The 72,089-nt window shown below is 39.7% G+C and overlaps 1 protein-coding gene across 1 annotated transcript; it reads right to left on the reverse strand.

Moving 5' to 3' along the window:
• Positions 1–30,513: 30,513 nt before the first annotated feature.
• Positions 30,514–35,655, reverse strand: LOC126474893 (uncharacterized). Its single transcript, XM_050102385.1, has 7 exons — positions 35,505–35,655; positions 33,322–33,412; positions 32,313–32,541; positions 31,870–32,052; positions 31,270–31,410; positions 31,137–31,191; positions 30,514–31,056 (listed from the first exon to the last, which is right to left on the reverse strand). Exons 1-7 carry the CDS (start codon positions 35,545–35,547, stop codon positions 30,995–30,997), a joined length of 804 nt encoding a protein of 267 aa, XP_049958342.1. The 5' UTR covers positions 35,548–35,655; the 3' UTR covers positions 30,514–30,994.
• Positions 35,656–72,089: the final 36,434 nt, after the last annotated feature.

A 72,089-nucleotide genomic window follows, 5' to 3' on the forward strand; every position in this document is an offset into this window, starting at 1 on the left:
GCCTCATACTTAAAATATCAGGTGTTCGAGATGGTGGAAAGCCGAATGTCTCTAGAACTTACACTGAACTTCTTGAGGCTCTACTTATCCCTCTCCTTAGCTCGAACATGCAATATTTTATAGATAAGTATCATGTACAGTAAGGACACACAGGATAACACTTCATCTTTCAACAACATATCTTTTCTATCAATAACAGTGAACATGCCTTTTCTCATCTTTCAATCCCTGTTAGAGTTACCTCTTTTCAATGCTCTGCCAATTTGTGCATACCAAATTTTTGTATTCTGCCGTTTTCCAATAATAAATTCTAGGTGTACGTAACTCATGAATACTCTACTGATTTGTTCTTATTTGCCGAACTACTTTCCCTAAGTATGTACTTATTCATTACTTATTGTAATCTGGTGGAACTCTGGGTAAAATAAAAGTGTTCCCTTCTTCTGATACTTGTAAATCTAACACGTAAAAATGCTAGTGCTACATAGAATTCAAACCTATCAGACTCATCCCTTTAAACATGTGACTTCTGATACTTGTAAATCTAACACATAAAAATGCTAGTGCTACATAGAATTCAAACCTATCAGACTCATCCCTTTAAACATGATACCGCCTTTTTTCCCTTTAGGAACAATACCTATATCTTACATGGGTTGATCCTTTTGGTAGTCTTGCCCCTTTCTTATTCCGATCCTTCTATGGTACAGGTCAATCCCCTTCTTGGTGCCCCTGTCCGTGCAGTACACGTCAGCCTTTCGTAGGTCTACCTATCTACCCTCTTTCTCATCCAATAAATGTCAAGTGTGCCCTCCGTATCCTCCTTGAGGAGGCCTCCTGGTTCATTGCCCTAGCATACATCTTTATGTACACTTTTCTTTAAATATTCTCTGGTAAAATTACAAATCTACTTCACACCTCAACTCCACTTTCCAATACTCCATCTAATGTCCTAGAGTCCTCTTTCACTCCTCACTCCTACTACATAAACAGATATCATGCCTACACATAGTAGATGCTACGTCTATCTGTATTTACCAATTCCCAGTAGATACTATGCCTTTCCTCAAAAGACTATCACGACTAACTCCAATTAACTCATCCCTGTTTTATACTTATTGCCCCAGTTCTCCTGCTTCTCTAGGAACTTGTGTTGATTGTTATTCTCTTGTCTTTATATACATGTAAATATATAAATGAGAGCGATAAAAAAAAAATAACGGTGCAGAACCGTCACATATCAACAATGTAATATGTGCATCTACTCAGATGTACATATGTCTTTATTCCTCTACATCCCTTGGCAGTTTGGACATCACTTCAGTTTTCTAATCCATAATTTTCATGTTTGTAAGTTTCTCTTTGTGTGTATGTCTATGTGTGTTTGTCCAGCCTGATTCTTCGGCCTACTTATGTGAAATAAGTTGTAGGTTCTTTGTAACCACATAAAAAGAGAAGGACTTCTGCCATAGAAGTATATGAATATGGAAAAAGGGAAAGATAGGTAGGTACTCAGATGAGAAGTAAGAAAGGAAACAGTAGAAATGGTTGCTAAGATCGAAGAAGAGAAAGAAGATAGCCCCAAGGACAGGAAACCCTTCCCACCCCCATTCCCCAGGATCCCTACTTTGCCGGTACTTGAGTGAGAAGCCGGAGGAGGTATGATGTTAAACATCTCCTACAGAACAGACATTCTCACCTTCACCTTTAAAGTCCCCAAAGAAAAATCTTAGCAACCCCTACGGAATGGCAAATGGTGAAGAACCAGTCACACTTGCCTGCAAGGGTTGTCAGAAAGGTGTTGTGTGTGTTTAGTGTTAGTCATGCTTGTACTTACACTACCCACCCCTTCCAAAACTTATATAAACCCTCCTCTACACATCACATCTCATAAAATGTATAAAATGTTCTATGAAAAATAGAAAATTATACAGTATGATAACATAGTTGTTTAGTCATTCAGTTTGTACTATACTTTTATACACACATAAAATCCTCTATTCAGTTTATGTTGTCTTGACATCACTTGGTTTAAATAGTACCAACATATTATACTTCCCACTAATATAACATTATATTTGTTTCACTTGATGTCTAGATATCACTGTTTATCTACAATTCCCTTACACTGGTCTCAATCTTGTAGTCACATCCGGTTTCCTACATACTAAAATTATAGGATAGTTTAAGAATTCGAGAATAGTTTACAGAATAGTTTAAGATTTGAAGGGAATTCGGTGCAGGAAAAATAGTACAGAAGAAACACCGAAAACAACTAGGGATCTGACGGTCGTCACTCCGCCTGTTAACACAGAACACTTACGCTGCTGGGAGACAGATGTGACTCCACGTGGATACCATGGATCTGACATTAACTTCACTTGAGCAAGTGCAAACTAGTACTTCTTGTTAAATTTGGTGTGAAACTCTCCCCATGACAAAACGATCACCACTTTACTCGGTAACACAACATCAGGTAAAGTTATTCTATTTTTTACTTTGTCATGGACAAGTCTGAATTCTTCACACAAGTTGTCCATAACCTTGCTAGCATCATTAAATTTGGAAAAAGGAACCGTCGAAATGTTTCTGGAGATTATACTCTTGGTAACTTCTCAATCTTTAATTAGTTCAAATGGTTCCGCCAAACTACTTACATTTATAATGTCAAAGTTGGTTGTTTTTCCTTTAAAACTTCGTCCTATATTATCTACTTGCGAACTGACAATGCGGGTAGTAACACCTGGGATTTTCGATAATAATTGACATTACTTCCTTAGGTCGATCTCTGTTCTCTTTCAAAGTATTCATTTCCTGTCTTAAGGAAATAAATTTAACAATAGATACATTTTTGCAAAATTTTAATTTTTCACTAAATTCAGATTCTATATTCTTGAAAGGAGAGTATAAGATGAACATCAACAAAAGCAAAATGAGGATCATGGAATGTAGTCGAATTAAGTCGGGTGATGCTGAGGGAATTAGATTAGGAAATGAGACACTTAAAGTAGTAAAGGAGTTTTGCTATTTGGGGAGCAAAATAACTGATGATGGTCGAAGTAGAGAGGATATAAAATGTAGACCGGCAATGGCAAGGAAAGCTTTTCTGAAGAAGAGAAATTTGTTAACATCAAGTAGAGATTTAAGTGTCAGGAAGTCGTTTCTGAAAGTATTTGTACGGAGTGTAGCCATGTATGGAAGTGAAACATGGACGATAAATAGTTTGGACAAGAAGAGAATAGAAGCTTTCGAAATGTGGTGCTACAGAAGAATGCTGAAGATTAGTTGGATAGATCACATAACTAATGAGGAGGTATTGAATAGAATTGGGGAGAAGAGGAGTTTGTGGCACAACTTGACTAGAAGAAGGGATCGGTTGGTAGGACATGTTCTGAGGCATCAAGGGATCACCAATTTAGTATTGGAGGGCAGAGTGGAGGGTAAAAATCGTAGAGGGAGACCAAGAGATGAATACACTAAGCAGATTCAGAAGGATGTAGGCTGCAGTATGTACTGAGAGATGAAGAAGCTTGGACAGGATAGAGTAGCATGGAGAGCTGCATCAAACCAGTCTCAGGACTGAAGACCACAACAACAACAATATTTATCTTCAATGTCAAATTCTAATTTTTTAAATCTTGAAGTTTCTCATCCTGTCCCTGGTTACATTCAGTAAATAGTTGATTAACATGAGTATTCAAAGAACTAATGAGTTCACTCTTTAAATCTAACTTCAGATCTTCTACCTTATTATTTAAAGAGTCAAATTCAGTCTTTAATAAAACTATATTTGCTACTTGACTGTTCAAGGTTTCTCATCCTGTCCCTGGTTACATTCAGTAAATAGTTGATTAACATGAGTATTCAAAGAACTAATGAGTTCACTCTTTAAATCTAACTTCAGATCTTCTACCTTATTATTTAAAGAGTCAAATTCAGTCTTTAATAAAACTATATTTGCTACTTGACTGTTCAAGGTTTCACTTTGATTACTTAGAATTTAACTATGAGCATCTAATTTTTACTTAGCGATACACTTTGTGCTTCTCGAGCATTTAAATTTTTACTTAGAGTAGTAATTTGAGCATTTGACTCTATTCTTACTGAGTCTAACTTTAGATTTAGTTCTTTGATTAAATTTGCTACTTCAGCCCAGCCTGGCATATCCTTATTCACTGTCATAGGCCATGGCTGGTTCTGCTAGTTGCTGTTCTTGATGCATAACTTTATTGATTTTAGACCTAGTAATTGTCTAAAAGAAAATACACCACTGAGTACAATAACTACACTAACAGTTTATCATTCAACAATTCCTTCAGCTTTCCCAAACAATTATTGTTTTTCGCTCACCCGGCATAGAGTTCTAGCTGCGTTGGTGAGCGGATGCATAATCAGCACCGGTGGACAGCACTGGCGCCGGCAGCGTCGAATGTTGGTTTCAGCGTCGTCACTGGCGAGCGGACGCGGAGTCAGCACCAGTGAGCAGCAGCTGGTGCAGTCAGCGTTGGTGGCTAGTCACTGCGTCGGCGTCAGCACAATGTATGTGTGTGAAAACTGCTTACTCTCCACACCCAATTTTCTTAGTCGAAAAGTTGGGGTCTTCTCTCCGTTTTTCATTTCTTTTTTTTTTTTCGCTATTACTTTCTCATGTCTTTTACTGCATTGCACTCACAACTTTCTTCCATTGATTTATTGGACTCAATACAATTACTGGAAATAGCTCTCACATCTTGTTCGGCCTGGTTGCTATGGCAACTCATAATATCTTCTTCCCGTTTCTGTCTTAAAATTCCCATTTTCTTTGGGTCCTGTCACAGTCGCCACATTCTAATAGTTTCTGACAACATGAGACAGTGTGCTATTGGGATGCAAGACTCACATGTCTCTCACAGTTGACTTACATATTGTGTGCAGCCAATCTTCTTCTCAGATCAGACGGTAGAGTCGACCTTCACAAACTCTTCTTATCCCAAGATTATAACTAGTTAAAGGAATTTCAAAATAGACTTCTTTTCTACTCTTGAAATTATTCTTTACTCTCAGGATACTTTTTGACAACTCTGTCGTATTTTCATCTCCATGATAAAATGACTTCACAAGTTTCACAGACGCATTCAGCTCTCACAAGGCAACCCCATCTTGGACCATTAGATACTAACAGACACAATTACAATATGTTTGGTTTAATAACCACTATAAAACCTGTCCTTGCTTCTAGCAAGTCCAACACCAGAAAATTGAATGTAACTATCTTTAGTTCAATACATAATTCATTTGTTCACAACAAATACAGTAATTACACCATCAAGGAATAAAGTGTGCTTGCTCCTTGTACTGGACATACAGCTTCTATGGCGTGAGCGGCAAACACTTGTCTGCTCTGATCGACCAGCACTATTGCAGTATTCTCCCGATATACGTCCATCCTGCACACACAGAAATGGGCGGCAAGGTAGACACATCTCCACTCTCTCAGCCTTGTACTTAAAATATTGGGTGTTCAAGATGATGGAAAGTAGAGTGTCTCTAGAACTTACACCGAAATTTTTGAGGCACTACACTGTTCAGTCTTATTCAAATATAATGATGTCTTCACTTACAGTGAAGAAAATCTTAATCTGTCTTTCTTTCATTCCTGATGACTCTAGCTGACAATCTGAGTAGAAAAATGGTTCAAATGCCTCTGAGCACTATGGGACTTAACATCTGACACATCTGTGGTCCCCTAGAACTTAGAACTACTTAAACCTAACTAACCTAAGGACATCACACACATCCATGCCCGAGGCAGGATTCAAACCTACGACAGTAGCAGTCACGCGGTTCCGGACTAAGCGCCTAGAACCGCTCGGCCACCGCGGCCGGCAATTTGAATAGAGATATGCTTTTAACTTATACTATGGTCTCATATGATATGGCAATTGTGACAGTACCATGTGATCTACAGTTACTACTTATCTGATGTGCCCGTCCAGGAGTCCAGTCATAATAAAAACATGTGGGCGTGTGTACCTTGCTTACGCCACAGGCACAGATGTTGCCATTCAGCTAACTTATGACTTCCAATGCATCATATGTTTGTTTTAAAGTACTATCCACTCTCCCACAAGCTAACAATACATCACTAAAATTGACTGATTGGTACTGTCCTGGCATGTCTACAATGTCCAAAATGGCAACAGCACTCGCACAAATATAGTGATGGTATTTCTGACTTTTCCTACAATAGACACAAGTATTGAGTTGTCAGAATAAGTCATCCCACAGCATACAGTTTGTATCCAAAATTTAAGTAGTGTGGCTTGTTCGGTAAATCCAAATTTAATGTCTAGTTCTCCAAAAGGTTTCCTAGTGGCTTTTTACAAGAATTTTAACCCATCAAATATTTTATGTATGTGAGGACTGTTAAATTGTTCTTTTGTTTTGTATCACTAAATTGTGATAAAGTTAAAAGAATTTATGTAGCTAATGTTTCTGTTGCCACCAACCTTGGCAACAAAATAATGTTGTGCACAGCACCATTACAGAGAAGTTCCTTGTCATTCTTTGGATAAAATAGTACAATACTCATACCTGAGGAGACAACAAACTTAATGACTTCATTAGAACCATGCTTTGTGAGACATTTTGGTACATCATAACAAGTCAAATTTACATTACAGTGTTACTTATTTTGAAGTACAATTTTTAATTGTACTTTTTTTTTTTACAGGCTAACATCTGCAGAAGTAAAACACACAGCACTCAGACTTACCAGAGCCATAAACGATCTACAATTGCATGTCAGACAACCAACACGAAAACTGTGTCTTGTCAAACAAAGACTGATGGTTCTTCCAATGTACCTACTTTAAAAAATTTCATTTTTGGATTAAGAGGACGTACTGATGCACAGCAGTATTTAGTCACCCTTACAAGGCCAGTTAGTGAATGAATCATAATCACTTGGAAATAAAACAGTGATGTAAAAAGCAAGCACTATAAATATTCATGAGTAATATTTTTAACTGCCGTCCTTCCACTTTCAACGCAGTTTCTGCCATAAGTTTATGTACTGGCTTTCTGTTTACAACAATTTTCTTTGTTTTAGACAGGATTTCCCATTTTCAGAAAAAGTGAAGAAAGGCTCTTTGAACTGTGCCAATAATTCTAATTTTATGGTATTTGTGTGAGCACACAAGCAAACAGTATCAGAATGAATCTTTCATCCTATGGTAGAGCTCACCCTGTTTTGAAATTTAATGACAGATTTAAACTGTGTTCTGGACCAAGATTGAAATTTGGCCCCTTGGCTTTTGTGGTCAATGCACTTGTGATGAACTGGGCTATCCTATTATGACCACAGTGCATCAAGAGTCATGACTGAGTAGTTTATAGTTCACTTGTAAGGGTATTTCCTGCATAAGGCTAGGCATGATGTTTCAGTAATAATGAAGCATACAGTTTTAATCCGAAATTTTCATATAAACTGTTAAAATTTCATCATATTAAATGCAGTATGAGATAATGTGCAGGAAACAGCAAGTAAAATTTCTACATGGAGCCGGAATTATTTTAGGCAGTATCAAGGTCTAGTATTTTCAAACAATGGTAGTCACATATAGTAATTGCTGTTAGACAAATGGAGAGGCCACTATTTACCTTGAAGAGTCACAACTACCAGTACAGTTGATAGAAACACACAAGATTAAATATAACAGTCCTAGTTATAACATGATTTAAGCGGTATAAACCGGAAGGGAGGCACGTAAGAGATCATTGTTCTCTGTCTCTTATTCATTTTCTCTGTTTCGTGATCTGTTTTTTTAGTTTTTACTATTAACACATATTTCATTACACCTTATCACAAACAACTTTTTCTTTCTTGGAGAACATAAATATTATCTATAATTCTAGGATCAAATATCAAATCACTCTGAGATGACATTGTGTCCTCAGAACTGGTAAATTAATTAACCTTAATAATATTATTTAAACAGTCTGGAGGAAATGCTCCCTTATTTAGGTTCTCTACCCTTGTGCAAATAATAATGGTGGTAAACATTTCTCTGCACTCACCTCCCAGAGATTAAGCACTCTTTCCTCTAACTTTGTACCCTTGCTAATGTGACGTACATCTCTTCCCATACAGTGGTTGAGGTCCTCTCTTCCTGGGTCCACCTGAACCTGGTATAAGTTCTCTTCTCTGGGGTAGCTTACACATATTCTCACATAAAGTGCATCACATAGCTTCTCAGCTTCTTTACTATCATTTTGAGTACTTCAGTAATATTCACGCAAACAAAGTTGATACTCAACATGGTGGCTGATGGGAGCGACTGTAAATGGGAAATGCCTTTAGGGTCACTCCCATCAGCCACAGTGCCAAGAGTCAACTTTGTCTGTGCATGTAATACATCTCCGACTCCAGGCTCTGATTTTATCCGAACAGTTCTCCTGTCTGACTTTTCTTCCTATCACTACTCTCCTCCAAAACCTGTTCCTTCTACGTGTTAGCTTGTTACTCTTGTCTTTGGGTTATTCTAACATCTGGCTCCATTAATCCTCCCCTAAAAAAAGTGACAAGACTGTTTCCTATTAAAAAAAAAAAAAAAAGAGACTATTTTTGTTCCGACAATGTTTCCGACATCTGCTTGAAATCGTGTGCATGATGTTACACTGTTTGCATTTGTGTGTAATACTTTTTGACCTAAGTTTTTAAAATAATAAAATGTAATCATATATTTTATACATTTGCACACTCCAAAATGTCCATATCCTGTGTGAATAAAATTGATGAAATCGGACATTGTTTTTGGTATATAAAATCTCCATTTTAGTCTATCTTCCTTAACTCTCCAAAAAAACGCATTGTGTTGGATAGTCCAGTCTGACACATTGTTGTCTATTGTTCTTTCCTGGTTCAGTGTTGTCCATTTACCAACAAATTCTGCATTGTTAATTATGTCTTATTTAACTGGTGAAGCTAAGTTCCATATGTCATTGTTTGTACATCTTAATGCTAGAAAGTTTACATTAAAGGTAACTCCAGGACCTTCTGTCCTTACAATGTCATTAATTCCTATTGGTAAATGTGATATTACATCAAGAACTATATTTTGCAAACACTTAATATATCTGATATCAGTCCGGTATTCTTGTGAAACAAATGTACCCGTCATATAAGTCTACTATGCAACATGCAACTTTCCATAAGGAATGCTAAGTATTAGTGATCGGTATATACAGTTAACTCTGATCCCCAAATTAAAGTTTGAAATTTCTTAATCTCCATACAATAGCTAACAACTCATTTTCTGTTGCTGTATAATTTAACTCATGCTTACTTGACTCACAAATGCTAGCATATTGTGCTCTCCAAAACTCATCCAATTCATCCTGAAACAATGCACATGCTCTCCTGTACTCGGATGTATCAGTACTTAAATTAAAGGATGTTGTTGTTGTGGTCTTCAGTCCTGAGACTGGTTTGATGCAGCTCTCCATGCTACTCTATCCTGTGCAAGCTTTTTCATCTCCCAGTACCTACTGCAACCTACATCCTTCTGAATCTGCTTAGTGTATTCATCTCTTGGTCTCCCTCTACGATTTTTACCCTCCACGCTGCCCTCCAATACTAAATTGGTGATCCCTTGATGCCTCAGAACATGTCCTACCAACCGATCCCTTCTTCTGGTCAAGTTGTACCACAAACTTCTCTTCTCCCCAATCCTATTCAATACTTCCTCATTAGTTATGTGATCTACCCATCTAATCTTTAGCATTCTTCTGTAGCACCACATTTCGAAAGCTTCTATTCTCTTCTTATCCAAACTATTTATCGTCCATGTTTCACTTCCATACACGGCTACACTCCATACGAATACTTTCAGAAATGACTTCCTGACACTTAGATCAATACTGGATGTTAACAAATTTCTCTTCTTCAGAAACGCTTTCCTTGCCATTGCCAGCCTACATTTTATATCCTCTCTACTTCGACCATCATCAGTTATTTTGCTCCCCAAATAGCAAAACTCCTTTACTACTTTAAGTGCCTCATTTCCTAATCTAATTCCCTCAGCATCACCCTACTTAATTAGACTACATTCCATTATCCTTGTTTTGCTTTTGTTGATGTTCATCTTATATCCTCCTTTCAAGACACTGTCCATTCCATTCAACTGCTCTTCCAAGTCCTTTGCTGTCTCTGACAGAATTACAATATCATCAGCGAACCTCAAAGTTTTTATTTCTTCTCCATGAATTTTAATACCTACTCCGAATTTTTCTTTTGTTTCCTTTACTGCTTGCTCAATATACAGATTGAACAACATCGGGGAGAGGCTACAACCCTGTCTTACTCCCTTCCCAACCACTGCTTCCCTTTCATGCCCCTCGACTCTTATAACTGCCATCTGGTTTCTGTACAAATTGTAAATAGCCTTTCGCTCCCTGTATTTTACCCCTGCCACCTTTAGAATTTGAAAGAGAGTATTCCAGTCAACATTGTCAAAAGCTTTCTCTAAGTCTACAAATGCTAGAAACGTAGGTTTGCCTTTCCTTAATCTTTCTTCTAAGATAAGTCGTAAGGTCAGTATTGCCTCACGTGTTCCAGTGTTTCTACGGAATCCAAACTGATCTTCCCCGAGGTTGGCTTCTACTAGTTTTTCCATTCGTCTGTAAAGAATTCGTGTTAGTATTTTGCAGCTGTGACTTATTAAGCTAATAGTTCGGTAATTTTCACATCTGTCAACACCTGCTTTCTTTGGGATTGGAATTATTATATTCTTCTTGAAGTCTGAGGGTATTTCGCCTGTTTCATACATCTTGCTCACCAGACGGTAGAGTTTTGTCAGGACTGGCTCTCCCACGGCCGTCAGTAGTTCCAATGGAATATTGTCTACTCCGGGGGCCTTGTTTCGACTCAGATCTTTCATTGCTCTGTCAAACTCTTCACGCAGTATCATATCTCCCATTTCATCTTCATCTACATCCTCTTCCATTTCCATAATATTGTCCTCAAGTACATCGCCCTTGTATAGACCCTCTATATACTCCTTCCACCTTTCTGCTTTCCCTTCTTTGCTCAGAACTGGGTTTCCATCTGAGCTCTTGATATTCATACAAGTCGTTCTCTTATCTCCAAAGGTCTCTTTAATTTTCCTGTAGGCGGTATCTATCTTACCCCTAGTGATATAGGCCTCTACATCCTTACATTTGTCCTCTAGCCATCCCTGCTTAGCCATTTTGCACTTCCTGTCGATCTCATTTTTGAGACGTTTGTATTCCTTTTTGCCTGTTTCACTTACTGTATTTTTATATTTTCTCCTTTCATCAATTAAATTCAATATTTCTTCCGTTACCCAAGGATTTCTACTAGCCCTCGTCTTTTTACCTACTTGATCCTCTGCTGCTGTCACTACTTCATCCCTCAAAGCTACCCATTCTTCTTCTACTGTATTTAATTCCCCCATTCCTGTCAATTGCTCCCTTATGCTCTCCCTGAATCTCTGTACAACCTCTGGTTCTTTTAGTTTATCCAGGTCCCATCTCCTTAAATGCCCACCTTTTTGCAGTTTCTTCAGTTTTAATCTACAGGTCATAACCAATAGATTGTGGTCAGAGTCCACATCTGCCCCTGGAAATGTCTTACAATTTAAAACCTGGTTCCTAAATCTCTGTCTTACCATTATATAATCTATCTGATACCTTTTAGTATCTCCAGGGTTCTTCCATGTATACAACCTTCTTTCATGATTCTTAAACCAAGTGTTAGTTATGATTATGTTGTGCTCTGTGCAAAATTCTACCAGGCAGCTTCCTCTTTCATTTCTTAGCCCCAATCCATATTCACCTACTATGTTTCCTTCTCTCCCTTTTCCTACACTCGAATTCCAGTCACCCATGACTATTAAATTTTCGTCTCCACTCACAATCTGAATAATTTCTTTTATTTCATCATACATTTCTTCAATTTCTTCATCATCTGCAGAGCCAGTTGGCATATAAACTTGTACTACTGTAGTAGGTGTGGGCTTCGTATCTATCTTGGCCACAATAATGCATTCACTATGCTGTTTGTAGTAGCTTACCCGCATTCCTATTTTCCTATTCATTATTAAACCTACTCCTGCATTACCCCTATTTGATTTTGTGTTTATAACCCTGTAGTCACCTGACCAGAAATCTTGTTCCTCCTGCCACCAAACTTCACTAATTCCCACTATATCTAACTTCAACCTATCCATTTCCCTTTTTAAATTTTCTAACCTACCTGCCCGATTAAGGGATCTGACATTCCACGCTCCGATCCATAGAACACCAGTTTTCTTTCTCCTGATAACGACATCCTCTTGAGTAGTCCCCGCCCGGAGATCCGAATGGGGGACTATTTTACCTCCGGAATATTTTACCCAAGAGGACGCCATCCTCATTTAATCATACAGTAAAGCTGCATGCCCTCGGGAAAAATTACGGCTGTAGTTTCCCCTTGCTTTCAGCCGTTCGCAGTACCAGCACAGCAAGGCCGTTTTGGTTATTGTTACAAGGCCAGATCAGTCAATCATCCAGACTGTTGCCCTTGCAACTACTGAAAAGGCTGCTGCCCCTCTTCAGGAACCACACGTTTGTCTGGCCTCTCAACAGATACCCCTCCGTTGTGGTTGCACCTACGGTACGGCTATCTGTATCGCTGAGGCACGCAAGCCTCCCCACCAACGGCAAGGTCCATGGTTCATGGGGGGGGGGAATTAAAGGATATTTGTGGATATTTTAAAACTGGTGCTTCTACGAATGCTACATTAATTTTGTTGAAAGCATCAGACTCCTCACTTTGCTTCAGTAAGTTTAACCATCTCAGGTTATTCATTGGTTGACCTCGATTATATCACCAACAAAACCCTAGTAAAGCCTTTAACTGTTTGGTATGCTTTGGTTATGGGCATTCTTTTACAGCTCTGATTCATTCTGGATTTGGTTTTATCCCATTTACACCTACTAGGTACCCAAGGAATTTGAGGTTCTCCCTACCAAAAACTGACTTAGACAGTTTAACAGTAAAGTCTTTAACATGAAACATTTCTAGTGTCCTTGACTATAAATTTCAATGTTCTTCCCACATCTTGGATATTAGGAGTATATTGTCCACATAGATTATGACTTCTCTTAACAAATCTTTACCTAGCTCAGCATCTAGGGCTCTTATAAATACTGATACTGTGAAATTTGGCCCAAATGGTAATACTTTAAATTGGCATGACTTACCTTCATACAGAAATGTTGTAAATTTTTTTGAATTCCCGTCCAGTTTCACCTTCCAGTAACCAGGGTAAGCTCCATCAAACTGAAATATCTAGCTTGTTTGAATTTTGTCAAAATTTCATCTATATTGCCCTATGTACCTCTTTCAGTTTCTATATGTTTATTCAGAGTCAATATCAGATGTACTCCCAGCTGTGGCATTATGCAAGACCATTAATGGGGTTGTTACATACACTCGAGCTACATTCTATTATTGCTTCATACAACTGTGCCAACACCAAAATGAGTAATGATGGAACATTGAGCAGAAGCTAAATAAAAAGTTATTTCATTCATATGAACAATTCTCTTATCTTTACATCACAAGGCTTTGAGAAGTATTCACGCAAACCAGATGTATGTGGCAGTTAGTGATATTCGATAAGTGTAATAATAATAATAATTTGGATTGGTACAGGCCATGACAAGAACAGCTGGGATAGGGCAGTTGGTGGTCTGGTAAACAGCACATTGTTGTACCACTCATGCAACATTGTTGTCCATACAAGGCCTGAAGATACAGCAGCTTGCCTGTTCTCTCATCCTAGAAACCCCCAGTGGGATTGATGCATGAGCTGAAGTACCCGATGTTGCAGAGGTGTCAGTACCACCACCTGGCACCATTTCTCACCTTCCATAAGACGCAAAACACCTTGCCAGTCTTGAAGCTGATAGCACAAATACAAAAAAACAATGAAGGCCATGTGGATCAGAACTGGGGGATTTTGGAAGACCGATTCAACAGGGCAAATTCCAAATGAGAGAGAGAGAGATATTCAAGATCTACAGACATAAAAATGATGACCAACACTTCCTTTCTGATGAGAGAGTAATATTCCTGAGCCAGAATGTCTTTGACATAAACACAAAATTGGTCTTACATTCCATCCTCTAACTTACGAGGGAGAACCACCTCAATGACATGTGGGGGTGCATCTGTTGCCAACACCAATGGCAAGTGGGGCTGGTAAGTCACGAGGCAGTGTACTGATTGGAGGGCTTATTTTAAATTCTGAAAAGCCTAATATTGCATTTTTTCTGAAACTGAGGAAGGGAGAAGGAAAGGAAAGGGGTAGGTGTGAAATCCTGACTCCCTCTCTCACAGTATTGCAATGACAAAAGTTGAAAATTTATACCAGACCAGGACTCGAACCCAGATGCTTCACTTTTCTAGAATGGTTGCTACCATCTTGGACACACCACCTGTCGAACCCAGATTCCCACCTTATCGCATGCTGCATTGCTCATGCACTCTACTTGCAAATTCTTGATTCCCAAAGGGGTTTGAATGATATTTGTGCTTCCACACCAAAACATGTCACAGAGCTATTGTACTTGATTATATTACTATAACTAAGAGTTGTATGTTCTGTCAGACACATAAGCATAGTTAATCATATGTGGAAAGTTTAATTTGTAATTTAGTGATCTGCTTAGACCCAGATAAGGAGATCCACATGCAAGCTTCAAGACAGTCAGACCCATTCCTTGCTAAAGTGCTGCAAACTGCATGTGCATTTGTAAAATTGCACTGGGTGTAAAAACTTTTTCATTTAGCTTTGACATTTCATATGTGGGCACAGCCACAGTAATGAAGTGTTTCTGTATCAGACATTAAAGTGGTAAACAAATTCCATACAATCGTGGTCAACTGGCCACATTTGCAATACAGGATAGTACCATGCGTTGTTCATGGAAATACACTTTGTCTCCCAGTTGCCAGATGTTTTCTTCTTGCATCCCAGGTGGGACTGCCTGCATTATCAAGACAAGTGTTATAACTGTTTAGGTGAAGGCCACATTGCAGAAACATGCTGTAGCATGGCAGGTACTACGCAGGGGACCCAGCCAATGCAAATTTTTGGCAGTGAATAGATACCAACACCAGGTAAAATCTCCATACATGCAACAGTGCAAAACATTACAGTGACTTCTTATTTCAACAGGGGGAATATTGGTCTCAGTAATAAACCAGTCAACACACTCCAGCATGCTGTAATCAAGTTTCAAGTTCAAAGAGGTCATCCACACTTGGAGCACCCTCTCTTTCAGTACAACAGTGCTGGAACACACATGAATGCAGCAACACCTGCAAGTGTCACGCCTTGGATTCACTGTCTTCAATCATCCTCTATACAGTTGTGACTCTGCCACATCTCATTTTTGCCTGTTTTCAAAACTCAAAAGAATGCCTTTACGGACTTGATAGTGATAAAGCTGTACAACCAGAGGTGAGGTTGTGGCTCCATCAACACAATCAAACATTATACAGTGACAGTATCAACAAACTGGTCCTCGGGAGAAATGAGTTTGTCACCTGGGTGACTATGATGAGAAATAAATACATAGACATGAAGAATAATGATGTAAAATGTTAATATTGTGTTTTTTTTATTTATTTATAGTGCTTTAAGGGTTTTCAGATAAAAATTCTGAGGCTTTACTTTTGAACATATCCTTGTGTATTTTTGACTTAACCTCAACAAATCCATAATCCAAGCAGCTTTCAGTGTCCGTCTTATGATTGTGTAATAATTCTGGCCTTGCTCTGACAAAAGGAATATGTCAGACAATGGTAATGCTGACAGATTGGACTATGGGCCTAACTTTCAAACCAAAGAATATAACTAAGGATTCATAGGCAGCAGAAAGCCTGTTGGTTGTCCAGGCATTTAATCTCGCTTGCCTGAGAATATAATGCAGGGCACTTTTGGCAAATGTCCCAGTCTTCTTGAGTCTCATTAAATGGTTGAAACACTTGGATGGCTGACAGCTTGTGACTGTTGCAGCTGTTGTTATTTAGTTCACCTTGATCAATACCAGCTGTTGTGAATGGATTGAGTGCTTGATCAAGTAGTTGTGATGATGATGATGCTTTTGCTGCTGTTCTCGTAGCAGTTTTAGCTGATGTTGCCAAAGCTTGAGAAATCGCATCCACAGTAGCGGAGGGTAAAGCAAAGCTGTATCCTCTTTGTTGCTACTGCTGTAACCCTCACTTCGGGCCTCAATGTTTGTTGAATATAAATAACTTCTGTAACAACAATGTAACTAGTCAGTCAGCCTGTGAACCAAGCAGAAACAGTTCCTAGTGAAATATTCATCAAAGGAACAATGGAAATTATTCTGAGATCATTCCAGAGTAGAAGAATAAAATCCAGCCACGACTGAACCAGAAAACCCATATTTCGCTATCGAAGTTCCAAATAGCCAAGAAATGGTAGAAACCACTAGCGCATAATTGTCACACTAAACACACAGTAACCAGTCAGTACTGCAGAGGTGAGTCAAATAACAACAGCCGAGGCCAAAACAGCCGATGGGTGGCCTTATATTGGCCTCGCCAGGGAAGGACATTACCAGCCTGCAATATTGGCGCTGTTCTCACCACAGGCACCTTCGCCGGATATTTGGAATGTCACAGGCATTCGCATATCAATATCATACATCTGCATTTCTGATGGATGTTCACTTCTTCGGAATAAATGCCATTTCCATATAACAACAAAGAGTTTATCTGTGTGTAGACTCCATTTTAACTTATCAACTAAACCTCAAGGAATTTTACGTTCAGTTTCACTTGGGGTATGAGCATCAGTACATACTATTGGTGTTAGCAGGTCATTTTTGTTTGTTTGAAATCAAATAATATGACAGCACCTGAAGGGCCTGGGACTTAATTTCATTTTCAGCATACTTAGTCATATACTCTTTCATCTTGCTTGTTCTACAACAATATGATTTTAGCTTGTATCCATCAATAGGAATGTTTCCAGTTTTGTGAATGAACAACAAATCTCATATTCTATCTATCCTTTCATTTTCCACTTGTCTGTTTTTTCATTAATTTGTTTGTTTTCCTGTCTCTTCTAGTAATTCCCAACACACATCTCTCCATTTCTCATTGAGGAACCTGGAGTTTTTGAACAGTTTTCACATTAGAATCCTTGTATCGCTGCCATAAGTTAAATCTGATACATATTGAACATTTAGTTTTGAAAATCTTGTTTAATTTACGTAGCGTGCTCCACACCACACAGACTACTCAGCACACTGTTTTAATCTTAATGCAATTGATTTTCAGTCCCACTTTCAAACTCATTCTAATAATTTTTCATTTTTTTAAACAGAAGTTTATGTGCAATAAAGCAGCAGACATTACACCATCATCAGCAAAACAAATGTGGTTTCAATATCTTCTAGTAACTCATTATTTCTTTTTCTCTGTTTACGTATCTTTAAATTACTTCTGTGGCTACTGCAAATATTTCTAGTGATACGGAATCCCTCTTTCAATTTCAGACTTCTCAATATCTTGATGAAATCTAAATTGAACTTTAGCACTGATAAATACATTCTTCAATGCACTAACGAAGTTTGTATCAACACCTTCGTAATGTAGTATATTGTGATGTTCAGAATTCATCGATAGCATATCAATTATAAATTACAATACTCACACTGATCATTGTGTACGTCCACTACCGTTAATATTTTATTTTTATCAGTGCCCTCTGGTACAAAAATTAGTGTAATTAGCTGATTTACACTGAAAGTTAAACATATACTATATGTTAAAGATCATAACCAGAATTGGAGTGTAAACAGGTGGCAAACATTGTGACTTCAATTTTCAGGCACAAAAGCAATAGTTATCTTACAAACATTTAACATAATATTACCAAAATATGATAGTAATATAGAACCAGCTCAATTTAAAAGTAATTACCTTTTTTTTATGTATTGCATTATTCACTGAACTGGATCCAAATATTTGCGGGGGCTAACCTTTCTACATCATCAAGGCTGTACTCAATCAAAGCACAGTACCATGGTGAGTTTCCTGTTTCCAGCCAACTTCTCCAGAGGAAGAATTTTGCCAGAAAACCTAAATCTTTCTTGAATTTTCCATTGTTTGAAATGCAGACAATAATTTATTGAAGAACAGGGTGGCGTACCTGATTAACACTGAGCAAGTTCAGCATCGAAGGAAGTGATTATAAAGACATGACTCAGGGGGGGAAAGCATTTAACAATGGCACCTACAGGAAACAGCAAAAAGTGTAGTAGGTAGGTACTAAATTTGAACAGCTCTGCAGAATTTTGCAATAATAAGACCAATAATTGAGAAAATTTTAATGTTTGAAGAAAAAAATTTGTCCATTTGAGAAAAGAAAACCGATCACAATTCTTAAGAGCTCCCCAAGTGTTCTACTGGAAACACTGATTTCATGCAGGTAATAGTTTATGGGATAACTTTAATAATCAGGTATCCATTTTCTCCACTACAGAAAATACACAAAATCGTACTGGAGTTCTGATGAGTTCCGATAACAGTTCTGGATAGGACCCTAAAGAGTTTCATCAAAAAATCTAATGTTTCTTCTGAAGCTATTTACAATTGCATTAATGTGGGACACACTTCACAAAGATATGGCTTCTTGATTGGAAGCTGTGTCATTGTCCTAGTTCTGATCAGTGTATGTAGGTACAAGTCAGCACAGTCTCAACTGTCATGTATCTGACTGCTGACAACCGCAGTAATCTAAAAGTAGTTATCATTTTTGGTATACTTATTCTGTTGCATGACAACAACTTTAACACTATTTGATACAATTAAGCACCAGATTTGAAGACAGCATTCTCCATAGTGTGCTTTCATGAACTCCTGTTAATGCAGTGTTTGATACTTACTGGCATTTTCCAACATTTACCAAGACATACACTATTTCACAGAGAATATCAGAGGTGTCATACAATCCAACCATCTTTTGTACCTTCGGTTCTGAACTGTGTGGATAAACCTAGAGCTATGGCATTAACTACATGAGAATTCTGAGGCTGCTGGGAATTGTTGGATGTAGAGTACAGTAAACCTGTATGACACACATTTCTAAATGTAAGCTTCTGTATACATTCTGGAATTTGAAAAATGCTGTTTCTAATTTTGAACAAGAAAATGCACCTCTAAAGGAAAACCCTACGACATGATAATTAGGGGTTTCATTTGGCATTTTTTGTTGAAGTTAGATACCATCTCATAGCCCAAATATAAAATTAGAAGGCAAGAGTACCAATACATTTAAAACTGTATTCAGTTACAAAATGAGAATTTGAATCAATTTTCTTAGCTGAATGAACAGAGTCAATGTACTGTGGATAACAGCAGTGTGACCAAATATACTGAAAAATGTAAATACTGCAAGATGCATTTTCATAAGTTTTAAACCCGTTTTTACTTAGCGAACAAAACATAACGCAGATTCCCAGAGAGACAGAAATAGAGCTGATTTGTTAAAAACAATTTCATTGTTAATAATTGTAAGTGAAAAGCTTTTCTATACAAATAAAAGCAATCCTGCCATAACTTCTGGCATTCGTTATGCAGTGAACATGTCCTAGAGTTTAGAACATTTGCAGACAGATATATAAATCCATGTCTGAGACAACTTGCAGATGAATAGCTTCTCATCCGACTTTTACTACAGGCGAAAAGTCACAGATGAAAGAACCAAATATGGTGCGTAAGGCTCACGTGCTGTAACAGATGTATGTACACATTAATTAAAAATTTAAAACTGTTATTTAAGTCTACAAACCCTCCTATCCTGAGCAGAGAGAACAGACAAGTTCCGAGTGCACGCACACTCTTTTCAGATCCAGAAATATGGCCCACAGTTTTTTTTCCACCACCAAACAGCACTCTCCGGCACCTGTATCAACATAAGTAGGGCACAACAGCACTCAACCTCTCATCAAAGAGATTATTTCCGACTATTGGTGAATGGTGCTCCAATAAACTTGTGTCTTTTGAATTGATGGAACTGCATGAGTCATTTTCTCTTTAAACCCATCCAAGTCAACAAGATCCTACCCATACCCCTACCCCTGTTTTCCAACCCCAATGATGAATATATGAAAGTGAAAAGGTGCTCGATGCATCTGAATTCCTCTGTGAAAAAAATAGCGTATGTCTTGGTAAATGTTGAAAAATCCCAATAAGTATCGAACACTGAAGTAACAGGAGCTCGTGAAAGCACATTATAGAGAATGTGGGAAAGAGTATCAAATTAAATTAATGTTGTTGTAATACAACACTATATGTAAAATGACAATTACATAATGACAGTTGACACTGTGTACCGAATTGTACCTACACGCACCGATCGCAACTGGGGCAGCAGCAGAAAGCTTTTCACTTACAATTATTAACAATGAAATTGTTTTTAACAAATCAGCTTAGTGAAGTGGATCCCCTATTATTACTGCAATTATAAATATCTTTACAAGAAATTACATAAGTTTCCCAATAAAACTCTGAGTGCTATCCAGAACTGTCATCAGAATTGTAGAGCTATTTCTTACATTTTCTGTGGTAGAAATGAGTCCCTCATTATCCCAATTATCTCAAACTATTACCTGCACAAAAAATATTAAGGTTTTCTGTAGCACACTTGGGGAGCTCTTCAGAACTGTGATCACAATTTTCTTTTCTCACTTTGGGAAATAAAATTTTTTTCCAACAAAAAAATTTTCTTAGTGTTTTTCGGGAAATTCCACAGAACTATTCAAATTTAATACACAGAACTCCTTCGGAGGAAGGACTTTGTCCAAAGGCATAAATATCACTAGTATTCTTTTTATTCTGTTTGTAGTCCAACCCCTCTTTGCAGTAGCAACCTGTCCTTTATAGTTATTCCCAGCATTTCCAAATCCTTACCTTATGAATTTGTTTCTAGATTCGTACAAAGTGTGTCCCAAGAGGAACCAACAATATTCAGGGATATGAGAGGACTGATCATTCAAAGAAAAAAATGTTTACTAAAAATGGGCTCTAAAACGCATACGTCCCGGAGTTGCTAGTCTCCCATCTGGCACCTCCCCATGTGGCAGATTGGAGAACATTCACCAGATACGGTTGACACCAGGGAAACAAAATAACTGGGGCAGACCAAAACTAGCAAAAACAACAACTGCTGCCTTGCAGTTGGAGTTGGGTCTCTAAAGGCTAAGGGAGGAAAACCCTGATTAGAAATCACCCATCCCCTGGTAGGCACTGGACGTAGGGGTGACAGCCTGCTCTGTAAAAAACAACTGTTGCTAAACTTCTGCAAAGCAAAGCCGGATGGATGAAGGAAGACGGATCTGGCATGGAAAAGGACAATGAGGATGGAATACAAGTGAATGAAGGAGGGAAAATTAGGAAGGAAAATTAGGAAGAAGAGAAATATAAGGCGTAGATCAGATCAATATATTGGTACTTGGAATGTCAGATCCCCATATCACCCAGGTGCACTGAAAGTAATGCTGGACCAAATAATGTATCTGAAGCAAAATATAATAGCGCTACAAGAAATTAGATGGCCAAGGAGTGGAGTTTTAGAAGAGAAGGAAGCGAATATGTTATATAGATGCAGAGAAATTCAATCATGAGTTGGGGACAGGATTTGTTGCACATCATCAATTAAAGCATTTGGTAATAGGGTTTACACCCATTAGTCCATAATTAATGCCCACGCACCAACAGAAAAATCCGAAGAAGAGAAAGAAGTATTCTATGAATCTTTGTAAAGAGAAGATGATGAGTGAGTGTCCAGGGCATGGTATTAAAATAATAGCCAGAGACCTAAACGCTCAGGCGGGGAAAGAACAGATTTATAGACCGATAATTGGCCCCCACAGCAAACGTGCTACAAGTAATGAGAACGGAGCAAGGCTTATACTGTTTGCAGCATTTAGAAATATGGTAATAGTGATGTGTTGGCAGAAGAGCCAACACCGTGTTACTAATGGAGGCCGAAATACACACGTTTTAGCTCACGCAGGCTGGCGTGAGGAGGGAAGGACTATACTGACGTGAGGTCTGGAACATGACAAGGAATTAGAATTCAGAAAGTGGACGTAATTAGTTTGATACTTAACTTTAATCCATTAATGATGAATGTCGTTCTTGACGGTACATGATTCACAGTATTATCTGTTCAGAATACATTCATTCATAGTAACTGAATATGGCGCCTTGCTAGGTCGTAGCAAATGACGAAGCTGAAGGCTATGCTAAACTGTCTTCTCTGCAAATGAGAGTTTATGTAGGCAGTGAACCATCGCTAGCAAAGTCGGCTGTACAACTGGGGCGAGTGCTAGGGAGTCTAGACTACACCTGCCGTGTGTCAGCACTCGGTCTGCAATCACTAATAGTGGTGATACGCGGGTCCGACGTATACTAAAGGACCGCAGCTGATTTAAAGGCTACGACCTAGCAAGTGTGGTGTCTGGCGGTGACACCACAAATAGGATCAACAATGTTCCCACATAAAGAAATACACTGCATGGGAACACAGTAAACCAGATTGACCATGTGTTGATAGATGTGAAGAGGCAAATCGGACCTATTGAATGTGAGGAGTCTCAGAGGCCCAAACATAGATACAGATCATTTTCTGGTATGGGCATGGGTGAGGGCGAGGGCAAGGATATCTTAATGCAGCAAAAGAAGTCTGACCCAGGGCACAGAAATATAACAACTTTAGAATCAGTGGAAGTTAGAGAACAGTATCAGGAGAAGATAACTCTGATTCTGGGAAACGTTGGAGGATATGACAACATCGAAGATCTGTGGGAAGCGATAAACGGTGGACAGAAGGGCAAGAGAGGTACTTGGAATTGGGACAAGAGAAGTAAGACCATCATGGTTTGATCCTGAACGCGAAATAGCAACTGAAGAAAAGAACAAAGCTTACGGAAGGACACTGCGATCACACTGTACGAGGACGTTGATAGAGTAATACAAAGAAAAACTGGAGATTGAAAAGAGGGCTCACCAAAGAAAAGAGAGAGAATGAATGAAAGCGTCAAAGAAATGGAGCTCATGAGAAGCAGAAATGAAATAAGAAAATTCTAGGGAGAGGTGAATGCGGCACATAAGCCTTTTGGTAGTAAAACAAGCTTAATAAAAGATGAGACAGGGAATATAATAAGTGAAGAGAAGTGAGTATGTGAAAGATGGCACAGGTATTTTTAGTCTCCTCAACCCTAGAATCCAATAGAAAGAATGGGGAAGAGGACCCAGACAACACTGCCCCACCAAATATAAAAGTGAAAATTGCTATGAAGAAATTGAAATACAACGTAACTGTTTAAGCAACAAGGCAGAGAACTGGAACAAAGCCTTCTGAAAATGGTCACCAGAATATGGAAAGTGGAGAAAATGCCCCAACAATGGAAAGAGGGTATGATATGTCCCATATATAAGAGAGGAGATCAGATTGACTGTGGCAATTACAGGCGGATCACATTACTTAATCTGGGATATAAAATACCCTCTAATATACTATTTGACAGAATCCTCTCAATCATACAGAGGGAGACGGGGCCGTACCAAAGCAGATTTCTTTCTGGGAAGGCAACTATAGCTCAAATTTTCACCGTAAGACAAATCCTGGAAAAAACAAACAAATGTGGGGCTGGCACGCATCACTGCTTTACAGATTTCAAAGCAGCTTATGATAACATAAATAGAGAGCAGTTATATCAAGCTCTAGATGAACTGGGAATATTGAGAAAGTTGGTAAGGCTTGTGAGAATGACAATGGCGAAACACAAGGTAGAAAAAGAATAGGAGGAATGATGTCCAATACATTGAGCATTAAAAACGGAGTGCGACAAGGGGATGCATTGACACATCGTCTCTTTAATGCCACCCTGGTAATGAGAAATGCAAACGTTCTGAATAGGGGAACGATCTTCTATAAATCAGTGCAGATACTGGCATACGCGGATGACAGATATAGTAGCAAGAACTCAAAAAGCAATGGAAGAAACATTTACAGCTCTCAAACAGTCTAGTAGGAACATAGGGTTAATTATCAATGAACAAAAAAAAAAAAAATATATGGCAGCTGGAAAAGCACAAAGAAAATATGACAAATGCAACAACAGTGGGCAATTATACATTTGAGAGAGTTGAACATTTAGAGTACCTGGGCTCGACAGTTATCTATGAAATTAAGCAGAGATTAATACTAGTCAATAGAGCATATTTGGCCCTAACAAGACTCCTATCCTCAAGGCTCTGGCTCGTGCCACCAAATTAACTATCTATAAATCACTTATATGAGCAGTGTTTACATAGGACTCTGATACCTGGACCTCAACAACTAAAGATATTGAAATACTGGATGCATTTGAAAGAAAGGTACTTAGACGAATTATCGGCCCAATCTGTGAAAGAGGAAGATGTAGGACGACATACAACCATGAGTTGTATATCATATGCAAAGACCAACCCATAAAAGGATAGTGAAATCATCCAGACTGAGGTGGGCGGGGCATGTGGCTCGCGTGAATGATACAGAAGTACCAAAAAGAATATTACAAGAAAAGCCAGGAGGGCAGAGAGGACGTGGTCGAACAAGAGCCAGATGGGAAGATGGAGTACTCTATCTTTGGAAGATGGGCTATAGAAACTGCAGAGTATTTGAAAAGGACCGAGAAAAATGGAAGGTAATTGTAGAAAAAGCCAAGGCTCATCCTGAGCCGTGGAGCAAAGGAAGAAGAGGAAATGAATATGTTAAGAACTATTAGCACTACATCTTCAATACTATGAAACAATTTTCTTCTAGCACAGGCTCCTTGCTTCCCTATTTTGAGAGGTGGTAGTATGAACTAAAACAATGAAAAAATATTCAATAAACATGGGCTGTGAAGGTCATACTTTAAGACCTAAGGGTATTTTTTCGTCTTTGCTATTGTGGAACACTTCTACTGAACCAGTGCTCATAAGGTATGCATTTTACGGCCAACGCCTGACATGTTTTTTATTGTTTTGGTCCATACTGCTTCCTCCCCAAAATATGGAAAGCAAAGAGCTTGCAGTTAAATGGACCTGTTTCACAGTATCAAAGCTATAGTACTCGTAGCTCTTAAGGTGTACAGCTTGAAGTCCATGTTTACTAAACTTTGCTTTGAATGATTAGTGATATCCCCAAACATTGACCATTCCTCTTGGGACACCCTGTATACTTTTAGTCCGATCTTACAAGCCTATAACTTGCAATCTGCAAGTAGTTTAATACAATCTTATCCCATACACTGTTTGTCATATGATGAAATGCAATCAATCTGAAGATATATTTTCTGTAACCGTTTAAAAAAGATGTTCAGAAAAAAATATGTAGAATTTATAACTGATCAGACTTTTTAATCACAAATTTTAAGCATTGGGTCACTATATCCTTCACTGTGAGTATATTACATTTTACCAAAATTAGCAAATCAACTGTCGTGCAAATAATAATAGATGTTTTACTGCCCGGCCAGGCACCAGTGTCAGACATGAGGCTTAAGGCTCTGCTGTGGCTACTGGCAATCTTGTAGTTCATATGTTAACGTTGTACTTCACAAAGGCTACAAATGTTTGACCTCTGGTAACACTGATCTCACATTTTTCCAATGAACTACATTTGTTTTGTTGCAGTTTCAGTGTAGCACTAGAAACCCACTGCTATCCTCATCATGAGCTTCCACTGTTTACTCAATATGAATGTTAAGAAAACCAACACAGCTGTTTATGAGCATTTATTAAGTCACTAATAGCTTTGTTCTACACTAATACCTGCAGGTGACAAATGCACTGATGTCATGATCAAAAATTTTAAGCCAATAAAACTGTAAGGTCCCAGAAAGATTTCAAGTCTCAATCCAGTCTTGGTGCCTATCTTCATTTGTTACTTCAGTCTGCTTATGCACACAAAAAAATTTAAAAACTTTAATTCAAGACTATATACAGATCTTTCAAAACATGATTATCCATGAGAAAGTAACTTACATTTCAAAGTATCAAAACAAAAAAAAAAAAACCAAAAATGAGAGTTTTAAAATATTTTTAGACAGACAACCACAATCTGACAACAAGCTGAATTACCATGTACTTCATGTGAATAGAAGCCAACTGTGAGATTAGGATCAGATTATGTACGTGAAGTCAGTTCTTTCAGACACATCCGAAAGAACACACAATTAAGGCCATGATGGGCAATGATCCCTTCAGTGCAGAGGCACACTAAGCTCGAACTAATGGAAATAAATGAGATGCCCGAGTAATGAGGCTAAAGAGAGCAGGGGCACGACATCAGTAGTGTGTGGAGAATTATGGTCCAACTAGAAGTGTGCTAGAGCAGTCCACACAGTTGTGGTGACCAGTGTGTCCAGATAGTGTAGTCAGCACATCTGTCTAGTAAGTAGGAGACCCGGGTTCAAATCCCAGTCCGGCACAAACTTTCAACTTGCTGTTTCATATAAATCAATGCCCACTGACAGGTAATATGTAATTCCTTTGTATCAAATTCACTCTTGTTATTGATACCAAATTCAGATGAGATGTAGCAAGTATGTGCTCTGTCCTCATGAAGGGACAAAAGAAGTTGAGGAAGTTTACAAACTCAAGATCAGAGGGACCTACCTTTTTTGAGGAAGGTAAACAAGATCTTATTGTTTTCCCTGGTCCCAACAGGTGAGTTGCTTTGATCGCTAGTGAACTTCCACTCCATTCTAACCTTCCCAAAGCTACCCCTCTTTCTTCCCTGAGGAATGAACTTTCAATTCCAAAAGATGGGTTAGTGTTTCCACTATTATGGGTATGCTGGCAGTATTTAACCTCTCAAAAGTAATTGTCTCTGCAAGTGTATAGTTTTGTTAAGTGAATTCTCCTTTTCATAAAATGACAATTTTTGCTATATACAGAGTGCATATCAGGTGATTTAATTTTGTTGGTACAGAAATACAATTTGTATCATAACTGGACATTTACAAGACATAGACATAGTATGAAAAATTCTCACTGGAATAACTACAATTATTGTAACCTAATATTCTACAACCATTAGTAAAACAATGAAGTTCACATACGTAAGTATTTATAATAAAAAACTAATGTTGACGAATAAATCAGATAAACTGGCATGCCTATTACAATGGCAGTATGTGCTGCAACAATCATGACAACTCAATGCACTGGTTCACTTTTCCCTATGGGAATGCAATTTCCTAAACAAAAATCCCTCCTATAAAATTTCCTCACATGTTCCACACTGCTCAGTAAAATCAATGTATCAACTGCACTACAAATTACATTGAATAAGAAATTGTAAATAGGCAATGCCGACAGTAAAAAACATCCAATTTCATACATCTTTCCTTTTTATGACTATGTTCAGTTACAGCACTAATCACAGAAAGAGGCATGTCTAGATCACATCCTCTACTTACAGAGTTTACAGTTATGTACATGTAGCAAATGGTTTCACTTTAGCAGCTGGTAGCAGACATGGCAACATTGCAGGGTGGAGGTAAAGTGGGGTGAGGTGGAGAAACAGACAACCACAATCTGCATAAAATTACAAGGACTGAAGAGGAAATAATGACTGGGACCACACTAGCAGAGATAAGATGCCCATAAATAAGGAGGCACACTAATGAATGGTTAATTTCACTTGTCACTCCAAGCATATAGCCCACTGCAGCAATTCATTGTACAGCCATCCCAAGGTATTACAAGTTGAGAAGCAATACCAATATGTAAAAACTCTCATATCAACACATACATCCTACACATCAATTAGAATCAGGATCAGTTGATCTAATGACAAGGCAACACCTACACGTATGAGGAGTATGCATACATTTGGGAGAAATGTAGAATGTTATCTCGCAAAATGCTGAACAAGCCCAGTTGATAACTACAGACACACTGTCTGCTAATTATAAGCCCTGATACGACCAAACAAAAAGAAAAGTACTGAGTAGCATAAATGCCAGTGGTAAACTTAACATCAAAATTGGGCACCCTGTGGTAGATGAAGTGAAGCAATTCTTGTAGTTCAGAAATGAGGTAAAGAGATGACAGGGGACTAAGGAAGTGTGATGTGAATGGTTATTTTTCCATTTATAACTCTTGTGTCCAACCTTACCATATCAACTTGCTCTTACATGTACTCAGGTGAGGAGCTTTCCACTATCCTCTTTCCCTCAGAGGGAGAATATTGTGCCAATGCATTTACATATTACTATATAATGAGTAGTTTTCTAAACAATGGAACTAGTATTCAACTGAACTGTCCTACATTAGAACTGAAAGAAATTTAACGAAAGGACAGATGCCATTAAATGCCCTTGATTCCCAACATGACCCACATACAATTTTGACTTATATCATATTCAATGTTCTTACATGGCTCTGGTGCAAATTCACTTTAAGCACTATCAAACCACATTTCCATCTCACCTGATCTCAAACAAACCAGGCACTCTTGTTGACAGTAGAAAAATTTTTAATTGCAAATACGTGACTATTTTTCTCTTAATCAACTTTCTCTTAAACAATATACTGAACACTGAAAAACTACAATTCATTTGCCTTCAGCCGTTGTCACATGCAAGTAACGTCCGAACTGGAAGAGCACACCATAATTTCTGATGTATGAATATTAATTACCATGACCAACTTGCACAGATAATTTTAAAACAATTGTTTTAGAATTTACGTAAATCATAATTACTGTTTTTAAGCAATAGCCCAGACCTGCATATGAATACACACAATACCAAAAGAGCAACTGGGTTCCCATAATTTTTGATAATTAAACATTTACTCGCAAATGCATCTCTCTCACAGTCACAGTAACTATCTGAGATTACAAGCACACATTTACTTCACCACTTTCCTACTTGTCACTGAGAATGAACTTATACTGCCCTTGAGTTTTGATTAGCTTCAGCATACTAATTGGATGCTGTAAAATTCCTAAGGAAAAGGGGGCATGTTCACATCATTAAGCTTGCATTTTCTGTAGCTGTTGGTGCAGTACTCAATAAGCAAATATTAATTTCCATATTTGGTCTGCAACTTGAAAGTTTGAAGAAGTCAAATTAGTGATTTTGCACATTTGAGGACTTACTCGAAGGGCATGTGTAATGCCTGCATTAATCAACTCCGCTCGTGGGTCTGGGTCATGCTATCGCAATATTCTTCCCCTATGAAAATTGAATGAAAGCTGTCAAAAATAGTTATTTTGCCTAAAAATACAAGCCAATGTGACTACAATCTTTACTGGAGCTCAAAGGTTCATAGAAGATACAAGACATCAACTATTAACACAAATTTATTAAGTGAATGAGTGTTTTTATCTAAAGACGTGCTTTAAATATTGCATAAATGTGAGACACCAAACTGATGGATCTGTTGCGACTTGTATTTCGAACTCCCATCCTTTAAACTTGACCACACCTTCTGTTGTAACTTAGATCTCAAGTGAAAAACAAGAGCAGCCAAAATTTAATCAATTTATTTAAAACAATATAGCCCACCTGATTAAAAAACAGACCTTACCTCATGGCATTTGACTTCTATTCATCCAAATAAGATTGGTGACAACTTTCTCAAGAGGTATTTTCAACAGGCCTCTTCTAGCACACTAAAACACTTGCTGCATCTGGTGTAATTTCTAAAACAAAAAGCTTGGGGAATAAATCTAAGGGCTGTGATGGAACCATACCAACAGCCTACTGCAAGTTAACTGATTGCAGCACTACCTCCTTTGACAGTACCAGTGGAGTCTATTTTTGGGACTGTGCAATTGAGTTTAGTGCAACATCATACCACAGGAACCCAACAAAGATGTTATACATGTTTAAGAACTGCAAATGTTTAAAGCATAGAGAAAAAAGTGGTTGCAGCATAATGAACTCTTGCAGGAACTATACATTCCCCTAGATTTCCACCTCATTTTTCACATGAAACAGAAGTTTTAATGAAAATCAGTTGTACCACTAGATATAAAATGACAATATTGTCACTTTACCTGTATATGCAAATTAAAGTATTTGCCTTAATTCAACATCAGCATCACACTTCAACAGACTGAACTAATGCTTAAATCTACCACTAAATTTCTCATCTTCTTCCGGACTAGAGTCTTAGCATGGCAGAACATCATGAAGTTGCACTTACATTGCAAAAAGTAACTGCCATACAGGAATTAATCCAACATACACCAACCCCAAAACCTACAAGAACAATGATTATATGTCCACTCTGTCCAAAATTTTGATAAATGAGACTGTTAGGCCTACTATTACTTTGTCAGGCTCACAATCTGATGTGCAACTACACATTTTCTTAAAAAAAAAAGGATATGAAACAACAATGAGCAGGGAGCAACACAATCACAATTAATGCAATAACGAGTTTATGACCTTTTTATTCTTATAATTACTTTCACACATACAAATACACAGAAGAGTAAAAAAATTATGTCAGTTCACAGATCTACTTTGTATTTGAAAGGACACACGTATCCACAATTGTTTTAAAATTACAGTTGTTACAAATCCAAGTGATTAATGAAGAAATAATTTTGTACTGAAATTAATATAAAACCTCATGTGGCACATTCTGTCACTATTAAATATGTAATGGTATCACTTGCCACTGTCTCCACTCCTGTTAAGGCAAATGAATATAAACTACTAAATTACTTCATCCCAGTTGTGTATTAGCAACTTCTGTTACAAAATGAAAATGAGCACATTTACTTCCACTCATTTTCTTCAAATCAATTGGCAATTGCTAACGCAGAAAAAGGGCAAGTCTTATTTCACATTGGAAACTGTATTACCATTTCTTCTCATTAAAACAAAATGAGAATTTGCATATATAATTTTAGTCGACAAAATGGTTTTTCAGATATTTCATCATGCCAAACATCCGGAAGCGCTTGACACCTAAAAATTGAAACATGAATTAAATTCAGCTTACCAGAACAATTGATTCACCTTACACACTATGTAAAACAAGTACTTACCAAAAACTTTCATCAGTTCATCGTCACATATAGCAAACTGCTTGTTTTTCGGGTCCTGAAAAACAAAATTACTTAAATTTACAATCATGAATTCATAAAAACATGAAACAGTCATTTAAATAAAACAACTTACGTAAAGATTTCTTTCTTTAATGATGCCCCATATCTTTTTGACAACTTCATGACGGGGCATTGAGTCTTGTCCCATAAGTGCTGCCAATTCTGGGCTAAGGCTTTTGGCTTTGATGTAGCCTCCCCCACCACCTCGTTTTGCCTGAAAGTGCAATTAGAAACCACGATCAGACAAAAAATTCCAACTAAATGAGAAATTTAACACCTAAACATGTGACCTAAAACATACTGAAAGCTGAAGTTAACTGTAAGAATTAGGAATGTAACTTCAAAAACACATCAGGGGAATAATCAGAAATATATGTTTTACTGTAGCAATGTCAGCAAAAGTAGAATCCTCAGTGACAGTGGACTTTGTGTAGCTGCTTCATTTACATACCTCAACCAATCATGTAACACGGTTTTGTGAACATGTTTATGGCATTGCCTCAATGTGGTCTCAGGTCTATAGAAGACTGTTTTGGCCACAAGCATTCCCACTTCACAGTTTCAAGTTGGCAAGGGGCACTGCCAGTTGTATGGCATCTTTTGCCAATTATACTCTAGATCTCATTTTGGGCCAACACAGGAACATTTAATGTTAAACTGAAGTGTTACTTACGCCTCCTTTCTTTTTCGCTCCACCGCCACCACCACCTCCACCAGAACTGCTTTTCCTTGCTTTTGCCCAGTCTTCATCACTGTCACTGTCACTACCCTTCTTCTTCTTCGCTGGAGGTTTGCCTTTTTTTGGCGAGGCACCCTTAGACTTTTTGGATGGATTATATTCCTCATCACTTGCATCCTGAAACAAAGAAATGCATAAATTAAATCCAAGAATATTATGAATTACCACAGGAGGCACTGAGCTGCTGACAGGAACAATGACAGGGCAGCTAAACATATAAGCTTTCAGACAAAAAGTTGTTCTTCCAAACACCACACACACCACACACACACACACACACACACACACACACACACACACACACACACAAAACAACCAATATTAAACACATGCCATTTCTAAAGTTAAGCAGATATTTCAGCTGTTATGGTACTTACATCATCTGAGCCTTCATCACTTTCTTCACTGCTGCCTTTCTTGGGCCGCTTCGTGGGCTTTTTAGCTGCTCTCTTTGCTTTAGGTTTTTCATCTTCTTCTTCCTCCTCATCCTCCTCTTCTTCCTCTTCCTCCTCATCCTCTTCCTCATCTTCATCCTTACTGTTTTTCTTTTTTCCGTCTTGTTTCTCTTTGAGACATTCCATTACCAAATCATCCACTTCCTTTTTCCTGAAAATTGGCACAACATACTCCTGCACTTGCTCTGATACAAATACACAGCAAACATTTAAAAAAATTGGAAATTAAGTTGTGATGTGAAGTTATTAAACTGCACATGCACAAAAATGGGGCACTTTCTGAAAACTGCTCTCATAGTTCAAGGGCAGAATATGAATACTGCAAAGTATAACTACAAAGTTGAGCTCATGCACTGTGTGAGAATCAGCTGCCCATATAAAAAACATTAAACGAAGAATTAGTGAAATCCAAATCGACAAGTGCCCTAAAGCTACCCAAGTTCAATGCATTCACAAAAACAATCTAACATTTACCTGATTAGCTTACTTGGGTAGTAAGTATATTTGCATTCCACAGGTTGAATGGCTTAGAACATTTTTCCTTGGAAATTAAAAAATTATTTTTCTAAATGGAAGAATGCACAACGAAGTTATTTTTCACTTATGAAGCTCCACTTGCATGCAGAAATAAGTTCAATTTGTGAAACAACCAACTACGCAACCGCTTACTTATGGAATACACAAGTTGAGGGCACTAATGTGAAAAAGTAAAATGAATTGCAAAATATCCAGTAAACAGGAGCCATGAAGTATTAATGCAAGGTAAACAACCACATTCAAATTTTGCTTGGACAAAACTTTAATACTAGTCATTCACTACACTAATCTACAACCTTACAGACAATTTTTTGAGATAACTAGACACCACAAATGGGTCGTTACAACTAAAAACCTTTTGCTTTTAGACGAAACAACATGACTGAGATATTACCTGTCTGAAAGATCAACATCCAGCTTCTCTTCAATCTGCTGGCGGACTTTTTTGGATGATGTTGATGTAAGATCAGCATCCTTCAGGATAGCTATGGACATATCCAGCATAAATATTAGTACAAAGCTATTTTTCAAATGTATACATTATCAACCTGTACACATTGAGACAAATTCAAATTTTGGACTATTCAAAAAACTTCAAGCATCACATTACCATTCATTCACTGGTTGTAACTGACCATTTTATTCCACCACTTTTGGGAATATAACTGTGACACTAATGGTTCCTCGTGCAATATTCGTCAGATTCACCTTGAATATGGCAGGAAGAAAATAGCACGCTGACTTTCCAAGTTAACCATAAAACAAATTTAAAACCCACATTGTAAATATTAGGGATAAGTTACTTTAAAAACACTTCTAGACATTATCTCCACTACAAACTATTGCAGTTATTGCTGAAAGGGTATAAATGGGTGGAATGGGGCAGGGGAGTGAGGAGGCCTTGCAATAACTGCTCTAAATGCCAACTGTATTTGCATTTATGAATGGAGACACTGAACATATGAAACAACGTTAGTGTTAATGTAATGCTCTCTCTGCCTAGAGAAAACATGACACTAACATTGTGGTTGACTCTCCAGCTCACAATGACCAATTACCAAAACCTACTACTACATGTAGGGGCAATCATTTCTTCACAGATTACTATCAACACCTTTTCCTACTGTAATTAATATGCTCAGTGCAGTCCAGCTGCTTTTTTTACATGAGCACATTAGTGTCCTCTGCAACTAGCTCTTCATGGTTCTACAGCCTGTACATTTGGACAGTTTATTTTTAATGTTTGTGATATACACACAGCTGCAATCCACATGCCATCCTTGTATTCAGTTGTATGCAAGTCAGCTTACACATCAAGTCTTCTGTTAATGAGCCACTACACTGGGCATTTGATCCACACACCTGTAAATACTATAGTGCTGCAGAGGTTAAGTCGAGGCTTGTGGTTATTTGTGTTCTTAAGATGGATGTCTCATATGACAAGAACCATTTGGCTTTAACCAACACAATCAGCATGTGATGTAACAAGCAAGTACTTTTATCAATCTTCTGGCTACAGTTATTACTTTGTTCTGTTTACACTATTTTGTAACCACTAATGTAATTTTAAGGGCCCACTATACTTACTTAGGAAGAATTTTGAAAGTTTCTAAACTAGGTAACATGATTATTTTCATGTGAAGAGTGTTCAGTTGCAACACAGTGACATGACCCAAATTATGTGGCTCGCTCACAAATGAAAGAATTATTAGTAATGATACTCATAAAATCTATCAGTGTAGAGTGAACCATGTTGGTAAGGGGCTTGGAACAAACCCAGTAGGCTTTCAAACTAAGAAAAAGATACTAAAGGATACAAAGTTTGTCAAGTATAAATTTACAGCCAAACTCATTCAACAGAGAGGACGGAAAGGGTATAAGGACGTCCAGCATTGTGCCCATCCTTTCTCCTCCAAACAAATTTGAACGCATGATAACAGGTTTCAGCACGAAGAATTTTATGCAATCTCATTGAGGCCCAAGGAAGTAGTATTATTAATGGTTTAAACGATTAATCCAATCCCTAAACAAATTTTAACAAAATAGCTTTTAGGAACGAATTTTTAAATTTTCAAAAATTTATATAATCTCAAATAAAAAAAATTATGTAAGTGAAAAAATAAAAATATACTTGATTTTTCGCAATATTTATTTAAAATAATTTATTCTAAATAAATATTTCGGAAGACGAAAAATTCGCCGGCGACACACAGCCATCACTATAAAATGAACAGCGATTGACTTCTGTCTTAAACTACCAACGGAAAAATCTTGCATCAAAGCTAGATTAATTTTGTTTCCATCCGAATCAGGTTTAAAATAGCAGATACTGTACGTATACAATTGCTCAAAGGCAATGGATGCTTCCTTCTGTGGCACACTGTAATCGCGTCATTATGACCGTTAGGATTATTCAAAACAACGGTTCAAAGCCACATTTTCTAAACAGAAATATGCGATATTTAGTACTACTTCATGCTTATTTTTAGGTCTCCTACAACAGAACATTATTTTGAAAATTATTTCTAATACCCATAACACTCTTAAACACTAATAAACAATAATATTCCAATTTACCGGCAATTTCCTTGCGGAGCTCGTCTTTCGAGATGTCTGCCATTTTAGCCAGTAAGGACAGTTCTACCAACAACTCGTGCTCGGAGGGACGCTACAGAACACTGCGCTTGTCGCTGCGAAGATGGCTACAGCGTTGCCACAGCAAGATCTTGTGAAGTACAGTAGTTGCTCTGGAACCAGTGAACAGAAGACAGAAGGACGGCATCGTTGCCATGTAGATAACACAAAACGATAGATAATTTAAATTTTAAACTGCAATATCAACTGTTCTAGTGTAATAATGCCTACTCATTATCTCGCATTTAAACGCACAGACCACTATTTGACGTAGCAGCCATATGTCGTTACCTACTTCCTGACTCTAAAAATCAGTAGGTAGTAAGTATATACGACTACTATTTTATTTATTTGGTCATATTGACAACACAACCATTCACATATTACAAGATTTAATAGCAAATATATAACAAATTTCCATGCTTAAACTACGGTTTCCTTTAAATAAAGATATGATATCCACATCAAACTTAGCTATTATTTTATGCTGTGACGTTTTAGTCGCTAATATTTTATACACTCGCAAAACGTTCATGGGTAGCAAACAGTCGACGGCAGGTGGTACATGTTGGCAGATTTTGTAAAGAATGTCAGTAAATGTATTTGTTGGCTGCCAGAGGCCTATCTCCTGCAGGAAAAAAAGCAAGTAGTTCAAGTCTCTAATTAATATACCATCACACTTACAACATAGTGCTCACTAACTTCCATTCGATGCAAATAACTAGAAAATGGACTGTAGTTCAATCGAATCCTTACTAGCGATGTTATTGTTTTCTTTCTGCTTCCTTTAAACGAAATAAACCAACGTTTACTGGGGATATCTGCCTATATGTTATCTTCACTTTTGTCTCTTATAATTTTAAATCGGTTCCACTTACTGTCCTATTCTTAAAAGGCTCGTTTTTTCGCCATAATGCTAATATCAGTTCGTGATAGTTTGAAATTATAGGTTTGGGTCAGGTTCATTGTCTTTGTTGCAAGTCTATCCACATGCTTTATGTAACCCCTTAGCGATACAAACTTTACCTGTTGGCCAATCGCACTGTTTTTTTCAACTTATTCCTTGATAGCTAGGAAACGTTTATGAAGTACCTGCACCATGTTAGAAGACTACACTTTTGCTATCTGATAGGATTAAAAGCTTCACAGGTAAAGTTGTTCTCTTTCCAAAACAAATATTCTACCACACAACATTTCTTCTAAAATGACATATGCTTCCGCAGAGAAGGGACTACTATCCTTTGTATGTGGCACGTAGGTACTGTTAAGATAGAGATTAGTACAGAGTACAGAGCCCGGTAGAGCGTTTTCTGTTGAGTAATTTGCAAGTGATTTAAGTTCGAGATAACATATATGCATAGCTATGCAATAGGAGACCGTCTCTAATACTAATTATCCTGTTCAGCTTTTCGCCTTTGCCCAGTAGTGGCTGCATTCGATCAGTTGCTCCACTAATGAAGAATTTTTCTGCTATCATCAGTCTTCTGACTACCAATGGCATTTCTGCAGTTTTCAATAGCAAAGTATTCATAGGTGTGGATGTTGATGTTATAGGCATATATGATGACATTTGAAACGTACTTCATCTATTTTTTACAAGAGTGATTTATTACCTCCGTGTAGAACATAATGCCATAATCCAATTTAGAACATACGAGTGCTCTATAAATAGATGATGGAATGTGATGATCTACTTCTACTGTATCTGTCAGATATATTAACACATTTAAGGCAAGTGCCCACTAACAAGAATATTTCCACAAGTCGCCTGCAGAAGCTTCTTCAGTAAGTTCTTTCACATGGAAATACCCCCTGCAAATCGACTTCAGCAAGTTTCATAAACTTGACATAAGAAGGTTCTGCAAGCTAATGTCAACAGTTTCTTATATCTTGTTGCAAGTCCTTGCTGAACTTACCAGCTGCAGGAAGTTTTTCTCAAACTAGCAGAAGTTTTGTGAATTAAATGCCAGTGCGAAAATGTCAGTGTCGAAAACAAGAATGGCATAAAGACGGATGGGTAGCAACAAATGTACAGGATGACACACGTGCACTTTTGAAATGCATATTAACAGCCATATACAATCGGCAGCGCTTCGGAACGGGGACCTTGAGCTTTAAACTATCTCATCGTTTAGTGATAATGGATTATGGATGGGTGGAACTGTCAACAGTGTGCTTTCACCAAAAAATGTTGTTACAACTTAGAGCATCATGGTCGTGTTCCCTCGAAACACATGATAAAAACTTGTATCAAAACTTTGAAGAGAATGGATATACTCCAAGAAACAAACCAAAATGACGATTGAAAAGTGACTGTACTCCACAGAACACCGAAGCTGCATGCGTTTCAGTCTTACTGAGCCCATGGCGCTCAGTTGATAAGCAAGCACTTGTGTGCGAAGTGTCCTGAGAGAGAGCTCGCCAAATTCTCCATTTTGATTTAAAATTTCGTTCGTACGAGCTGCAGATCGTGCAACAACTGAAGGAGAAGAAAAATTATCGGTTTAGGTTAGAATTCTGTCAGCAAGTTATGAAGAGTGGATACCAGAAGAGGGCCATTTTCATGTCACACATTGTGTCCTTAAGCAGAGCTACCGTTACTGGGCAGAGAGCAATTCTAACGAAGTTCAAGAACGTCCTTTACTCATCAGCAGCGTGACCATATGGTGTGCCATTTCGTCACAACAGGTCACTGGACCTTAATTTTTTCGAAAATGAAAAGAGGATTACTGTGACTGACACTTCGGATAGATATGTTGGGATGTTGCGATCTTCTGTTGTATCTGCATTGAACATAATTCCAAAACCTCAAGAAACCTGGTTTGAAAAGGATGGTGTGACTTTGCACAATGCAAGGAAGTCAATGGCAGCAGTGGAAGAATTATTCGGTAACCATTTTAACTCGAGATTTGGTAACTTTCTTGACCTCCAAGATCACCAGATATGTCCGTTTGTGATATTTTTATTGTGGGGATACCTTAAGAGTCTGGTCCATACGACTCAAAACAAATAATTCAACACGAAATTTGAGGTATCTCAGCTGAGATATTGCAGTACTCAATAAGGAACCGCAAAGGCAGATCGAATACAAACAGGACGACGTCATCTGCAGGATGCAATTTTCAAACACTGATAAACTGGATTACTGTCTCTGAAAAGGCAAGTTGTAGTGGTTCAGTTGCTGTCAATAAACCTCTTTTTGTTTTTTTTTCTGTTTCTGAAGGGGGTTCCAAAGTTCCCGTTTTTCTGTCACCTTGTGCTATTGGAACTCCTAAAGATATATAATTGGCTACCATAACCAATTATGTGCAGAATGAATTTTACCAGTTACCTTTTTCACCAGGAGAAAAGTAGAATGACAGAAAATTTTAGCTGATTTTATTAATGTAAGCAGAAACATAAATGCATTACATCATAATGCAGTGATTTTTTCAGGAACTAAACGCACATGGAAGACCACAGCTTCTGTCCAGACCAGCCCTCATCGCAAAGGAAGAAACAGTAATAAAATTAATCCTTTAATTCTGATCACAGATTCGAATTCCAAATAAAATTCCAAGTGAACTCAGACCAGTCGATTAATTAATTAAGAATTCATTAAACTTAATTATTGGATAATAATTTTTCCACGTCCACAGACGATATCGATGTATTGTCTGTATAGAGGACCATCGGCTAAAGGGGGCAGGACAAATTTAACGTTCACTGTTTAACTGATATAGAAAACGCCCAAGATGGAGAAATCTAGCTTGGTTTTCTAGCTGTTATTTCGAATCGTCGTTGAGGTCACACGGTGGAGGAGACGCACACAGTTTTCTGCATTCTGAGCATTCGCGCCAGTTCAGGTCAATCAACCTGAGGACCAGAACTCGGTCATTATAGGCGGCCAGGACAGCAGGAACGATTCCATATCTTACTCCTATTAGGTTGGCTACAAGAACCTCTTGGTATACCGCAGAGGTGCACCATAGCTCAACGAACGAGTCTTTGAATAACTGAGGGAGTAGCTTTGCAGCCCATTCCTTTACAGTTTCTAGAGGTGTCAACATCGCGAGGGTCAGTGTGCGGCACCTACTGCCTTTTATTGGCTAGTGCTTCCCCCATTATCTTGGGAACAGCCTAGGTTAGTCATTCATGAACCACTCGTGATGTTTGCTGTTACTAAGCACATGGCAATCACATTGGTTGCGACTGTACTACTGCTGTATCTGTGACCAAGATACTAGCACTGCAAATCGACATGTAGTATGGTAAGCTGTTTCGGCCGAAACTTGTTATTGCTATTGTAAGCATGTCCCATGCTTAGATTCTTCTGGTATAGTGATACCGATTATTTCATTTCCGTGCTTTCTTTGGGGATTGCTCTTTATTCTGAAGACGGTTTTGTTGTGTGAAATTGTGTACTTTCAGCTTGTCCTACAGCAAGTCTATTGCTCACCCGGTGGCTACATTCTGTGAGAGATAATTTAAGGAAACTTGTGATAGGGCTGTCTTTCATCTATGTGTTCATTTTGGAATATATATTTCTCCAGATTATCCCAAATTTCATTGCATATAGGTTCCATGCAGCTGCCTTTGTAAATCATTCACAGAAAGTTTTTAATCTGAAGTCCTCTGATTTTATTTCATTCAATAGTTTTTTAGTAACTCAGATATGTATGCCTCTGTTTCCATTTCTTCAGCCAAGTATTTCTTTTTTCATTAGTTTTTTTCTTTTTTAATGATTTTTTCAGTAATATAACAATGCAACAACCATAGTGTCTGCTTTGTTTTTATCCATGACGCTGTAAACTTCCAGTTGCCCATCTCATAATGCAACTGTAGTTGAAACACTTCTGCAAGTACTTGCAGAAATTTGCTGAAATTAATTTGTTGAAGCGACATGCAGAAGTAAACTTGCGCTAGATTTTGTTCTAATGTGAACACCTCAGTAAGCGGCTGAAGACGTTGTGCGTGTTAAGTTACTTACTAGTAGACACACATGTGTATACTCTATTAGACTTGTTCAGTGAGATAGTCTTTATAAGGAACCCAGGCTAAATAGTTATCAAAGGTCAAACCCAAAACCTTAACGTATGACTTTATTTGAAACAGGTATTTGACCATTTCTAGAATTTTAAGTAACATTTCCAATCTTTGGTGGATAAAAATCATTCCAGTGGTTTATTCTTAAGACATTTCAATATTATTATCGAAGGTATGTTGAACAAAGCAACTGAGTGCTTCATAAAGGCTTTTTGCGCCTCTTAAAGTACCTAACCAGATTTATTTATATAGAAACCACAAGCGAGTTGGATGATCTCTATCTATCTGTCTTCGGATGCGCACTTGTACTAAATTGAAACTGGGTTTAAAATTGTCCTCAGGGCATGTCCCAAGGTTCATACAGGGTGTTCTGAAAGTCCCTTTTGATAGCGTAGAAATGAGGGTGGTCCGAAAAGCTGTCAACCTGTTAGAGAAAACGACAATTTACGCCTTGAAAGTAGTTTTTTTTAACATAATCGTCTCTAATATCCATACATTTGATCTATTGTTATTTCAAAACCGTATCCTCTCAATGACGCCATATTTCTTCACGCCGAAGGCACAATCTTTGCATTCTTTCTTTTGAAGCTGAAGAACCGGCTTTTATCCCCTGCATAGACTGCAATTTCGATTCTGATGTGTAGTGGTGAGTCCATGTTTCATCCGCCGTCACGTATCGACACAAAAAGTCACTTCTGTTTTTGTTAAAACACACCAAGCACTTTTCATTTGTGATCTGTAGGGAGCACACGTGGCACCCATCTTGCAAAAAGCAGTCTCATATTCACTTCCTCATTTAAGACGTGACCGACACATTCCATAGAGCATCAGTAATTTTACACTCCTTTATACTCCAATCTTCCAAAATAATATCATGCACTTTGTCAATGATTTCCGGTGTGCTTGCACTTTTTAGATGTCCTTCGCACAGATCATCTTGGATGTCTTCATGCCCATGTTTAAACTGGGCAACCCACTTCTTGACTGTGGAAACTGCAGGTGAGCCGCCACCATGCACATTTACAAGCTGTAAATAAAATTCGGTCATTGTTAAATCTTCTTTTAAGAAGAATTCAATCGCGATACTCGATTTTCAACATTAAGCGGACTACAATTGCTTCAAATGACTTCCTACAGTCAACTGCTGCCTGGAATGATTTTCAATTTTACGTGGCACCTACTATTGGCAAAAAAATTATGCGAGCCATGCTGCGATGTCTGGGTATGGCAGAGAACTTTGCAGATAGAACTCGTATATTGTGAGATAGAATACTGCTGGTCTTCTATATAAAGTTAAATGGAAGTCTTATTTTAGATTACTTTTCCAGTAGTAAGGGAATATGACATTGTCAGAAGCTCGTTTAATGTCAATGAATGTAGTCATAAATTTCTTTTCAGTGAATGCTCAATAAATGTTAGTGATGACAAGAGCGAAATTATCAAATGTCCTCCTTCCTCTATGAAAACTCATATTGGTTAGTCGATAGTATATTATTAAATTCCACACTTGAGTCTGATGCCAACTCCAGTGTCTGTTAGGCCTATCTTTCAAAGTCCTTAGCGGCATGTACAATGCTACTCAATGTTGCTATGGTTTTACTGGCAGTTGCCAGCTTTCAGATCAATTTCATTGTCTTTAATTGTACGTGGTTTTAATGTTAACTTTTTAATTATGTGTTTATGTCATATGAGCATTATTGCTCTTAAATTCGTTCATCAGTCACCACATGTATTTCGTGAATTTTCGGATGAAGACACCCAGAGTTGGTGTTGAACCTGGTAAAAGTCAAATTTTGTTGCAACTGGTTGGCTGGTTTGTACCTATCATTTCTTCTACAGTTGCCGTCCCTCAGCCATGTTTAAAATTGTAAATCATAAAATTGGTTAATTATTCCTTCTTGGGTAAATATAGTGTCATACTGATGGCAATGAAGACTGTAGACACTTAAATCAATTAGTTACGTTGAAATACATACATCGTATTTTGTTTCCAATAAAAGCATGAAAACATAACAAGAATCATTGTTAGTTTTAAAATTTCGTGACTTGATAAAATATTTAGGATCTTGTTGCAATATTTTTTTACAGTAGAAAAAATTTAGAACACTTTAATCTCAAAACTACTGCAGATGTGACATGAACTTATTAGTGTTCTTTCCATGTTTTTCAAAGTAGGTCTGTTAGATACAATACAGGAACTAAAAAGACAAGGAGCTTTTATTTTATTTTTGTGATTGTGATTGGTGAGTCATGGAAAAGAGCTAGTTAATTCCAGTGAGAGAGTGCTTTCTGATTTGATCCCTGAGAATAAAAGTTTTGCCCACCTTTATGCTGCAAATGGTCAGAAAGTCTTGCTGAAGGTTCTAACTGTGGAAAAGGGGGAATTTGTGAGTGATATTTAATCTAGGAATTCATCTATCTATGACATTCTTAGAATCACATTTAACTTTTTAGTGTTGCAGTAGTTTATTTCTTGTCCATAATTCTTTAACTTCTATTTCTTTCTTGAGATTATTGCTATATGAAACCTTACTGTCCTTCTTTTGCTTTAATAATTGTTTCACTTCAGCGAGCTGTGTTCATTTCCAGAAGCGCCTTTGCAGTGTGCTATAAGTAATACAAGCTGAGAGCTTTTCGTTTTAGTGCTATTGCTCTTCAATATTCCTTATCCTCTCATAAAGTTGGGGCCCCCTTGTTAGCTCTGCTACCTTCTTGGCCAGGACAGATTAATCAGCTGCCTCTTCTTTGTAGGTCACAATTGTGTGATTTATTTCTGCAGGGCTTCCACTGCCGATAAAATTATTGATATTTACTCTATCTGGCACTTCTGCTGTTCTATTTTTCTGACTGTAAAACTCCCATAGTTTCCTTTATATTAATTTTTGTAGCTATCATTCATGAGTGATGGGACGCTTTACTGAGAGAACACACTTCATTGCTAAATGAACCTGACCATGGTGGCTAAACTGAACATATCTGTTTGAAGCTATGATTATTAAGGTTCCTCATTTGTAAATTGAAAAATGTTATTTTAAAAGAATAACTGAAAAAGTCATATTACTTCATTTTATTGACCAGTTGTCCAGAAACCACTTTCTAACCATGCCTAGGATCAATGACACTTGTATTAACAGTTAAACTTACTCCACTTTAATGCTGAACTTGCCATTGATGCATTCTGTTCCTCAAGTAATTTCTCACATTATCACTATTCAGACATATTTTCACAAGATTTTGAATAGTAATATGTTCCACCAATGAAGTTATTGAACAACATTGATGATGCTATTTTATCCAAAGTTTTCATAAATAGTTATGTACACTCTTCTGCAAATGAAACGAATCATTAGTTGCATTTACACACCAACTGACTTACTACCTAAAAAATAATATTGTAATCATCACATTATCAACTTCTTCAAATAAATGTATGCATGATTTTACTGCATATGACTGCTGCTCATGAAACCCAATCAATGACTCCACTCTCACAAATGAGGTGTAACCAAAGGAAAAGGAGGCTACAGTTATATATAAATACATTTTAAGAACATTATCATAATTACAGTTAATGTGGAGCAGTACAACTAAACATAATTGCCATTGACATTGATACATCGATGCCAGCACATAGCAAGTGAGTGAATGGATTCAGCATAGAAATTCTGGGGTTGCCGATGAATCAAGTTTTCCAAGGTGTCCTCCAGTTCGTTGTCCTAGATGAAACTCTGACATTTCAGAAATTATTTTAAGGGACCAAAGATATGTGAGCCACATGGGACGATATCGGGGCTGTAAGGAGGATGTTCCAGACCTCCTATAGAAATTTATGAAGCAGTTCGAGGGTCTTCTCTGCCACACATCTTGCCTTATAATTATGACACCACCAGAATGTTGTGCATTATGTGAAACACTGCTCTCCATACACCTCTCCCATCTTGCGATAAACTTGTGAAGCATCTACCCCTTCTGTGCAAGGGAATTGGATAAGAGATGTTTGTGCTGATTGGGAGGAAACAATCATGCCATGGCCTGCGAAAACAACTTCCCAGAAAAGAGGAAATTGCTGTAAGGCCACTAACGAGGACCGACAGGGTGACAGTTGAAAAAACTCGAAATTTTTCTCTTAATGAATTATTCCCCAAAATGTAATGCGCCAGCTCAAAAAGTAACGATCCTGTGACCATTTGAAGCTAAAGAAAGTGGTGAATTGGTAAGTTATAAACACAAAACACCATTGCCACAAGTCATTACGAATACCATCACCCCTCTTTGTACCGATTTGAGTAAACCTGATGTGCTGGAGCGTTGTTTGGGTGGTTTTATGCAGAATATGATCGAAAGTTTCAATATTCCCATTTGGAGATATGCTCCAAAAATAACGTGCAACCGAAGCAAAGTTATCAACATTGCTTCAAATTTGCCCGTATATCTATTAAATGTAGAACATACTGCATTAATGTACGTGGCAAATGCCCTTCAAATCAAAATCGGCGATGAAATATGCCAATTCTGTGAAGACAGAGACTCCATTGTCGATGTGCTCAAAAACAAGAAGGGGTTTGAGGACGAAAATGAAGGCTCATCAGGTCGACGTAACTGACAGCGGCCATCCACTAACCGGGGCAATAGTTATTATGATTCAAGCATCAATGATGTCCCGTAAGTTTCAAGCTTTGTCCCTTTTCTTTTACACAGGGTGTTTCAAAAATGACCGGTATATTTGAAACGGCAATAAAAACTAAACGAGCAGCGATAGAAATACACCGTTTGTTGCAATATGCTTGGGACAACAGTACATTTTCAGGCGGACAAACTTTCGAAATTACAGTAGTTACAATTTTCAACAACAGATGGCGCTGCAAGTGATGTGAAAGATATAGAAGACAACGCAGTCTGTGGGTGCGCCATTCTGTACGTCGTCTTTCTGCTGTAAGCGTGTGCTGTTCACAAGGTGCAAGTGTGCTGTGGACAACATGGTTTATTCCTTAGAACAGAGGATTTTTCTGGTGTTGGAATTCCACCGCCTAGAACACAGTGTTGTTGCAACAAGACGAAGTTTTCAACGTAGGTTTAATGTAACCAAAGGACCGAAAAGCGATACAATAAAGGATCTGTTTGAAAAAATTTCAACGGACCGGGAACGTGACGGATGAATGTGCTGGAAAGGTAGGGCGACCGCGTATGGCAACCACAGAGGGCAACGCACAGATAGTGCAGCAGGTGATCCAACAGCGGCCTCGGGTTTCCGTTCGCCGTGTTGCAGCTGCGGTCCAAATGACGCCAACGTCCACGTATCGTCTCATGCGCCAGAGTTTACACCTCTATCCATACAAAATTCAAGCGCGGCAACCCCTCAGCGCCGCTACCATTGCTGCACGAGAGACATTCGCTAACGATATAGTGCACAGCATTGATGACGGCGATATGCATGTGGGCAGCATTTGGTTTACTGACGAAGCTTATTTTTACCTGGACGGCTTCGTCAATAAACAGAACTGGCGCATATGGGGAACCAAAAAGCCCCATGTTGCAGTCCCATCGTCCCTGCATCCTCAAAAAGTACTGGTCTGGGCCGCCATTTCTTCCAAAGGAATCATTGGCCCATTTTTCAGATCCGAAACGATTACTGCATCACGCTATCTGGACATTCTTCGTGAATTTGTGGCGGTACAAACTGCCTTAGACGACACTGCGAACACCTCGTGGTTTATGCAAGATGGTGCCCGGCCACATCGCACGGCCGACGTCTTTAATTTCCTGAATGAATATTTCGATGATCGTGTGATTGCTTTGGGCTATCCGAAACATACAGGAGGCGTCGTGGATTGGCCTCCCTATTCGCCAGACATGAACCCCTGTGACTTCTTTCTGTGGGGACACTTGAAAGACCAGGTGTACCGCCAGAATCCAGAAACAATTGAACAGCTGAAGCAGTACATCTCATATGCATGTGAAGCCATTCCCCCAGACACGTTGTCAAAGGTTTCGGGTAATTTCATTCAGAGACTACGCCACATTATTGCTACACATGGTGGATATGTGGAAAATATCGTACTGTAGAGTTTCCCAGACCGCAGCGCCATCTGTTGTTGACAGTTGTAACTACTGTAATTTAGAAAGCTTGTCTGCCTGAAAATGTACTGTTGTCCCAAGCATATGGCAACAAACGGTGTATTTCTATCGCTGCTCGTTTAGTTTTTATTACCATTTCAAATATACCGGTCATTTTTTAAACACCCTGTACAAGTACTTGTCAAACTTTAAACGCGTTTTGATCAAAACCACGTTTTTTTGCCACAGTTTTTGTCGCATATGCTACAATTTCCATCTGATTTTAATGATTTTTAGTATCCTTTCAAGCAAACTGCATTCTCTTCAGTTCATTGTAGCCGATTTTTTTAAATGCTGACATTTGGAATTTTTTTCAGCCAAAAAAGAAGCGTCCGAAAATGGTCATTTTTTTAAAGTATCTATAATTTCACCAATTGTTTTTAGCAAATTCCTACGATGAACAAAAATTACATTTGTAAGAACCAGGATGATATATTAATTTCATGTTTCAGATAACCTCAAACGGAATTAAAGCGACAACTGTCGATCTACCTTCTTTCAGAGCTGCCTCAGGAAAAACCCAATTACACAGTGAAGATACTAATTTCTTTCAATAAAAATACCACAACTTCCATGTAAGCTTTATTCACTGCAAGAATGCTGTTTTTCTACTACATTCCAGCACAGAGAAAAAATTCCTGAATTTGAGCAATATTTTCGTCTGTCACCCTGTCGTTCTTGACTCAGCTTGTGCAACTGGGAATACCATCACACCGTATCTTGGTAAACACTGGGATTACATACCACACCGAAACAGTGAAGGTTTCCTTTTCAGTCAGACATACCCCTCACACGGGTGTGACCAATAGTGCTTGGGCGTTGTTGACATTAACAGCAAGAAATATCCCCATCAGAAAAAGGCGAGTTGAGCTACTAAAGTTTTGGAAACCAGAAATGTGCAGGGACCACAATTTATTATATCATAAGATTAATGCTAGTAGTAAACCTTACATGATTCCTTTCTGCCATTGGGAGGCAAGGTTGGGAGAACTACTTTCAGTCCATTTGGTAAATGATCTCATTTCATAGCACACCTCTGTGCTAGCCACAGGCATTTTGTTGCAACTGGAGAACACTGGGTCATATCTATGGAAGTAAACATTCGAACGTTGTTACAAAAGTTGGTGTCCTGTTTAGTAGAACAAAGTTTTAATCTCTAGCAAAATTACCCAGTTACAATATAGCTGTCACTTCACAACTCCTCAATTTGCTGGGAGCATGTAAATCCCCTTAAAGAAGATATTGAGACTCTAACTGTCTGAACAGTCTATGCCAGCACACTTGGTTAATGTACATAAAAATATGATGCTCATTACACTGAGATTTGTATAAAGTGTTGGACTAAATGCCATATCTTGCATACAGGTGCAGATTGAATCATTAAATGAAATTTCTGTTTATTTCATTTTTCTGTTGATCAGAACAGCAAATAATTCTTTACACAAGGCCTGCTACAGGAATTTAGTCACACCATTCGAAAATTCCAGGTACTGACCCAGCCCCTCCTTGTATTTTCAGGCATAGTCAACTTTCATCACAATGTTACTCATCCATGACGTCTTATTTTCACATATAACACTTACTCATATGTCTTTTTGATGTTAATGAGTCTTTAAGACCAGAACCAGACATGGGGTACCAGTCAATGAACCCAAAGTGAAACATTTACAATGTAGTACATTTTGATTTATAACTCCAAAATTAGTTACGGTAATCAAAAGTAAGTTATCTCAGTCGCAGAGTATATAACTAAAATTTGTACACTTTTTCCCATTGCCTGAGCATTCAGTGCAGAGGGAGGAGCACCATGACAACCATAGGGAGTATAACAAGTGGGAGTTTTGGCGAGTGAAACTCTCACAGTACTTCCAATGTTCACAGTTTGTAAAAACATACAGATTATCTCCTGTGGAGTACATTTTACGTGACAGAGTCAGATTTGGTGAAAGCATGTATAAGAAATGCACACCTTTTACAGCACACTGAACGACTATTCACTGCAGCGTTAAACAATGGTAGATCAGATACATTGGCAGAAGTTGCTGTAGGTATGAAATGTTCTGAATTATGTCAATGAGTTTTGGGCGGAACTACACATATCAGGGAAAAAGAAAAAGTAAAGAGACTATAGTATGTGAAGCAGCACTTCTCATAATTGGTTTGTACAAGTGGGTGATACTCCAACAAAATATCTTTATTACGTGAATCACTGAAAAAGCATGACATACATAAATGAGTCTGAACTAAAATCAACGACAATGACCATCCGGGCATTTGTTCCACATCAAGATGACCATTGGTTGTTGTGTAGATCAGATATAGTTAAAGAAGTGCTGTGGAACAAAAAAAGTTCTCCATATCACAAAAAAATGCATGTGTGATGACCCACAGAAAATGATTGTGAAGAAACACAGATGCCAAAACGAAATTGGGTATCCATACTGACGAGTTCGATCATTGAAGTACAGAGTATTCCAAAATCGGATAATGAAATTCGACTAAAGTTTCTGATATTATCTTCCATTCTCTCAAATGCCATATCACGCATTAATCTTTTCCATTTTGCCCTCGTTGGCGAAACATTTCTTTCATCCAGCAATGTACCTCTCTCTTTGGCATATTACTATTTTTGGTTGTGTCAGTCATGAGAACGAAAGCAGCTGCAGTACGAGTACTATCCATGCTGTCCAAGAGTGGTGACACGATGTACCAGCAGGCGATGATGGGCGAACACAGTGTGAGCAACATACAGAAGTGAAGAACATGTAGCAAATCTGTCCACACTGAAAATTGCATGCAGTGGATATGCATCTTATGAATAGTTCCCTAGGCGTAGGAAGTTTTGGTTCTCTTTTCTACAACAAAGGGACAAATTTCTGATCTAAGAAATCTAGCGATATTTCACTTAAGAAACAAAATACAAAAGATAAGTAACTAAAATTGTTAATGTTTAATAAATTTGAAATATTGGTTGCATTATCCACTGTTACAAAATGAAAACTCTATCTCCTTGGTTTCATTCCTCGTTTCCCTAACAGAAATTGCATTTGCATCTTTGATACAGCACTGACTATTCATTATCCAATTAAAATAAAAAACTATAACGCTGTTACCAGGCGGCTGCTGTCAACCGGGAGAGGAAAATTCGCAACACCGTCGTGGAGGCAGAGTGGCAATACCACAGACAAATACACACATCAGAAAAGTTCTGCATCACCTCGGTTCCGAGAGTTCCGGAACCTGTACAGAAAATTGAAATAGAGATCAACATAAACATCATTTCCGCCCTTTTTATTGCTCACGAAAACCAGACAATGCTTGTTGTACCACCATACAGCGAGACCTTCAGAGGTGGCGGTCCAGATTGCTGTACACACCGGTACCTCTAATACACAGTAGCACTTCCTCTTGCATTGATGCATGCCTGTATTCGTCGTGGCATACTATCCACAAGTTCATCAAAGCACTATTGGTCCAGATTGTCCCACTCCTCAACGGAAATTTGGCATAGATCCCTCAGAGTGGTTGGTGGGTCACGTTGTCCATCAACAGCCCTTTTCAGACTATCCCAAGCATGTTCGATAGGGTTCATGTCTGGAGAACATGCTGGCCACTCTAGTCGAGCGATGTCGTTATCCTGAAGGATGTCATTCACAAGACGTGTATGATGGGGGTGTTAATTATCGTCCATGAAGACGAAAGCCTCGCCAATTTGCTGTCGATATGGTTGCACAATCGGTTGGAGGATGGCATTCACGTATCGTACAGCCGTTATATCACCTTCCATGACCACCAGCGGAGTACGTCGACCCCACATAATGCCACCCCAAAATAGCAGGGAAGAACCTCCACCATACTGCGCTCACTGGACAGTGTGTCTAAGGTGTTCAGCCTGACCGGGTTGCCTCCAGACATGTCTCTTACAGTTGTCTGGTTGAAGGTATATACGACACTCATTGGTCAAGAGAACGTGATGCCAATCCTGAGCGGTCCATTCACCAGGTTGTTGGGCCCATCTGCACAACGCTGCATGGTATCGTGGTTGCAAAGATGGACATCGCCATGGACGTTGGGAGTGAAGTTACGCATCATGCAGCCTACTGCGCACAGTTTGAGTCGTAACACGACGTCCTGTGACTGCACAAAAAGCATTATTCAACATGGTGGCGTTGCTGTCAGGGTTCCTCAGAGCCATAATCTGTAGGTAACAGTCATCCACTGCAGCAGTAGCCCTTGGGCGGCCTGAGTGAGGCATGTGATCGACAGTTCCAATCTCTCTGTATCTCCTCCACATCCGACCAACATCACTTTGATTCACTCGGAGACACCTCGACACTTCCCTTGTTGAGAGTCCTTTCTGACACAAAGTAACAATGCGGACGCGATCGAACCGCGGTATTGACCGTCTAGGCATGGTTGAACTATGGACGACATGAGCCGTGTACCTCCTTCCTGGTGGAATGACTGGAACTGATCGGCTGAGCGACCCACTCCGTCTAATAGGCGCTGCTCATGCATGCTTGTTTACATCTTTGGGCGGTTCTGGGAACTGGTGTGATGCAAAACTTTTTTTGATGTGTGTACAAAACTGGCCAACTGAGATATTCAGTTTCCAAAATGCAGAGAACGAATCCTAGAATCTACCTCTTAAAAGACAGAGTGATACTGAAATTGCCTTATGCTTTTACACAGAAGAGTTACAGAAGAGCTTGGAACCAGACGTGTACTCGTAGAGAGAGTCACAGGGCGTCGAGTGAATAGAGCGTTAGTCAGATGGCATGCTTTTCCTGCGTGACAAAAAAGCTGAATCGATGCAGACAGTTTGCTACATAACAAGGTGCGTCGTCAACAACCACCTCAGTAACATAAAATGCGTAATAGGAGATGCATTAGAGGAGGAGGCAGTATTCTCGATAAACTACCAGTCGAATTACACATTCCTGGATATAACTACTGTAAAACTGGAAAAAACCTCAAAAACGATTGGCACACAGTAAAAAGGAGATAAAACTGCTCGATGAAGCGTGTATGGAATACGACATCGATCGTCACACTGCAAATTGAAATTTAGATGATAAAGCTAATGTGATACGTGCGAGAAGGGTCACTGGTACAGGTAAACACTTTACAGCTGAAAAAGCCATGTGTGATAAAATTAAAAGTTGTGTGTGAGTGTGAAGAAGTATAGCCAAATTATGAGTGCTGCACGTCGGGAGCTAAGAAACAGGAAGACAACCAAAGGGTGCATGAAAATCTGCATCCTGACTGCGATGTATGCAGCTAAAAGCGCGCTGAAGCAGAAAGGAGCGAGAAAAAGAAGATCGATTAAACTACCCAGGATTCTACCAATACCCACTCAGGTATAATTACTCCATTCCTGATTCCTGCCCTAGCCGCCCTCTCGGCGGTGGGTTCAATGGTTGGGAGTGCTGTGGTTATTGCCATGACAGCCAAGAATGCACAAAAACTCCCACAAGGGAACCTCCCCATCGCACCCCCCTCAGATTTAGTTATAAGTCGGCACAGTGGATAGGCCTTGAAAAACTGAACACAGATCAATCGAGAAAACAGGAAGAAGTTGTGTGGAACTACGAAAAAAATAAACAAAATATACAAACTGAGTAGTCCATGCGCAAGACAGGCAACATCAAGGATAGTGTGAGCTCAGCAGTGCAGTGGTCCCGTGGTTAGCGTGAGCAGCTGCGAAACGAGAGGTCCTTGTTTCAAGTCTTACCTCGAGTGAAAATTTTACTATCTTTACTTTCGCAAAGCTGTGATCTGTCCGTTCGTTCATTGACGCCTCTGTTCACTGTAATATGTTTAGTGTCCGTGTTTTGCGACAGCACTGCAAAACTGTGCGATTAGTTGACAAAAGGACGTGCCTCTCCAATGGGAATCGAAAACATTTGATCGCAAGGTCATAGGTCAACCGATTCCTCCGCAGGAAAACACGTCTGATATATTCTATACGACACTGGTGACGGCATGTGCGTCACATGACAGGAATATGTTGTCGATCCACCTAACTTGTACACTTGGCGAATGGGTAAAAAGGTTCTTCTACCTTGCTCGATTTAGCTTTTCTTGTGTATGTGAGAATCACTCCAAAAAAAGTGATGAAAACATAAGAGTTTATCACATAAACTGAAAATAAAAAATTAATCTTTTCACTCGTGGGAAGACTTGAACCGAGGAACTCTTCTTCCGCAGCTGCGCACGCTACCCACATGACCACAGCGCTCCTGCGCTGAAATCATCCTTGATGTTGCATATCTTGCGCATGGACTACTCAGTTTGTATATTTTGCTTATTTTTTTTCATAGTTCCACACAACTTCTTCCTGTTTTCTCGATTGATCTGTGTTCAATTTTTCAAGGCCTATTCACTGGGCCAACTTATAACTAAATTTGAGGGGGGTGTGATGGGGAGGTTCCCTTGTCAGGAGCAACTGCAGAAGTCATGAAGACATAACCGCATGATGGCGTCAGCAGCCATCGAAAAAGGACTATACGTGACACCATACAAAAAAGGATAAGGTCTCTTCATAAAAAAGTTCCCTAGCAGTCCTACCAGACAGAGCGCTTACAAATGCAGAACTACTTCAGTTGTTTAAGAAGAAATTCAACATCCCGAGATTCCGAGGTGTGTTTATACGGAATTGGGAGAATGCAAAATTGTGAATCTAGATGAAACGGTACTTCACAGGCTGAAGACAATGCATTTTACAGTTTTCGACGCTACCAAGACTTTAATACATTCCTGTGTGTTCATCTATGCACCATGTTCCTCCTGAGGTTTTGCGAATGATACATAAGCACGGACATTAAGCATCAATTCACCAGTTAATGTTTGGATACAATGTCTTACACTTTGACTTTAAAAGAACGATCGTCTGTATTACGTGCGAGTTACTTCCCACCAACTGACTTAAGCATTGGACATAGGAGTATCGCGCTAACTGGACTCGAGACATGCAATAGCATTCATAAAATCACAGAGGCTTATAATAAACTGCATCTGGAAATTAATGGTAAAAACGAAATTGTGAAAACTGAGCCTGGTGCATACGATATTGACGATTTAATCGAAGTCTTAAAACAGTCTGGAAAAGGGACTGAGCTCTGTATAAGCATCAGTATACTTACATCAGAAATGAGGAGCTGTATGTATCGATTGACATCAGGCAGAAATCTTCAATAGATCCATTACTGGGTTTCACAAAGAGGTACACTTTGAAAACGGGTCACAGTAAATTTTGCAAATCTGATCAGACAGTGGATATTCTCCCTGTCAGTACAATCTGTGTTGAGAATAGCATCGCAACAAATTGATATCTCTACGACAGATTGATTCATTCAATTTACAGGTTCTTCCCATCAGTTGGAAGAGGATATAAGATTGTTGAAACTCCTGTCAACGCTCTATACCTTCCAGTGACACTCCAGACATTGGAGCTGTTATTGTGGACCAAAATAACCAACTTTCGTTGTGAGGAAATCATTTTACGACGACATTTAAAACAGGATGCACATAAGGTATAAAATCAGCGCACAGCACAGCACTTCACAGAAGAACCACTAGGTGATAGCATGTGAAAACTAAGTGTTTAATAAATCAGGAGGCCTGAAAACTCGCAATGGCGTCGTCGCTCACATAAACCTTATGCTTCAACGACATTCAGCAAGAACGATGAAATTAGGATTGTCATCCAGCATCAAGATGTTTTAATCCATCTATGTAAGAGTTTCATGTATTTGGATGGATCATTTAAGAAAAAGGATGGTAGTCGTACAGTGGGATCAAAGCTTCCACATAATGCATTGGCATTCCTGTTGTAAGAAATACAATACGAACTTAATGGGATTGAGATTGATAGTAACGTAATGTTGGCATAGTCTCAACCCTTAAAACGTATGTGTTATCATCACCCTCGGATATGAAGGTTTAGAAAACACAGGATGGTTCATAGACGATCCTGTGGGCAGAGCAGTAGAAGAGTACCGTCGATTTACGGCATGTACACCCCTGAAAATGTTTATGGGGTACTTTGAGGTCATGCAGAGAATTATTATCAATGCTAAACAGGAATTTATTCTGGTATGGACCACAATGGACAGCAACTCATACGTTCAAGGAGCTCAAAACGAGAGTCAGATATCATCAATAAAATTAAATGGAAAATACCAAACATCATTGTGGCAGATGAGGTAGATTTGATGCTCCTAAGAGTTCTGAATACTGGTACATATCTGCCTTTAACAATCCGCTCATGGGAGGTTTTTGAGCATCAGGTTTACCAACAATGAGCAGAAAAACATAGGCTGTTAAAACCCCCATGCAGGTGGAAACACTGAGATTCATCATACTTTTCAGACCAATTCAAGGGGGAATTTAGGAAATGATTCCACCATTTTTGACAACCGTTATTCAAATAATGGCAGAGTGTACTTGAATTCAGAATTCTATCTGTATGACAATTTACTGCTACAGTGGGACCAGAATGTACATAGTCTTGCATTTGACATGATGTGAGGTTCTGGGCTTCTTACTATGAAGGTGTCGAAGAGAAAGGATGCCTACTCAGTCCATGGAAGTTCAAGGAGCCGGCACCAATCATTGTGATAGACTGTTCTAAGCAGACTGTGATAATTAAGTCAGGACCAACTGATGTACAAATCGAATTTGAATCCTCATCAAATTTCCCAAAAAACACTGCAGCATGTCCTGTAGTTCTACACGATTGTGTGATGAACTGTTGCCTACTTACCGGTACTGTGAAGTATGCTGTGTAAGTGACCAAGTGCTGTGTCATACCCGGAGCATGTCACAGTGGCAACTTGGAGTGTGAACTTCGTTACTGACCTTCAAGATTTCTGTGATGAGTGCAGACAATTCATCGTTAAAGACGTTGCATTCAGCATACACAGAAGATGCTGATGTAGTACAGATATTCTCAGCAAGCATTGCATTGCCAAGGCTTTTCAAGGAAGTGAATTGTGCTAAAATATGGAGGAGCACAATGGCTATAACATATACCTCATAAATATATGACGACGTTGCTTCGAAAATTCGATCATCCTGACACCATCATCTGTATCAAAGGCAAGGAGAAGATCACATGGATGCATCAAATCTTAATGAAAATTAATGAAAAGATATGAATGCTTTACTCACATTCTGTGTGTGTTTCTTTCTTTATACTGAGCTTCTGCTTATATAGTATGTAGCTTTGCCCAGATCCTACATTTGTGACTTTGTTCAAGAACAGGTGGTATAATTTCAGACATGTTTGCTATATGTCTTTGGAAGTGGATACGATCATTTGCCACCTGTTCCCAAAAACCTAAATACGCAGCACAATAGGCGAAATCCCATGCAATCCCTCTATCTTAAACATCACCTCCTTCATGCTTCAAACTAATGTCATGTGCATCTTGCACAGCTTTTATATACGATTTTGGGGTTGCGATTTGTGAAATAACAACAAAGATGTATGGTAACAAATAAAAATTTTTGATTGAGGCGTAAATATTTAGTCATAATACTGCTTTACATTCACAAATCTTGCTGTTTTTTTCAATACACTATGTAATACGGCTTTTAAATGCGCAGTTCTTGTTACTGTTTGAAATTTTTTTATTCACAGTTCCTCATCTTACAAATTTTAGTACTGGTTGAAATTTTTTTGCTTTACATTGTAGTACTGATTGAATATTCCTACATCACTAACAATAGTGGGTGAAGAATTCTACATTACATCACAGTACTGATTACAGCTATGGAAGAGGTACAGTTTCTCATATATAATTACTGTAATTACTGTTACCATTAATAGTGAAATTCCACCCAAGCAGAAGACTTAATTTATATGTTGAACTGGATGGCTTCCAACATTTTCCCCCTCAAGCAGCTGAAATAATTTAATAATACAATTAAATGGATGACCGTAAAATGTTCTCCCCAACACCTGCACTAAAATGAACTGATGGACCCATACTTCAAACTAGTATGACTTGTACAGCTAGCAGTAGGTGAAACTTAAAAACTATTCTATTTACACATGTACTCACAAATCACATCCACACATAAAGGGCAAGAGAGAGAAATGCAGTAAAACTTTTTTCTCCATTTACAACTTTTTACCTTTTTGATGATTTTCTCAAATTTTTAAACTTTTTTACATATACATTGCACATTTTAAATTTTTTATAATTTTTTTTTCCAATATATGGTGCTTACATGTTCATGCATACATAGTATTCTGCATATTAAGAAAAAATAAATAGAAAGTATTTACACAAAGGCATACATATTTATATAAGGCCAATGGCCATGCCACATTAGAAACGCCAGTTCCCATACAATCACTGAAGTTAAGCGCTGTAAGGCCAGGCTAACACTTGGATGAGTGACCATCTGGTCTGCAAAGTGCTGTTGGCAAGTGGGGTGCACTCAGCCCTTGTGAGGCAAACTGAGAAGCTACTTGATTGAGAAGTAGTGGCTCTGGTCTCATAAATTGACATAAAGCCAGGAGAGCGGTGTGCTGACCACATGCCCCTCCATACCTGCATCCAGTGACGCCTGTGCACTGAGGATGACATGGCTGCTGGTTGGTACTGTTGGTCCTCCAGGGGCCTGTTGGGATGGAGTTTTTATACATATTTACTCAGGCATCTACACTCAAACACACTCACAAGTATACACACAGACAAATAAACAATCAGCCAATCACACATTGTGAAGGAAACGGTACCTGGAGGTTTACTATGACCGTGAATTTGTAATCAGAAAATGTTTAAAGAAAAAAAATGCATGAAGAAAATTAATATTGTGTAAACCCCACGAACCCGTTTTACTTTCAGAAACTTTAAAAGCACACCTCTACATGAGAAGTTTACGAATCCTGTTAAACTCCTGATAATAAAATCCTTTGATAGTGGAAAACAGTAAAACAATCTGAAGCTAATTTGATAAATAGTGACACAGTGTACTGTAATTTTGCCTACTAGTAACAGTTAAACCCAGAGAAATTTGCACCTAAACATGAATGAATGGGAATATGACATTCAGTGGTATGCAAACAAAGACTGCATACTTTGACAAGTGTCAGGTTTTGAGTTCCCTCCAATATGTTAAATTGAACCAATGGCGAGTAAGCTACTTCTTTGTAATTGGTTGGTGTAAATAACTTCAATGGCAGACCCTCAACTTACACATTTTGCAGTGCAACACACAAATTCTCCTGTTTAAATTACTGTACCTACACATCGAAGCACGCCCCTCGAAAAGACATATACAACGCATGCAACGACTATTACAAATACACTGAAAAGTAAAAATAAATAAATGATGGCAATAACTACTGTTAGGGGTGGGGTCAACAATCATTGAATGTGAACTGTCTTTACAATACACTGCTTTTATTTACAGAGAGAAACATTAAGAGATAGTCTATTACAAAGCATAAAGCAATTATATTGGTGACAATTGTGTTTCTCAAAGAGTGGAATTGTTTCTGATTCTTATCTGTTCTGGGTCGGCGTGATGTGGTGACGGCGGTAGAAGCAGTTCCAAGTTGTTGATATGAATCCTATAAGTTCATCCAGTCGTGTCCTTGGTATTAAAATATACTCTTTCCTTACATCCTGTTTAGGCTGGCGATGGTAATAAGTGGCGTAGCATCAATTTGTCGTAGGCTGAAACAGAGTAACTGCTTATGCAACACCTGAAAGTCGTATTAGAAGGTCGTATTAGTTCGACTGCAACTTTCACACGTGATAGTTTAGCACCGTCCACAGAATGTGTTTAAATTAACCCTCCATTTGCTATAACTTGCCTATTGCGAAGTCAGACAGTCCTTCATCTACTGTTTTAATATTCACAGTTCATAATAATACTGTCCCCATGAAAACAGTCACTTATGTAGCAACACACTTCACAGTTTCCACATTGGCAGTTAGTGTTTCAGCACACATCATATACCGTAGTGAAGAAAATGAGTAATATTAAATTCACAGTTTATGTAACGAAGCTCAATTCTCAATTGTCGACAGTACTGTCTGTTCAAGAGTGCCTTGTCACTGCCACATGCGTCGTTCTGCAAAAACCAACAGCGTTTGCGAAATACAACGTCCGTTTAGAATATCCAGCATGAAGTCAAATTCCAAACCGGTCTAATACAAAAAAAATCCGGTATTAATATCGTATTAAATACACACCATTGCTACACATAGTCCTTGCTTCCATACCCCCATGCTTTCGCCCCAACTGCCACTGTCTGCTTCACTGTTCGACCCAACAACTATCGATACCTCTCTCGCTCCACAGTTCTTACAAAACTTGTCTACTTCAGTCCATTCCACACAATACATTTAATAAAACTATTTGAAAGATCACCAGAAACAAAATGAACTCGTGCAGAAAATAGCACAGCGAACATAGTCCTACACTTCATGTTCTACACAATCTAACAAAATGAAAAATATTCTACATCTTCAGAAACATATCTATGGAGTGCAAAGTAGTAAAAGAAAGGAAATAAAATTGTATCTCATTATTGCCATGGCATCACAACATGCAGGCACACTGTGCATTACACACATACAATATTTAAATTATGATAAAAGAGCCATACTATTCGGCACAAGCTCTCACTCAACCAGTCACTCACTCTCTCTCACTCACACTGTCGGAGTCCCTTACCCCCTCTCATGCTTCAAGTAAGTAGTGTGAGTATGGGAGGGTTTTGATCCTGTCATAAAAAATTATATTTTATCATCATGAGTTGGTAATCCGACTAAACAGGTGCAGTGCAGTGTACACCTCATGACACAATTGAATACTAATATGCTGCACCAAATGCAGAGTTGCGTTGGAGTACCACGAACACCATTGTGCAGGGACTGCAAGCAGTCTTTAACCATAAGGATATGTGACATTACACATTGCACACCCTTACCCTGCTTCTGGGTGGCCTACCTACTGAATGCTATGTGTATATTTTGGATCTTAGACCCACAAACTCTACAATCAGGAATCCATTGGCATCAACCTTCAGTAAGCCGATAACTTTCTTGTTCTGAGGAACAATAGCGTAAGGGTTTTCAGCTATGTATCCCAATGAGTCGGATTCATTATCGTGACACCTCGTTACTTCATATGTATCACAGTTCTTCTCTTAATAGACGAAGCTATCTGTATTCATATAAATTAACTTTGGTTCCACGAAATGAGTTTTAGCAAACTCTTAGTGGAACCCATACATGTGGAGTTCCAAGGTGTCCAGTATACACGCAACCAAATAGATGGGTTTTGATGACACTACTGAAACCTTCGACATCTCTATAGCAACAAAGTTTTCATTGAAAATAGTGACCTGCTTAAAATTTGGTCTGGTGATGCACTTTCTTAAGCCCCAACAACCATCCCATTCGGTCCTAATCAAAATATCGTATTCATTTGTTACATTCTGCATGGTTTTACTGAAAATGGAATTACTCATTAATTTATAAAAATCTTTTTTGAAATCACTAGTCGTGCCCACCCTCTTTTCAGTAGTTAATTCAATATACTCCTTCAACTGTAGGGACTGATTCAAGGAGATAGCCTGGGTGAGTTTACCTAGCACCATCAGCAAGGTGAGACACTGCTGGAGAGTACAATAATGAATTAAGTACCTCTGCATGCATGCTGAGGGGATTAGATTAGGAAATGAGACACTTAAAGTAGTTAAGGAGTTTTGCTATTTAGGGAGTAAAATAACTGATGATGGTCGAAGTAGAGAGGATATAAAATGTAGACTGGCAATGGCAAGGAAATCGTTTTTGAAGAAGAGAAATTTGTTAACATCGAGTATAGATTCAAGTGTCAGGAAGTCGTTTCTGAAAGTATTTGTATGGAGTGTAGCCATGTATGGAAGTGAAACTCTGAAAGTATTTGTATGGAGTGTAGCCATGTATGGAAGTGAAACATGGACGATAACCAGTTTGGACAAGAAGAGAATAGAAGCTTTCGAAATGTGGTGCTACAGAAGAATGCTGAAGATAAGGTAGGTAGATCACGTAACTAATGAGGAGGTATTGAATAGGATTGGGGAGAAGAGAAGTTTGTGGCACAACTTGACTAGAAGAAGGGATCGGTTGGTAGGACATGTTTTGAGGCATCAAGGGATCACAAATTTAGCATTGAAGGGCAGCGTGGAGGGTATAAATCGTAGAGGGAGACCAAGAGATCAATACACTAAGCAGATTCAGAAGGATGTAGGTTGTAGTAGGTACTGGGAGATGAAGAAGCTTGGACAGGATAGAGTAGCATGTTGTTGATTTTATATCAGAATGTTCCACATCTTATACACCAACCTATTCAAAATCCTAAGACTTACCCTCTTCCTGATGCACTTTATCCCATTCCTTGGTGATTACAATGCTGGTTTGATGCAGCATCAAACCAGTCTCAGGACTGAAGACCACAACAACAACAACAACCTCTGCATGTGTCCAACAGTAGTCATCAGATTAGGGATAGTGCTTCCTTGTGGAACTCATTGCTCTGGATGTACGGCAAGTTGTTTGTATTTTCATGCAAGTAGTGGGACAAGGGTGTCATCAGGACAATTTGTTAGTGTGGGTTGCTTACATTCAGTGGCAGGTATACATTGAGCGGCAGGTATACATTCAGCAGCAAACCTACTGTTCTCTTTTGATTGACAGATCCTTAATCTATTGCTCTGCTAAGTGCCTTATACCTACTGGGAATAATCCATCGTTTTGATTGACAGGTCCTCAAGCTATTGTTCCCCCACCCACCCCCCTCTCTCTCCTCCTCCCCCTCCCCCTCCTCTTCCCCAATACCTCTGGGGAATGCCCCCACCAATACAAGTAAACATTTGGTACCAATTTGATTGATTAATGAATTAAATCGACGAATTAATTAAACCCACACCCGTCTTGGAAACCCAACAGTCCTCCCTCTCCCCTCTCACACTCAGAAACTGGCAGCTCTATGCTGGAGAGGAAGGATCTCATGATAGGAAATTCAATTAAAGAGCAAAGGCTATACAGCTTATTTATAAAATTCAGTTCACAGGGGATGGATCTCCCTTTTATCTGGAGAGAAAAACTTACATCCAGCAACTACATGTCCTAATTGCATAATTACACTGCAGCACATTGGAGGTATCGTCCTATTGGACAATTTTCTTGTGTGTGCTCACCTTGACATGCATGGATCGACTGAGCTAGCGCACAGTGTCACTACCATAGGACGTCCCACCCACTAACCCTCACCTCGCCCTTCCCACTATTCTAGAAAAAACTGGTGGTAAAAAGACTCGCTCTGTGCTGAAGAGGAAGGATCTCACGACACGAAATTCAAATCAGAGTCAATAACATATTGATACATATTCTTTATTTAATTAGTTTGCTGGAGACAGGGCTCCCCCTCTTGGGTAAAGCTCATGGCTGCGCCCATACCCTCGCCCCCTATGCTGTAATAATTGTAATCACCAAGGAATGGGATAAAGTGCATCAGGAAGAGGGTAAGTCTTAGGATTTTTGAATAGGTTGGTGTATAAGATGTGGAACATTCTGATATAAAATCAAACAACACATGTGCATGTCAGTAATATGACGAAATACATACTGGAAAACTGTGAAGAAAATATGGAAAATAACATGAAATCGGTAACATTCTAGGAAAGCCTAGTAAAATTACGGAAATTGACTGAAAGTTCTTAAAATTAGAGACAAATATTATGAAAAGAGTACTGAGCAGGGTCAGTAAAATTGCATGTTCTGGAATAGCAGTGTAGATTGATGCTACATACACACACCTCAATAGTGGAGAGAGGAGGCAATCTACAGCGACGTGGCGTCAAGGGAAAATGGCAATATTATCCCGCACATGAGCAATACAGCCTAACATCGGACCATAACTTCTGTGTGCAAGAGGATGGTTACCAGCAGCAGTGGTAAACTACAGTAAGACTGTTACACCTCCTCTCGCCACTGATCATGGTGTTCATTTCGTCCTAAGGTGTCACTGTTTCTTCATATGCATTTTCGACTGTCGATTGTCATTTTATAAGGCTGTTGCGAACATAAAATAATTTCTGAACTGTAATTGGGCTTGAACTTCATAAACACCAGGTGTCATAAACCTCTGGAAACCTATGTAGTGTTTGTGTTAGGAAGAACTGACGTATTATTTGGTGTTCAAGATAGTAATTTTAGCGCTTTACAGTTTGTCATCATAGTTTATGGTAGAGAAACATTCAGGGAGAATATATGTCATGTACTGAGAATATATATCTTACAATGGAACTGCAGGTGGTGGCTCATGTCGGTACCAATGACGTGTGTCGCTTTGGATTGGAGTAGATTCTGTCTGGTTTCAGGTGGCTAGCGGAAATGGTAAAGACTGCCAGTCTTGCTTCCAAGATTAAGGCGGAGCTCGCCATCTGCAGAATCGTCGATAGAACTGACTGTAGTCCTTTGGTGCAGGGCCGAATGGAGGGTCTGAATCAGAGGCTCAGGCAGTTCTGTGACCGTGTAGGCTGCAGATTCCTTGACTTGCTCCATTGGGTGGTGGGTTTCCAGGTTATGCTTAATAGGCCAGGAGTCCACTATACACAGGAGGCTGTTACATGGGTAGTGGGGGCTGTGTGGAAAGGACTGGGAGGTTTTTTAGGTTAGAGGGTCTCAGGGAACCACAGAAGGAGCGTCCATCTAAAAGTGGGCAGGTAAAACACAGTAAGGTAGTTGCAGAAACGATTCGTATTATATGTTCAAATAACTTACGGGTTTGCTGCCGGGTGACGTCGTCGACCACCGCAGGCGGCAGCAAACTCGTAAGTTATTTGATCATTCAATTCGCCAATAAAAGTTAAAGTCTCAGATTGGTATTGTAGTTATAAATTGTCATAGCTGTGCTGGGAAAGAACCAGAGCTCCAAGCCCTAATAGAAAGCACTGAAGCTCAAATAGATGTAGGTACAGAGAGCTGGGTAAAGCCGGAAATAAGTTCAGCCGAAATTTTTAAAACGATCCAACAGTGTTTAGAAAGGATAGATTAAATACAGTTGGTGGTGGAGTATTTATTGCTGTCAGAGGTAGTTTGCCCTGTAGCGAAATTGAAGTAGATAGTTCGTGTGAAATAGTATGGGTAGAGTTATGAAACGTCCCCTTTTTGAAGAATTATACAAGACTGTGCTTTAACTGACACACAATATTTTTTAGCGCAACGCAATCTGACTTTCAATAATCCCTACAAAAGAATGGCCCTGTCTAATATTAACCTATACGTTTCACAAATCACTTACCTCACAAAAATCTTGGTTACTCGAGCTACTGCAATACAGTGAGCGCCACTACTGCCAGCTAAATAAAAGATTCAAACTAAGGAAGGCACTAACTACTGATAGGCATAGTTAGCAAATGAAAGATTTTAATAGGGAACAAACACTGTATTTACCTTAATAGTCATATTATATATAGCAGTTCATGACAGTCTTACAAATTTCAAAACTCCGCCATCTCTCTCCCCACACCCATCACTGCTGGCGGCTCACCTCCAACTGTGCAACGCTACGCGCTGTTCACATCCAGCTGCCGCTGCCCAACACTACAATGGCAGACAACAATGCAAACTAGCCACAGACTACACACAGCACAGCCAGTGATTTTCACACCCAGTGATTTTCATACAGAGCGCTATGTAACGTTGCCAATAAGAAAACATAAACAGCCTACTTACATAGCCCCCATGCTCCCCACAAAAAATTTTACAAATTGTTTTGGGCAGTGGCCAATAATGATTTGATAAAATTTTTCGTAATCACAATAACAAAGATATCAAATGCACACACTTATTGATACACTGTTGGTCAAAAGCTAAAATTTTCTCACAGTCCATAAAGACAGTCCTGATCGTTCATCACAGTAAAATAGCAGTGTTTTTCTCAAAGTCTGAGCAGTAAAAGAAAATGCACACAGAAGTAGTGGATTTCCATGCTGTCTTGAAGAAGTAGTGTTGTCCTTCCAATGGAAAGACAGTGCTGACTCTTGACATGCAGACAAGTAATGGGCCACAACAGAGCAAACCCACAGTAGGGTCAATCGAAGTTTTGAAGAGTATTGGTAGGTCATCACAGAGCAGACCCACTGTAGTCCTGGTAGAGATTACGGTATTGATGGGCCACCAGAGGCGCAGATCCACTGCAGTCCTTGTAGAAATAATGGTACTGGTGAGTCAGCAAAGACGCAGACCCACTGTAGTCCTTGTAGAGACGGCCAGCAGCCATCTGTTGCAAATGTGCAGGCACACAATCACCATCGAAGAGTCTTGCGGACGATATAGCAAGTCCATAAACCACCACTTGTGCACTCACAAAGTTTCTGGAATTGTCCTTAGAACCAGCAATGCTGTTATCCAGTCCCTTGCTGAATCATTAACACACGTGCAAACACTATCAGTCCCTACTTCTCACATATTGTCCATATACTATGATCAACAGAAACATGTGCAGTGAAATGTAACTTAATTTGAAGAACTGGTGTTTATACAATTATAAATTTACAACATGAAAATACAATTACAAAGGTACAAAATACATCATTAAAGAACATAATAGTACAGATAACATTTGTAGTAAAATGGGCTTTACAAAAGAATCAAAATAACATATACATTAGTGTTACAGGAATTATGACATAAGTACATACATAAAAGATCAGAATAATTATTGAAACATCGACTTCACACATGAGCATTAAAACAGAACAGAATTAATAATATCTAACATCTTTACAAACATCCATCACTGCTGGCAGCTCACCTCCAACTGCGCAATGCTACGCGCTGTTCACATCCAGCTGCCGCTGCCCAACACTACAATGGCAGACAACAATGCAAACTAGCCACAGACTACACACAGCACAGCCAGTGATTTTCACACCCAGTGATTTTCACACCCAGTGATTTTCATACAGAGCGCTATGTAATGTTGCCAATAAGAAAACATAAACAGCCTACTTACAGAGTTTACATCTGACAATCGGACTAAACTATTAACTGGATCGTTTTACCGACCCCTCGACTCAGAACATATAGTTGCTGAACAGTTCAAAGAAAACTTGAGTCTCATTTCAACTAAGTACCCCACCATACAATTATAGTCGGTGGTGACTTCAATCTACCCTCGATATGCTGGAAAAATTATGCATTTAAAGCCGGTGGCAGGCATAAAACGTCATCCAAAATGTACTGAATGCTTTCTCAGAAAACTATTTTGAACAATTAGTTCATGAGCCCACTCGAAGCATAATTGGTTGCGACAGCATACTTGGCCTTTTAGCAACAAATAATCCTGGACAGATAGTGAGTACTGTGACGAATACAGGGATTAGCCTACTACAAGGCAGTTGCTGCTAGGCTGAAAACCTTAACACCTACAACCATCAAAAAGAAACGCAAAGTATATCTATTTAAAAAAAGCTGATAAAAATGCTCTTAACGCCTTTTTTAATAGACCGTCTCTACTCCTTCCAGTCTGATGATGTAAGTTTAGAAAAGTTGTGGAATGGTTTCAAAGAGATAGTATCGACCGCAATTGAGAGATATATACGACATAAATTAATAAGTGATGGTACTGATCCCCCATGGTACACAAAATCGGTCAGATCGTTGTTGCAGAAGCAACGAAAAAAGCATGTCAAATTTAAAAGAACGCAAAATCCCCAAGATTGTCAAACTTTTACAGAAGTTCGAAATATAGCGCATACTTCAATGAGAGATGCTTTTAATAATTTCCACAACGAAGTTCAGTTGCGAAATCTGGCAAAAAGCAATAAGAGATTCAGGTCGTACATAAAGCACACCCGTGGCAAGCCGCAATCAATGCTGTACTGTCTGCCATCGGGTTCCCCTAAATGGCAGGCAGCACCGCATAACAGCCACGCTATGAGGGAAACAAACCAACAGCCAAACAGGCGAAGACATCAAGTAAACACGCCGAAGATTCCAGTCAATTAATAGGAACCTTTCCTTGCAGAGGTCGCCGCGACATATCCGGCCACGGATTCCTACGCCAGGTTTCTATTGGCTCCACCTCACTATATAGGCCCGGCCGGTCGAAGGCAAACCAGTGTTCGTCCGCTTCTAATGGCAACCGCTATAGCAGAGTCTCCGAGAAGATATCACCGAAGGTGCTGTACTGCACCTCCGATCGAAGTACCGGTCGACCGAGAGGAACCACATCTCCGGTTACATCGACGGACGTCCACATCTATTGTACAGCCAGCTATTGTATAGTAGAAGACGTTACGTTCAATAAACTGTTGGAGAATACAACAGTGGCGACGAGTAAGGATTCGACAACCCAAAGAAGATGGAACCACAACAACAACAAGCACAATCACAACCGCAACAGCAGAATCTATCAGTGCAGCAGGTACTGAATCAACTTTTTCAACAGTTCACGATACTGCAGCAGCAACTGATTGCCGAAATTCACCGTCCACCGACACCGCCAGCGTTCCCAGTATTCGATGAAGACGCTGAAGATCGGGAAACATACGAAAAGAGGATTCGTCAACATTTCTAGATTCATCAGGTATCCCAGGAAAATGATCAGAGAGCCTATTTTCTTTCTTGGAATGTCTCCCATGTGTACGTGTTCCTGACGGAACTCCAGCCACGTGATCCTGACAGTCTTATCTTCACCACCATATGTGAGTGTCTCACCTCCTACTATTTCCGCAGATATCACGTCATGGCAGCTAGAGTGGAATTTCACCAGAGTCGAAAGAAACCCGATCAGACGTACCGACAATGGGTTGCTGAACTCCAAGTTCTCACTCGGAAGTGCAACTTTGTCACCCACATATCCTGGGAATCTTATACAGATGACATGGTTTGCGATCACCTGATCCAAGCAGCCCCCGACGCGGCTTTCCGCCACGGCGCCTTAAAGTTGGAGGACCTGTCGCTACATCTAATCATAGAACTTACATTCAAGTTTGAAGTTTCCACTGCAGCTGACCGCAGATTGGAAACGTGGGCCGACGTCGCAGCCATCCGAGAAGAGACTTCCGACGTCCAGGAGGACGTCGCGGCCATATAAGCACCTTCACGCCGCACTCCTCAGCACTCTCGGCTACGGATAAGAAAAAAAGACGGTCGTTCCAGGAAGACAACCAGCAACCGCCACCAGGCCAGCCGCAGGGAACCCCTGCGCCTTCCATCTTGTCCGGGATGCTACTCCCAGCATGAACGCGAGGATTGTCCTGACCGCTGGGCGACGTGGCGCCGTTGCGGTCGGGAAGGGCACCTTGCATCTGTCTGTCGCTCTGCCACGGCACCGATCTCCAGGCTCTCCGACACTGAGGCGTCCATGGACATCAACCAAGTTGTGTCTTCGGCGTCCCCCAAACTGTATATTGATGTCACCATATTGGGTAAGCCAGTTCGAATGCAAGTCGATACAGGGGCTGCGGTACCCCTGGTCAATTACACTACCTACACCATTTTAGGAGCGCCAAGCCTTCAACCGGCTCCTCGATGCCTCCTTACATACACTCCTGGAAATGAAAAAAAGAACACATTGACACCGGTGTGTCAGACCCACCATACTTGGTCCGGACACTGCGAGAGGGCTGTACAAGCAATGATCACACGCACGGCACAGCGGACACACCAGGAACCGCGGTGTTGGCCGTCGAATGGCGCTAGCTGCGCAGCATTTGTGCACCGCCGCCGTCAGTGTCAGCCAGTTTGCTGTGGCATACGGAGCTCCATCGCAGTCTTTAACACTGGTAGCATGCCGCGACAGCGTGGACGTGAACCGTATGTGCAGTTGACGGACTTTGAGCGAGGGCGTATAGTGGGCATGCAGGAGGCCGGGTGGACGTACCGCCGAATTGCTCAACACGTGGGGCGTGAGGTCTCCACAGTATATCGATGTTGTCGCCAGTGGTCGGCGGAAGGTGCACGTCCCCGTCGACCTGGGACCGGACCGCAGCGACGCACGGATGTACGCCAAGACCGTAGGATCCTACGCAGTGCCGTAGGGGACCGCACCGCCACTTCCCAGCAAATTAGGGACACTGTTGCTCCTGGGGTATCGGCGAGGACCATTCGCAACCGTCTCCATGAAGCTGGGCTACGGTCCTGCACACCGTTAGGCCGTCTTCCGCTCACGCCCCAACATCGTGCAGCCCGCCTCCAGTGGTGTCGCGACAGGCGTGAATGGAGGGACGAATGGAGACGTGTCGTCTTCAGCGATGAGAGTCGCTTCTGTCTTGGTGCCAATGATGGTCGTATGCGTGTTTGGCGCCGTGCAGGTGAGCGCCACAATCAGGACTGCATACGATCGAGGCACACAGGGCCGACACGCGGCATCATGGTGTGGGGAGCGATCTCCTACACTGGCCGTACACCACTGGTGATCGTCGAGGGGACACTGAATAGTGCACGGTACATCCAAACCGTCATCGAACCCATCGTTCTACCATTCCTAGACCGGCAAGGGAACTTGCTGTTCCAACAGGACAATGCACGTCCGCATGTATCCCGTGCCACCCAACGTGCTCTAGAAGGTGTACGTCAACTACCCTGGCCAGCAAGATCTCCGGATCTGTCCCACATTGAGCATGTTTGGGACTGGATGAAGCGTCGTCTCACGCGGTCTGCACGTCCAGCACGAACGCTGGTCCAACTGAGGCGCCAGGTGGAAATGGCATGGCAAGCCGTTCCACAGGACTACATCCAGCATCTCTACGATCGTCTCCATGGGAGAATAGCAGCCTGCATTGCTGCGAAAGGTGGATATACACTGTACTAGTGCCGACATTGTGCATGCTCTGTTGCCTGTGTCTATGTGCCTGTGGTTCTGTCAGTGTGATCATGTGATGTATCTGACCCCAGGAATGTGTCAATAAAGTTTCCCCTTCCTGGGACAATGAATTCACGGTGTTCTTATTTCAATTTCCAGGAGTGTACAACAGACAGGAAATCGCTTTGTTGGGGCAGTTCACGACGGTGGTTTCTTACAAATCTGTCAGTCGTACGATTTCTTTTCTGGTAGACAACAGTTCCGATGCTACCGATCTGTTTGGGTTGGATGCTTTCCAAATTTTCGGGCTCACAATCGACGATCATGTACATCTGGTTTCTCCACAGGTGCCATTTTCCGAAGTTGACTCTCTCTGCATCGAATTCCAGGATCTCTTCTCCCCCGGCATCGGGTGCGCCAAGGGGTTTGCAGCGACCCTCCATCTCTGGTCGTCAGCCCGCCCTCGATACTCCCAGGCGAGGCAGGTCCCCGTCGCTCTCCAGCAGCCGCTGAGCGACGAATTGGACCGTCTGCAACAGGAAGGGGTGCTAAGGCCTGTTCAGTTCAGCCCCTGGGCCACGCCTCTCGTCATCGTCCAGAAGCCACACAGGCATCTCTGTCTCTGTGGGGACTTTTCGGCGACCCTCAACCCCCAGCTCCAGGTGGAAGAATTTCCGCTCCCTCGGCCTGATGATCTCTTCCATAAATTGGCTGGTGATCGTTACTTTACCAAAATTGATCTCACTGAGGCGTACCTCCAGGTTCCTTTGGATGAAGCTTCTCAAGCCCTAACCATTTTGAATACGCCCGCCGGCCTGTTCCAAGTCACATGCCTCATGTTTGGCCTGGCTAGCGCCCCAGCCATTTTCCAACGCTTCTTGGAACAACTTCTGCAGGACATTCCCGGTTGCATTAATTACCTCGAAGACATTGTCGTTATGGGCCCTACTGCTGCAGCCCATCTTACCAACTTGCGTCAGCTGTTTCTTCGCCTCTGCCAGGCTGGGCTAAAATGCAATAAGGAGAGGTGTTCCTTCTCTCAACCTTCTATTTCCTATTTAGGACATGTTATTTCACATAAAGGCATCTCTCCGTCATTTCCCCTATGTGGACGCCTGCCTCCCCCACGGGACATCCATCAGCTGAAATCCTTCCTTGGAAAAATGTCTTATTACCGGAAGTTCCTTCCATCAGCCGCTCAGGTGGCGGCCCCCTTATATCACTTATGCTGCAAAAATGTCCCCTTCAGTTGGTCCATGGCCTGTGAGATGGCCTTCTCCATGCTCAAACGCCAGTTGCAATTGGCCTCCTGCCTGATGCTGTATGATCCGTCTCTGCTGTTGCTCCTGGCCATGGACGCCTCTGATAACGGGGTCGGGACTGTCCTCTCCCACAAGCTTCCAGATGGGACAGAACGTCTGGTGGCTTTTCTATCCAAGGCCCTAACTGCCACCCAGCTGAAGTACTCTCAGATCGAAAAGGAGACATTGGCTATCGTATTCGCCTGTTCCATACTCTTACCTTTTTTTATATGGACGGGCCTTTCATATCATCACTGACCACAAGCCCCTCCTCTCCCTGTTTTCCCCGGAGGCCTGGCTTCCTACGAAGACGTCTCAGAGGCTTCAACGATAGGCCCTGTTCCTCTCGCAATTCCATTACATCTTGCATTTTAAGTCCACCTCCCAGCACGCCAATGCGGATGCTCTTTCCCACCTTCCTCCTAGTCCTGACCCTGTGTTTGACTCTTCGGACGTCTCTTTGTACTCATTAACTAATGAGTGCTATCGACAGGGAATGTCAAATTGATTCCATAATTTTAGATTTCCAGAAGGCTTTCGACACCGTTCATCACAAGTGTCCTCTAACCGAACTGCGTGCCTACGGAGTATCGCCTCAGTTGTGCGAATGGATTCGTGATTTCCTGTCAGAAAGGTCACAGTTCGTAGTAATAGACGGAAAGTCATTGAGTAAAATAGAAGTAATATCCAGCGTTCCCCAAGGAAGTGTTATAGGCCCTCTATTGTTCCTAATCTACACTACTGGCCATTAAAATTGCTACACCAAGAAGAAATGCAGATGATAAACGGGTATTCATTGGACAAATATATTATACTAGAACTGACATCTGATTACATTTTCACGGAGTTTGGGTGCATAGATCCTGAGAAATCAGTAGCCAGAACAACCACCTCTGGCCGTAATAACGGCCTTCATACGCCTGGGCATTGAGTCAAACAGAGCTTGGATGGCGTGTATAGGTACGGTTGCCCATGCAGCTTCAACACGATACCACAGTTCATCAAGAGTAGTAACTGGCGTATTGTGACGAGCCAGTTGCTCGGCCACCATTGAGCAGACGTTTTCAGTTCTGCGAGATCTAGAGAATGTGCTGGCTAGGGCAGCAGTCCAACATTTTCTGTATCCAGAAGGGCCTGTACAGGACCTGCAACATGCGGTCGTGCATTATCCTGCTGAAATGTAGGGTATCGCAGGGATCGAATGAAGGGTAGAGCCACAGGTCGTAACACATCTGAAATGTAACGTCCACTGTTCAAAGTG

This window comes from Schistocerca serialis, chromosome 4 (genome assembly GCF_023864345.2).
Source record: "Schistocerca serialis cubense isolate TAMUIC-IGC-003099 chromosome 4, iqSchSeri2.2, whole genome shotgun sequence".
NCBI lineage: Eukaryota > Metazoa > Arthropoda > Insecta > Orthoptera > Acrididae > Schistocerca > Schistocerca serialis.

Coding starts and splice junctions, on each gene's coding strand:
- LOC126474893 (XM_050102385.1), bottom strand. CDS start 35,547: ATGGCAGACATCTCGAAAGACGAGCTCCGCAAGGAAATTGCCG. Junction 32,053..32,312: donor GTGATGAAGGCTCAGATGAT/GTAAGTACCATA, acceptor TCTTTGTTTCAG/GATGCAAGTGATGAGGAATA. Junction 31,192..31,269: donor TTAAAGAAAGAAATCTTTAC/GTAAGTTGTTTT, acceptor TTTGTTTTTCAG/GACCCGAAAAACAAGCAGTT.